This window comes from Schistocerca gregaria, chromosome 6 (genome assembly GCF_023897955.1).
Source record: "Schistocerca gregaria isolate iqSchGreg1 chromosome 6, iqSchGreg1.2, whole genome shotgun sequence".
NCBI classification, from domain to species: Eukaryota; Metazoa; Arthropoda; class Insecta; order Orthoptera; family Acrididae; genus Schistocerca; species Schistocerca gregaria.
The window spans coordinates 319,900,938-319,973,026 of NC_064925.1; the positions used below are offsets into that span (position 1 = coordinate 319,900,938).

Genomic DNA, 72,089 nt, shown 5'->3' on the forward strand with positions numbered 1-72,089 from the left:
GTGAACCGTTGACTGACGCTATTGTTTGGTCTGAAGAGGCGACATTTAAACTGAACGGAACTGTTAATCGCCATAACTGTACGCACTCGGCAAGAGAGAATACCTTTGTTACGGAAGGACGAGCTGATAATCTTCCTTGATTATCAGCATGGTGTGATACGTTTTTCAGAGGACTTTCGTTTTTTTTTTTTTTTTTTTTTTTTTTTTTTTTTTTTTTAAGGAACAGTGATAGGTTTAAAGTACCTTACCATGTTGCGGCAACGATTTGTACCAGCTGTTTAACAACCATACCGAGATTTAAGATTGTTTTTATCAACAAGACGGTGCACCGTCACATTACCATCGTAACATGCGGCATTTCCTGGAAGAGACCGTTGTTGGGAGGCGGTAGGCCGACAAGGAAGTGTTGAGTTTCCACGGAATTCTGTTGGACGCCGTCTCCGCCACAAAGCCACGTACACTGGATGACATGAGGGAGGCGATGGTGACTGGCTATGAATTCATTCCGACGACATACATAACAAACGTGTGTCTCTATCTGTCCCACAGCGTTGCACACCCTGTATTGGTGTCGATGGAGGACATTTTGAACACTTCCAAAAGTAAAACTTGATCAGTGATGTCGTAACCATATATGTGACTTAAAAATTCATAGTTTTTGTTATTTTTGTTTGAATTATTACAGCTGGCTGTGTTAATTATGTGTATGATGTCCTTTTTTGTGTTTAATAGAGTACTTTTAAATTGTTGGGATTACATTCAGATTGATTATAAATATTGAATAACTGGTTATGTTAATCATTTTATCATGTTCTTTATGTTTTTAAAGCTTTTACATTGTCAGGGTTGCCATAAAGAGCATCTTGTTAGGCATATTCAGTACCTGGTTATCTTAATTACCTGATTATCTGAATTATTGCAGCCGGTCATCATTTACAACACTCCACGATATTTCGACCGAGTACCTCAGTTTCCCGGCTGTCATCCTTAAGTGAGCCACTGAACAGCGAGGATGACTGGCAGGTGCCTGGTCGAATTATCGTGAAGTACAATGAACGACGACTAACTGCAAGCCCGAAAATCCTCTAAGTGTCGTATGCTTACCGTAGTGTGTATTACGTTTGATACTTTAAATTGTTAGGTTCACGCATTAGAACCATTTAGTTAGGGGTATTGAATAATAGGCTATCTTGATAAAGTTCACGATGTTCTTTATGGTATTTGATAATACTAAATTTGAAGTCACATTAGGTAGTCAAGAGGTGTCTGAAGAGAACTTATGTTTGGTAATTGCTCAATGGACCATGGATCGGAGGCTAAAATAAAAAAAAAGAGTAAATTTTTCCACAATTTAAACTTTCAAGTATGCTATTAACCGTAACGTGTGAATAACTAAACTTACTTAGGGAACATGCGTGCTACTATATCTACATCTACACTCCGCAAGCCACCTGACGGCGTGTGGCGGAGGGTACCTTTGGTACAACTGATGCCCATTTCCCTGTTCTATTCGCGAATGACACCTGGGAAGTCGGTAGACCTCTGTATCAGCTCTGATTTCTCGAATTTTCTCATTTCTCTCTGAATTTCCGTAGTAAACCTCTCCGTGCTGTACGACGCCTCTCTTGTAGTACCTGTCTCTGGAGTTCGTTGAGCATCCCTGTAAGGCTGGCGACTAAACGATGCCGAGACAAAAAACGTGCCTCTCTTATTCGTTCGATCTTGTCTAACTCTTCTGTACATCCAACCTGGTAACAGTCCTAGAATTATGAGCAATACTCAAGAAACGAATGATGATGGATGAAGTACATTTCCTTAACTTTCCTCCAAATCTGTCTGCCACTTGCTTTTCGCACTTTTTATTTTGTGTGGTCATTCCACTTACGCTCGGTCCGGATGGTTACTCCTAAATTCTGTACTGTAGGTACTCCTTATCATCAATAGCGTCCATCATAGCTGAGAGGTGAACGCAGCGGAATCTCATGCAAGGGGCCCGGGTTTGATTCCCAGCCGGGTCGGAGATTTTTCTCCGCTCGGTGACTGGGTATCGTGTTGAAGGCACTAGTAGCCGACCGCGACAATGCAGCAGCAGATAAGTAAACCGCTTTTGTGACATTTACGAGTTCCTAACCAGGAGCAAATTCTATATCATCTGTGTGCTTTAATAGTTTAGTTTCTTGAGTTTTTACTGATGCATTAACTCCATACTTAACAATCATATACAACCGTTTGCTCGACGAAAGATCCGTACCCGAAGACTGGAAAGTTGCACAGGTCACACCAATATTCAAGAAAGGTAGTAGGAGTAATCCACTAAATTACAGGCCCATATCGTTAACGTCGATATGCAGCAGGATTTTAGAACATACATTGTGCTCGAACATTTTGAATTACCGCTAAGGTTCAAAATGGCTCTCAGCACTGTGGGACAACATCTAAGGTCATCAGTCCCCTAGAACTTAGAACTACTTAAACCTAACTAACCTAAGGACATCACACACATCCATGCCCGAGGCAGGATTCGAACCTCCGACCGTAGCGGTCGCGCTGTTCGAAACTGAAGCGCCTAAAGCCGCTCGGCCACACCGGCCAGCACCGCTAACGAAACGGTCTATTGACACACAGTCAGCATGGGTTTAGAAAACATCGTTCCTGTGAAACACAACTAGCTCTTTATTCACAAGAACTGCTGAGTCTATTGACAAGAGATTTCAGATCGATTCCGTATTCCTGAATTTCCGGAAGCGTTTTGACACTGTACCTCACAAGCGGCTTGTAGTAACATTGCGTGCTTATGGAATATCGTCTCAGTTATGTGACTGGATTTGCGATTTCCTGTCAGAGAGGTCACAGTTCGTAGTAATAGATGGAAAAACATCGAGTAAAACAGAAGTGATTTCAGGCGTTCCCCAAGGTAGTGTTACAGGCGCTTTGCTGTTCCTTATCTACATAAACGGTTTGGGAGCCAATTTGAGGAGCCGTCTTCGGTTGTTTGCAGTTGACGCTGTCGTTTATCGACCAATAAAGTCATCAGAAGATCAAAACAAAATGCTAAACGATTTAGAAAAAATATCTGAATGATGCGAAAAGTGGCAGTTGACCCAAAATAAGGAAAAGTGTGAGGTCATCCACATGAGTGCTAAAAGGAACTCGTTAAATTTCGGTTACACGATAAATCAGTCTAATCTAAAAGGCGTAAATTCAACTAAATACCCAGGAATTACAATGACAAACAACTTAAATTGGAAAGAACTCATATATAAAATGTTGTGGGGAAGGCTAACCAAAGGCTGCGTTTTATTGGCAGGACACTTAGAAAATGTAACAGACCTACTAAGGAGACTGCCTTCACTACGCTTGTCCGTCCTCTTTTAGAATATTGCTGCGCGGTGTGGGATCCTTACCAGGTGGGACTGACGGAGTACATCGAAAAAGTTCAAAGAAAGGCCAACACGTTTTCGATTATCGCGAAATATGGGAGAGAGTGTCACAGAAATGATACAGGATTTGGGCTGGAAATCATTAAAAGAAAGGCGTTTTTCGTTGCGACGGAATCTTCTCACGAGATTCCAATAACAAACTTCCTCCTCCGAATTCGAAAATATTTTGTTGACGCTGACCTAGAAAGGGTGGAACGATCACCACGATAAAATAAGGAAAATCAGAGATCGTACGGAAAGATATAGGTGTTCATTCTTTTCGCGCGCTATACGAGATTAGAATAATAAGAGAATTGTGAAGGTTGCTCAATGAACACTCTGCGAGGCACTTAAATGTCATTTGCAGCCGGCCGGAGTGGCAGAGCGGTTCTAGGCGCTACAGTCTGGAACCGCGCGACCTCTACGGTCGCAGGTTCGAATCCTGCCTCGGGCAGGGATGTGTGTGTGCCCTTAGGTTAGTTAGGTTTAAGTAGTTCTAAGTTATAGGGGACTGATGTCCTTAGATGTTAAGTCCCATAGTGCTCAGAGCCATTTGAACCATTTGTGATTTGCAGAGTATCCATGTAGATGTAGATGCTTTCGCTATCATTTCATCCTCATCGACACGAGAGTCGCGTCCGTAGCAGTCACGCGGTTCCGGACTGAAGCGCCTAGAACCGCTCGGCTACCTAGGCCGGCATTTCATCATCAATAGTGTTGTTGTACCGTAGTGGATCTCTTCTCTTATACCTGAGCAGTAGCTTATATTCGTTTACGTTTAGTGTCAACTGTCAGTCCCTGCAACATTCATCAATCCTCTGTGGGTCCTTCTGCAAATCGTAACTGTCTCCTGGCGTAGCTACCTTCGTCTAGACAACCGCATCATCTGCGAACAGCCTTAAAGAGCTTCCAGTGCGTTATACTAGGTCATTTACATAGAATGCAAACAGTAACGACCGGATCACACACTTTTTGGGTATTCTGAAATTACTTTATTTTTTTCAGTAAGTGTGGGAGTCTTTCAAATGTCTTTCTGAAGAGCGAGCTGAGATTCGCAGGGTCTTTGTTTGCGGAGTCCATGTTCATCTTTATACAGGAGGTTTTCGTTCTCCAATAACGTCATAATACGCGTGCATAAAACAGGTTCAGTAATTCTACAACACACTGACATCGGCGCTATGGGCTATAGTTATGTACATCTGTCCTGAGACCCTTCTTGATAACGGAAATGACTTGCGCTTTTCCAGTTGCTAGGTAGTCTTCGTTGGTCCAGCGACCTACGGCACTCTGGTGCTTTTGGTCGCATCCCTTCTTTGAGTGGAACCACACGCAGCAAAGCGTGGGTTGTCTCCCTCCAGGTCACCGTTATTCTTTGTGTTACTTCAGAACAAGTCATTTTTCAGGGAAAACGTGTAGTAGCGTCACGGTTAGGCTGTGTACGGTGAGCGTGACCAGTTCCGTGGAACTGGTGCACAGTCTGCGGCGGCCAGCGCAGGACGCATTCAGCCGGCCGGCCAGCGCTCCCGCAGTTCTCGGAAGTTTCCAGCCGGCTTACTCAGCACAGCCGCAGACGGAAGCGCGGCATTCAGCACAGTGGCAGCCCCGCCCCGCCTTGTGTGCCGGGGGCGTCGCGTCACGCACGTCACCGTACGCGAATTCAGTCTGAGGAGAGCCCTTCGGCCAGAGGAGGTACTCTCGAAATCGTGAAACATTTTATTTATCACACTGAAATTTAGACATGGAGCTCGACGATGTGGATGATAGACACTGCCTGTCAAAAGGAGGGAAAATTTCACGGACTGAGAGGGTGTATGATGTTACTTCAGTGATTATAAAATCGATTAAAGTTTACAAAGAAGTTGGCCATATGACATTGCACCCTCTCTGGCCTGGATGCATGCACTTATTTGGGTAGGAAGAGTGTCATATAACCGTTGTATCCTCCACAGAGGCACGCTGGCCCACAACTGTTGCACCTGCTCCTTGATATCCTAGATACTGGCATTTGGACGGAGTTGACAACCGAGATAGTACCACACATGTTATGCTAGGACGGATCTGTGGATCCTGCTGACGACTGGAGTTCCTCAAATTAATGTGCCAGTTTGTAGGGACCCGTATTATGCGTGATGGAGCATTGTCAAAAAATGGTTGAAATGGCTCTGAGCACTATGGGACTTAACATCTGAGGTCATCAGTCCCCTGGACTTAGAGCTACTTAAGCCTAACTAACCTAAGGACATCACACACATCCATGCCCGAGGCAGGATTCGAATCTGCGACCGTGAATGCCCGAGGCACGATTCGAACCTGCGACCGTAGCAGCAGCGAGGTTCCGGACTGAAGGGCCTACAACCGCTCGGACACCGCAGCCAGCTTGAGCATTGTCCTGTTGAAAAATGGACCCCAATATTCTCGCGTGAAAGTAACTCGTGAGGGCGTAGAATGCTCGTGACGTACTGTTGTGCAGCCAGGCACCTTCACCTGAAGTGATACCCGGTGGCTCCCCTGACCATGACGCCAGGAGCACTGTTCCTTTGAAAGCATTGGAAAAATGGGATGTCTCCCCAGGTGGCCGCCATGCTCGCCGACGATGGTGATATGCGGTAGTGCATAATCGCGATTCTTCGTCGAAAACAATGCATCGCCATTCATCATCACCAGTCCATATTTCTCGGTCAGGCACCACTGCAAACGCAGACGTTTCTGTTGTGTTAACGGCTGCCTGTGCATGGGACGATAATACCATGCTAGCCGATGTGGCTGAGCGGTTGTAGGCGCTTCAGTCCGGAACCGCGCTGCTGCTACGGTCGCACGTTCGAAACCTGCCACGGGCATGGAAGTGTGTGATGTCCTTAGATTAGTTAGGTTTAAGTAGTTCTAAGTCTAGGGGACAGATGACCTCAAAAGTTAAGTCCTATAGTGCTTAGAGCCATTTGAATCATTTTGATAATACCATACTCTAGCTGCTGCTAGTGTGACCAAAAGTGATCACACAGAATGTCGCAGGGATATCAATACTCGTTCTCAGATGACAGGCGCAGATGTAAAGGGGGTGCTACCTGCTTGGTGCGTGATACCCCGATCCATTGAGGTTGACCAGACGTCGTCGACCGGAACCTTACGACGAATATGGGTATTTCACGTTTTCACGTTCGCATGCTGCCCCACATCTGGACACAGACACATCAGAATCCTCTAAATCTGGATACCGCACGACTCTACCAGCCGGCCAACTAGGAACCCACAGTCAGGTGCTGATAACGCAACTTCACACGAGTTCCCGAAGTCTTCTTCACATTGATCACTCAACGTTTGCGCCCGTTATGTACCCTACCAGGCCTGGTAACAACACTAAACACGAATAACACTAATGCTCCCTGGTGGCCGTTTTACCTGCCACAGACAAATGCAACTCTGATCGTTTACATCCCCAAGGATGGTGTGTACGTGTACGCATCCGACGATGTCTTCTCGGTCTTTCAGATTTTCGTCAGGCAGAATATTTACATAACATCTTCCGAGACAACAGTTATTTCTTATGATAATTTGCACAAGGGGAAAGGATGTGACGTTCAAACATTATATTTATATAGTGATTTAACACATAGCAGCAAGTGATGGAAAAGAGCGCAGGTCACAAAAAGAGCGAAAGGTCGAATGTACTGTTTTAAAGTATAGTATGTCAGATGTCCGTCTGTGGCAGGATCCTTGAGCTGAAATGTAATGACGTTCCTATAGGAAAACAACCTTCTCTCGAACAATCAATAGGGGTTCAGGAAAAACATGCGGAACACAGCTCGTTGTATTCATACAGCAGAAGTTGATGCAGGCCTCGGGGTGATCAAAATTTAAGAATAGTGTATACCAGAGGATAAAGTAGGTACAAAGACGAAGGCTGCTAGAAATCCTTGGGTAACAGAAGAAATATTGAACTTAATTGATGAAAGGAGAAAATATAAAAATGCAGTAAATGAAGCAGGCAAAAAGGAATACAAACGTCTCAAAAATGAGATCGACAGGAAGTGCAAAATGGCTAAACAGGGATGGCTAGAGGACAAATGTAAGGATGTAGAAGCTTATCTCACTAGGGGTAAGATAGATACTGCCTACAGGAAAATTAAAGAGACCTTTGGAGAGAAGAGAACCACGTGTATGAATATCAAGAGCTCAGATGGCAGCCCAGTTCTAAGCAAAGAAGAGAAGGCAGAAAGGTGGAAGGAGTATATAGAAGGTTTATACAAGGGCGATGTACTTGAGGACAATATTATGGAAATAGAAGAGGATGTAGATGAAGACGAAATGGGAGATACGATACTGCGTGAAGAGTTTGACAGAACACTGAAAGACCTGAGTCGAAATAAGGCCCCCGGAGTAGACAACATTCCATTAGAACTACTGACGGCCTTGGGAGAGCCAGTCATGACAAAACTCTACCAGCTGGTGAGCAAGATGTATGAGACAGGCGAAATACCCTCAGACTTCAAGAAGAATATAATAATTCCAATCCCAAAGAAAGCAGGTGCTGACAGATGTGAAAATTACCGAACTATCAGTTTAATAAGCCACGGCTGCAAAATACTAACGCGAATTCTTTACAGACGAATGGAAAAACTGGTAGATGCAGACCTCGGGGAGGATCAGTTTGGATTCCGTAGACATATTGGAACACGTGAGGCGATACTGATCCTACGACTTATCATAGAAGCTAGATTAAGGAAAGGCAAACCTACGTTCCTAGCATTTGTAGACTTAGAGAAAGCTTTTGACAATGTTGGCTGGAATACTCTCTTTCAAATGCTGAAGGTGGTAGTGAAAAATACAGGGAGCGAAAGGCTATTTACAATTTGTACAGAAACCAGATGGCTGTTATAAGGTTAGAGGGACATCAAAGAAAGCAGTGGTTGGGAAGGGAGTGAGACAGGGTTGTAGCCTCTCCCCGATGTTATTTAATCTGTATATTGAGCAAGCAGTAAAGGAAACAAAAGAAAAATTTGGAGTAGGTATTAAAATTCATGGAGACATAGTAAAAACCTTGAGGTTCGCCGATGACATTGTAATTCTGTCAGAGACGGCAAAGGACTTGGAAGAGCAGTTGAACGGAATGGACAGTGTCTTGAAAGGAGGATATAAGATGAACATTAACAAAAGCAAAACGAGGATAATGGAATGTAGTCAAATTAAATCGGGTGATGCTGAGGGAATTAGATTAGGAAATGAGACACTTAAAGTAGTAAAGGAGTTTTGCTATTTAGGAAGTAAAATAACTGATGATGGTCGAAGTAGAGAGGATATAAAATGTAGACTGGCAATGGCAAGGAAAGCGTTTCTGAAGAAGAGAAATTTGTTAACATCGAATATAGATTTATGTATCAGGAAGTCGTTTCTAAAAGTATTTGTTTGGAGTGTAGCCATGTATGGAAGTGAAACATGGACGATAACTAGTTTGGACAAGAAGAGAATAGAAGCTTTCGAAATGTGGTGCTACAGAAGAATACTGAAGATAAGGTGGATAGATCACGTAACTAATGAGGAGGTATTGAATAGGATTGGGGAGAAGAGAAGTTTGTGGCACTACTTGACTAGAAGAAGGGATCGGTTGGTAGGACATGTTTTGAGGCATCAAGGGATCACAAATTTAGCATTGGAGGGCAGCGTGGAGGGTAAAAATCGTAGAGGGAGACCGAGAGATGAGTACACTAAGCAGATTCAGAAGGATGTAGGTTGCAGTAGGTACTGGGAGATTAAGCAGCTTGCACAGGATAGAGTAGCATGGAGAGCTGCATCAAACCAGTCTCAGGACTGAAGACAACAACAACAACAGTGTATACCACCTCTAATAAAATCCAGTATCACTGCTTTTACAATTAAGTGTTCCCAGAAAGATAAATATGCTGCATCTGGTGTGTTTATGCCAGAGTGCTGTGAATGCCAAGCAGCTAATATTGGCCGGATGGGAAGCAATTTTAAAATTAGGTTTCAGGAGCATTTACTCACTAAGAAGGGGCAGGTTAAGCGTAATTCCGTCTTTGCTAAGCACCTTAAACCTAGTGGCCACCTACACTCGGAAACCATGCTCCCAAAGGAAGTGGCTTAATCTGCTTCGAGAGATCGAAATTGTTAAACATTCACACACTCAATGATAAGTAATCAGGCAAAAATCAGGTTTTATATGACGGCATATAACAATATAGTAGTTTTTAGCTTTTTATTACCAGGGCATTGCTCGTTTGTCATGTGTATAGCCACATAATTGGAGTCTTATCTTTATTTTATGGCTCTACGTATTTTGCTTCATTATTCTTTTATACTGCTTTTGAGCGTAACTCCGCCTCTGTGCATAGCTTCATATCTGGCACGTCCTGTATTGTGTATATTCCTATATGCTCTATTAAGTTTTTTTTATGTCTTAATTTATCCACTACTATTTGAATTTTACGTCCTCCGTTATCGCACTGTAAACCCGACTGCAGCGCCGCATAGCGACTGTCATTACTACGAGCCCAATATTTTGTATAAGCTACGTTCATTCATATGTATGCACTATGCAGGGTCGTTGTAATGTACTGCCGTGTTACGGTTTGCGCGTGGGATCCTGTTCTGCGCTGCTGTACCTGTCGTCGCTTCTATTAGCTAATACGCATTTTTCGCTTTCTCCTTCGCTATCTACTCATATCTGATCCAGGTGATTTTATTTATTTAATTTTTAAATTTTTTCCTTATAGGTTACCTTTTAGTACGTTGTATTCGATATTTTGCTTTCTGTTTGGCAGAAAATTTCTGATTTTTTAATGTGAGTTACGTTACATTACTCTACATAAATTTATTCGGTCTGTCTTTGAAGCTTAATGTGCTTTTATACTAGTCCAGGATAGGACCATGCCGAATTTATTGTAATGTCGTCGCCCTTTTATAGTTTTTGATAATCTGATGATACCCTATCCGAGCGAAAAGAGTTATTCTTAAGATAATAAAGAATATTCCGCAACCTATGACTGTTTTTAAATAGTTTACATGAAATGTAGTACGCGCAAGAACGTTGCAAATCATTATAACTTAAGAATTGTACAGTAGAATAAGTTGTCTGGTCTGGCTATTGGTTTCGGCAAAATAACAGAGACACCCTTGCATAACTACCTTATTTTGACGTGGTATTACACAACAGTAGAGGAAACGTTTATTGTTTCTGGACATAGCTTTCTGCCCTGGGTCCTCAATTTTGAATTAATCGAGAAAGAAACAGAAGTAACGGATGTTGTGATTTACCAATGAATGGAAGTATGTAATATCTGAAGCTTGTATAAGTACATCTTTCATTACAAAGGATATGAGCCACAGTGACTTTGTCAGTGTTCATGGAGGAATTAGGAAGTATGACCCGAAGTTGAAAATTGCTATTTACATGGTTAAATATCAATGCAGATTATTCAAATTCCGTGTATGTTCGTCCACATCATAGCGTCATTCACCCTTGGGTTCATCATTCTCTGCTAAAAACAAAAGAGAATATCAACCTGAAGTTAACACCCTTACATCTACATTTACATGACTACTGTACAGTTCGCAGTTGAGTGCCTAGCAGAAAATTAATCGAACCACTTTCACACTACTTCTTTACTGTTCTGCTCTCTTAACAGTGCGCGGGAAGAACGAACTCTTAACTCTTTCCGTGCGAACTCTGATTTCTCATCTTTTCTTGCAAAGATCATTTTCCCCAACGTAGACAGGTGACGACAAAATATTTCGCATTTTGAAGAAAACGTTCGAGACAGAAACTTTCTAAAAAGTTCTCACCGCGATGAAAAACTCCTTTGTTGTAATGATTGCCACCCCCAACTGACGTACTACGTACGCAACGCTCTCTTCCCGATGTCGCAACAAAACAAAACAAACTGCATATCTTTGAACTTTTTCGATGTCCTCCGTCCATCCTAAATTGCTTTGTGTGTAAAGACGTTCTTCCTCTAACGGCAGAGAAAATGAGGGTATTCGTTCAACATGTACTACACAGCGAATATTATGGAACTTGCCTTGTGAGTGAATATATATCCTATCTTATCTCTGGTATTGTTTCTTCTCCCGTTCAGAAACTGTTCTTTTGGTTTAGAGGATAATTAAATAAATATATTGTGTTGTTTTAATAAATTAGATAATATATTCTGTTAATAGTTTCAACTTTTTTGCCACTGTAAGAGAAAATTATATTTTTTTGACATACAAAGTTATTCCACCATGTACTTTTACAGGAAATGTAACATCCTTAGATTTAAAAATTGAGATAAGTTTATAAATATTACAAACTTTGGTAAATGCATATTGTATCACATGATATATACGATATCACTTGACCACACATAACAAAATGAATAAATAAGTAGCACTGAAGAAAAACAAAAATTATTTTTACTACCTGAAAAATTGTGAACTTGTGATGCACAAGTTTCTTTGAGACAATTCTTCAGCCGTGTGACTGGCTCGAGAAAAATATGACTGATATAACCCAATACGTTATAAAGTTCCATGGAACCGAAATTAGCATCGACTGTGCCTGAAGAAGGGTTCATAGGACATCTAATGCTTTCGCTATATATAAACGCTTTATCAGAGAGAAAAAAAGCATCACTGTAAGCTCATTCGGCGTCAGCGCTGTTGTGTACAGGAAAGGCTCGTCCTTATATGGTCATAAGGAATTGCAGAAAGACAAAATACCATACCTGGTATAGTAATGACGGGATGGCTGTTTAAGTCCATGGAAGTGTAACCTAATGACTATAAGAAGAGAAAGTATTTGCGTTACAAGATTAATGTTAAACATTTTGAGCACATCACTTCGTGTATGTAGCTAAGACTAATGCTGAGAAGCAGTATGATACGAGACGATTGTTTAAAACTGCTAATAGGGAATGCGAATGGAAGACTTATAAACGGTTCTAGAAAATGCAGTGCATATATATAAGAAATCACATACAATGTCCTCACCGATAGCTGAATGCAGTACTCGCTTCGGCGGTACATATACTAAAATTGGAACGATACAGAGAAGATTGGCATGGCCCCTGCGCAAGGATGACACGCAAAATCGTGAAGCGTTCCACATTTTTGTCCTTGACTTCTGGTACAAAGTTGTGACCGAGCATAGCACCCTCACCCGAAAACCATCTTACCGACGAACTTTGGCCGCTTATCTCCGCAGCGTCTTCCTTGACCCCCCTCGAAGTTGGGGTGTACCATGCCTACCTGTCACATGATGCAACACCCTTATCCACGTTCCCATGCATCGACCAAACAAACAAAAAATTAAAAAAAGGAAGAGGACAGAATATGTTATATCTTGTTGCATTTAATGTTTTTCTTATTAATTAATTAATTAATTAATTTTTTTGCTTAACTAACAGTCATTTGTATATGTTTAAATGTACCTTGAAGAACTCTTGCATAGTGACTATATATGTACTTTCAGTTTGTTCAATCCAAAAAAAAAAAGTGGTCAGCGTGACGGTCTGCCGCCGTAAGGGGCCCGGGTTCCATTCCTAGCTGGGTCAGGAATTTTGTCCGCTCAGGGTCTGGGTGTTGTGCTGTCTTGATCATCATTTCGTCCCCATCCGGCGTTCAGGTCGCCCAATGTGGCGTCGAATGTAGTAAGACCTGCTCCAAGGCGGCCGGACCTGCCCCGTAAGGGGCCTCCCGGCCAATGACGCCAAACGGTCACTTCCATTACATACAACAGTGCAGCCAACTTGAGAGTTTTCTGGGCACCACAAGTCTTGCTACTTGCAGGCATCGAAATTTTATGACAGCGCAGTTTCTGGGAGAGATACTGCTAAATGAAATGATTTTAGAGGGAACAGTTTTGGCAACCTTGGGTGGTGGAAAAGAAGAGCGCTGTTGAAATGACAACCACAGCGATTAACCAATAATTTCTATGTCCTGAATGAAAATCCATGCTGGCCAACCGATACTATGAACATATGCAGGGAAATTTTTGTACGCCACATGCAGAATAAGTGTCCTTCGCGCCTATTCGTACTTGTGAACATTTTGCATCTGTGTATGATGCGAAACAGTCTGATTTAAAGGGAAGGAGAGGCACACAGCAATCAGTTGCAATCCCATTAGATTTTGTTACTCTTGCATATCTAGCTTTCGGCTATAAATAGCCATATTCAGGGCTAAAATACAAGGAATTAATTTACTGTACTGTAAATAGAAAAGTAAGTAAAACAATGTTTTCCAGTAGCAGCTACGAATTCTGGTCAACATACCAATGGAGTTATAATCCAACAAACTAGCAGTAGTACATGGCACCATACGATTTTACTGGTGTATAGGGAGCAGAAACCTGAAGCGGTTGTTTACAGCAAGCACAGCAGCCGTAGTTTATGTCATGTAGTGTAGGTATTTTCCTCTATGTTACAAATTAACTAACAGAGTTTCATTTCAGTACAGTTCTTTAAAAAACCTTCTTTTAATATATAAAACCAACAAGCATATTTACATTTCACTTTGAAATATTCCAGGACTATCTAATACTATATCTATTTTACTACCAAACAAGTAAATCGCTATTCAGTTTTTAGCCTTAAAGACTAGATATAATGGCAGTTTGTTTTATTGTTTTTCTGCAGACAGCGTAACGCAACTGGAGCTACGTCATACGTTTATGTATGAAATCTTACGTCAGTAGAGAGCGTTTGTATATTGTGTTAAATGTACCTGATTAAATCAGCCTTGTCATCTTGATCTTCATTAAAAAATTTTGTGGGGACATTTACATTTCATTTATAGCAAATATTTAGTGGATCACTTAACCACTATGGGACGAGTGCCTGCGTTAGGTTTTAGCTTTCGGTCAATTACAAATTGATATGTATCTTTTTAATTTTTATTTCTAAAGTGATATAACAATTTTGCACACGACAGTCGTATGAGTCTATTAATGATTTTTTTCATAGGCTTTGGTGGATCGCTTCATCACTAAGATATGAGCAAGCACGTTGTAATTTGGGATTTCTTGAATATTTCAAAGTGATATGCAAATATACTTGTTGATTTTAGATATTTAAAAAAGGGTTTTAAACTACTGCATCGAAATGGAACTCTGTTAGTTAATTTGTAACATAGAGGGCGTTACTTGCACTACATGACGTAAACTAAGGCTGCTGTACTTGCTGTAAACTACCGCCACAAGTTCCTTCTGCCTATACACACGCAAGATCGTAAGACGACGTGTACTGCCGTGAGTGTGTTGGAATGGAACTCAGTTGGTATGTTGACCAGGATGGGTACTGCCATTGGATAACTTGGTGTTTTAACTTTGTTCTATGTAAAGTAAATTAATGGCTGATTCTGTAATTTCCTTGCATTTTAGCACCGAAAATATCTGTTTGAAGCCGAAATCGAGATATGCAAGAGCAATAAAAGCTAATGAGATTGCATTGCTGTGTGCATCTCCTTGCTTACAGTCTAAGCCGCTGTTCACAACAGTTCCTTATGAAATCAAAGTTGGTTAAGAGACTGACTTATGCTGGAATATCGCTCAAGAGACTGTTCGTGAGCTTTAGCGATAGTCAGCTTTATTGTTGTTACACACCAGATCAAGTTGTGACCAGCTGCAGCTTATATCCACATAATACCTGCACCATGCAGACCCCTCTCTCCCACGTGCAGCGTTAGATGCACGCAGCACCCAGGCGCATGGCAAGAAAATATACTGAAGCGTTCTAATCAAAGTCCACCTTCTCATGTTCCTTTGGTCTCAAAATAATTAATTTCTAACACCCAGAAGTGATTTTAACTAACGCAATGGATTGTTCTTTTAATCTTGATTTGTAGTTGAACGATGATTTTCTGGAAAAAACACTTCAGTGCGAGTTGTTAATTAATGTTATGATGTATAACTGCCATTAATTTAGGTGCGGCCCGAAATAGATAATTTTTAGGCAAGAAAAGCATAAATAATATGCTAGCTTAGCGCTCGCTACTTCGCTCGTGTGGACTGTACGGTCTGCACGGATACTTTTGTCTTTCTTTAATCGAATTTTTATGTTGTTCACAAATCGTAACACCTTCTAAACATTTCACGCTAATTAATTCCATAGACGCATGGTATTTCCCGAATGTACTTCTTGCCAGAATATGATTCTGGTAGCTGGAGTCCAAGGTCTTTGTGAATCATGTCTTTTGCGTTCTTGTGGTGAGATTTCCATGGAAGCTTTCATCCTCTAACGCATATTTCTTTATATCTTACCGAAAACTGAAATACAAACTTAGATTTAGCTTGAAAAGTTTTTAATATAACGAAATATTTTCTTTAAAATTTTAATTCCTTATTTCACCTCCTTAGCAGCTGAATTTTCAAAAACAGTAAAATACGTTTTTCTTATTTCCAACGGAAAGCTAAACAAAATTTCCATAGATTTAGCTCCGAAAACGCTTTCATAATGAAATAATTTCATTAAACTTTTCATCCTCTATTTCATTCCCTTACAGGATTGAACTTCCAAAAACACTGAAACAAGTACTTTTTTAATTCCTAACCGAGAAGTCAAATACCAATTTACATAGATGTAGTTTAAGAATGCCTTAGTAGTACTTTAATAATGATTTGTTTCTAATAAACTTGCACCCACAGTTTTATCGCAATAGTGGCTGAATTTCTAAAAATGTTGAAAGATGTATATTTTTTATTTCTAAAAAATCAAATACCAATTTTTGTAGTTCTAACTTCAAAATTACCTTAATGGAGACATATTTTCAAAAAGCCTTTCATCCCTGTTTCACCCCGTTAGGAGCGGAATTTCAAACGATCCCTTCTTAAACAATGCCTGCAGTGTAAGATCCACACCGCCTCCAAATTCCAAATTTGTATCCTTAGCTGTTTGGCCTGAGATATGATGAGAAAGTGAATCAAGTGTTTCACGCCATGAGGGGTCGAATCTCCAAAAACAGTGGAATACATATTTTTCAAATTCGTAACCGCGAAGCTAAATGCCAATTTTCACAGATTTAGGTGTAAAAATGGTTTCAAAATGAAATATTATCAGAAGACATTTCACCCCTTATTTCACCCCCTAAGGGATTGAATTTTAAAAAACAATGAAATGTATAGATTTTTAGTTGTAACAAAGAAGCCAAATACGAATATTCATAGACTTAACTTCAAAAAGTGCTTGCGTAATGAAATATTTCCATAAAAATTCGCATCCCCTACTTCACCCCCAAGAGGGCTGCATTTACAAAAAAAAAAAAAAAAACGTATTTATGTCAAACCTAGACGCAAAATTAAAATCTTCATAGATTTAGTGTTTAGAAAATGCTTTCATAATGAAATATTTCATAAAACATTTCATTCTCTATTTCACCTCCTTAAGGGGTGGATCTACACAAACACCGAAATATATATATTTTTTACTTGTAACCGAGAAGACAAATACCAGTTTTCATAGATGTAGCTTCAAAAATGCTTAACTAGCTGTCTAGTAACAATTTATTTTTAAAAACTTTCATCCACTGTTTCACTCCTATATAGGTCAAATTTTCAAAAGTACTGAAACATGAGAGATCAAAGTTTTAGCTTCTCAATTGCCTTCATAACGACGTATTTCGTCGTCTTAGCAGTGGAATTTCGAAAAATCCCTTCTTAAACGACGCATATAGCCAAAACATTCAAGATTCAGTAAACATAGGTCTAAAGCGTATACTTTAAGAGCTGTGAGCACTTGCTCATCTTCACAACTCTGAAACACACTTCCTCTACTGACCAACTGCCCACAGGTCTTACAGTGTTCATTTTAGAACTCTTGTAAAAAAAATGGCTCCGAGCACTATGGGACTTAACTGCTGAGGTCATCAGTCCCCTAGAAGTTAGAACTACTTAAACCTAACTAACCTAAGGACATCACACACATCCAGTCCGAGACAGGGTTCGAACCTGCGACCGTAGCGGTCGCGCGGTTCCAGACTGTAGCGCCTAGAACCGCTCGGCCACTCCGGCCGGCAGAGCTCGGGTGCACCGGATATATTTTTCATGTCTTCATCCGCAGTATCCCTGACCCGCGGCGGCTTCGTTTCGTCTCTTATTCCTCCTTTATTTGCTTGTTCCCGTGTGACCTGCACAGGAGTATTCATAATGTATGTACAGGGACAGGTCGCAGACGCATGGCTGACGACATATAGATGTTTGGGACTAGCTGTGAGTCATACACGGACAGCCAAGTGGTAAGGCGGCCGCTCGCGTTCAGCGGGAAAGCCGGGTTCGAGCCCCGATCCGGTACAAATGTTCACTGTCTTCCTTCCATTCTACAGCTGATGGTTGTCCTTATTCGCAATTGCCAATACATTTAATGTATTTCATAACGGCTGTAGCCGCCACAGTGTCTGTTCCTTTGCACATGAGTGCATGTCCAAAGGAACTTCGCATCGGAGTCAGAACTATACTGGCACTGCAATATCGTTGTAATTATTGTTAACCACAACTGGTCTCTGAGTTTCATCCATTTAATGGTTAGTGCTTGTTCTGCACTTGCTTGTCATTATAAGTGATACTTGGAGTTTTGCCTAGTTGTTGCTGCTGTACTGGTACTTTACATCTGGGGGCGTTCAAATCAGTATTTTTGTTTGCCCGTCGTGCCGTTTGTTGTTAGCCTAGTGTTTAATGAACGGGTGTCTTCAGTGTTGGTAAATTTAGTTTGTGAAGTGGTTGTTTCAACGCCTTGGGATATTTTCTTGTATTTATTATTCAGTCTTTCAGTCACTGTAAGGAAATTTCTCAAACTAATGTACGATGTCAAACTGCGTTTGGATCGTTCTGAGATCTAAGCGCCATGGAAGAGAGACTTACTTGCAAATGTTAGCAATTAAGTACCACCTCCTAGATGTAAGCTGCTTGTCGTAGAAATTTCAGATTGGTGCAAATAAGTCTCTGATTGTGTAGCCTAGGTGACCTATCGGCTGTTTTCCTGTTTCAAGTAACTTTCTGAGATTAACGATGTCGCCCTGTTCACATAAGTTGGTATCGGGGAGACGTTTATTACGCCATCATTTTAACGATTTATGTTGTTAAGCCGTGATTGATCTGTGTAGTTTTGGGTGACGTTACTGCCTGATTATTATAGCAGACTTGAAGGTTTTGTGCCATTAAGTTATTAAGGCGTGGACGAGTTACATTTTCTTAACATGTATCTTTTAGCTCATGTTTCACTTGAGTTAGTAGCTCTTAGTTGTGGGTCCAGTGTATGGGGCAGCGCTTGGCCGTGGGTGGGGTCTGTTGCTGTTACGTACTGGCATGGCGTTTTTTCTGGAGTGTTTGTGGCTACAAAACATTGCCTTAGTGGAGCTAAGTTTGTTTAGCCTACGCTCTTTCGTCAATATTTCCCGCCAAATATTTTATGCTCTCCTGAAATGGGTAATATCAGATTTATGAGTAACCTTCAGATTTTCTAAACCAGATTATTTCACCCCGTAGCTATCAACAAAACCAAACGAGGATAATGGAATGTAGTCGAATTAAGTCGGGTGATGCTGAGGGAATTAGATTAGGAAATGAGACACTTAAAGTAGTAAAGGAGTTTTGCTATTTGGGGACCAAAATAACTGATGATGCTCGAAGTAGAGAGAATATAAAATGTAGACTGGCAATGGCAAGGAAAGCGTTTCTGAAGAAGAGAAATTTGTTAACATCGAGTATTGATTTAAATGTGAGGAAGTCATTTCTGAAAGTATTTGTATGGAGTGTAGCCATGTATGGAAGTGAAACATGGACGATAAATAGTTTGGACAAGAAGAGAGTAGAAGCTTTCGAAATGTGGTGCTACAGAAGAATGCTGAAGATTAGATGGGTAGATCACATAACGAATGAGGAGGTATTGAATAGAATTGGGGACAAGAAGAGCTTATGGCACAACTTGACAAGAAGAAGGGATCGGTTGGTAGGACATGTTCTGAGGCATCAAGGGATCACGAATTTAGTACTGGAGGGCAGCTTGGAGGGTAAAAATCGTAGAGGGAGACCAAGAGATGAATACACTAAGCAGATTCAGAAGGATGTAGGTTGCAGTAGGTACTGTGAGATGAAGAAGCTTGCACAGGAGAGAGTAGCATGGAGAGCTGCATCAAACCAGTCTCAGGACAGAAGACCACAACAACAACAACACTTACTGAGCTAATATTTTGATCCTTTGAGTTTACTTTCTGTAGTGATCAATGTTTGAGACTTTTTTTCTAATTATTTTGCCATCACTTCCGAATGGTATTCATTCCATGCATGTAAAAGAAAATCTCGCTGGATCTTAACTGTTGGCACTTAACTTTCATGATTGGTCTGTTCTGAAAATTGAATGTTTGGACTTGTGATTTGGTAATTAGTAATCACAGCTGCTGACGTTTCTTCCAAAGGCTACTCTAATACAGAAATTGATTCAATTTTTTTAAAAAACTCTTTTGAAAACTGTAAGTCCCAAATTCGTTCATAATCTTTTAGGAGAGAAATGCTTTTAATTATTCCAAGGCCAAATTGCTTTGGCTAAGAAATGTTGTACCTTGTTGTTGTTGTGGTCTTCAGTCCTGAGACTGGTTTGATGCAGCTCTCCATGCTACTCTATCCTGTGCAAGCTTCTTCATCTCACAGTACCTACTGCAACCTACATCATCAGTTATTTTTCTCCCCAAATAGCAAAACTCCTTCACTACTTTAAGTGTCTCATTTCCTTATCTAATTCCCTCAGCATCACCCGACTTAATTCGACTACATTCCATTATCCTTGTTTTGCTTTTGTTGATCTTCATCTTAGATCCTCCTTTCAAGACACTACCCATTCCGTTGAACTGCTCTTCCAAGTCCTTTGCTGTCTCTGACAGAATTACAATGTCATCGGCGAGCCTTAAGATTTTTATTTTTTCTCCATGGATTTTAATACCTACTCCGTATTTTCCTTTTGTTTCCTTTACTGCTTGCTCAATATACAGATTGAATAACATCGGGGAGAGGCTACAACCCTGTCTCACTCCCTTCCCAACCACTGCTTCCTTTGATGTCCCTCGACCCTTATAACTGCCATCTGGTTTCTGTACAAATTGTAAATAGCCTTTCGCTCTCTGTATTTTTCCCCTACCACCCTCAGAATTTGAAAGAGAGTATTCTAGCCAACATTGCCAAAAGCTTTCTCTAAGTCTACAAATGATAGGAACGTAGGTTTGCCTTTCCTTAATCTAGCTTCTAAGATAAGTAGTAGGATCAGTATCGCCTCACGTGTTCCAGTATGTCTACGGAATCCAAACTGATCTTCCCCGAAGTCGGCTTCTACTAGTATTTCCATTCGACTGTAACGAATTCTCGTTAGTATTTTGCAGCTGTGACTTATTAAACTGATAGTTCGGTAATTTTCACATCTTTCAACACCTGCTTTCTTTGGGATTGGAATTATTATATTATTCTTGATGTCCTAGGGTATTTCGCTTGTATCATACATCTTGCTCACCAGATGGTAGAGTTTTGTCAGGACTGGCTCTCCCAAGGCTGTCAGTCGTTCTAATGGAATCTTGTCTACTCCCGCGGCCTTGTTTCGACTCAGGTCTTTCAGTGCTCTGTCAAACTCATCACGCAGAATCATATCTCCCATTTCATTTTCATCTACATCCTCTTCCATTCCCATAATATTGTCCTCAAGAACATCGCCCTTGTATAGACCCTCTACATCCTGCTTCCACCGTTCTGCTTTCCCTTCTTTGCTTAGAACTGGGTTTCTATCTGAGCTCTTGATATTCATCCAAGTGGCTCTCTTTTCTCCTAAGGTCTCTTTAATTTGCCTGTATGCAGTATCTATTTTACCCCTAGTGAGATAAGCCTCTACATCCTTACATTTGTCCTCTAGCCGTTACTGCTTAGCCATTTTGCTCTTCCTGTCGATCTCATTTTTGAGACGTTTGTATTCCTTTTTGCCTGCTTCATTTACTGCATTTTTATATTTTCTCCATTCATCAATTAAATTCAATATTTGCTTCTGTTACCCAAGGATTTTTACTAGTCCTCGTCTTTTTACCTACTTGATCCTCTACTGCCTTTACCACTTTATCCCTCAAAGCTACCCATTCTTTTTCTACTGTATTTCTTTCCCCCATTCTTGTCAATTGTTCCCTTATGCTCTCCCTGAAACTCTGTACAACCTCTGGTTCTTTTAGTTTATCCAGGTCCCATCTCCTAAAATTCCCACCTTTTTGCAGTTTCTTCAGTTTTAATCTACAGTTCATAACCAATAGACTGTGGTCAGAATCCACATCTGCCCCTGGAAATGTCTTACAATCTAAAACCTGGTTCCTAAATCTCTGGCTTACCATTATATAATCTATCTGAAAAGTAGTATCTCCAGGGTTCTTCCATGTATACAACCTTCTTTCATAGTTCTTGAACCAAGTGTTATCTATGATTAGGTTGTGCTCTGTGCAAAATTCTACCAGGCGGCTTCCTCTTTCGTTTCTTACCCCCAATTCATATTCGCCTACTACGTTTCCTTCTCTTCCTTTCCTACACTCGAATTAAATTTTCGTCTACCTTCACTATGTAAATAATTTCTTTTATTTCATCATACATTTCTTCAATTTCTTCGTCATCTGCAGAGCTAGTTGGCATATAAACTTGTACTACTGTGGTAGGCGTCTCTATCAACAAAACTTTCAAGTCCTGGAACATTAGGTATTCCTGTACCTCCTCGAACAATGGCTACAGTAAACCATCCATTGCCATGACCAAATGAATAATTTATATTTAAACTAAAGTTCAGTCTGCAACTACAGAAAACAGCAGGACCATCCAGCAGGGCTTGAGCAGCGACAGACTTAACTGGAATACGATTCTTCTTGTCTCCGGCTGTTGTAGCAAACTCGATGTTCTCGATGGTCTTGTAGACTGTTTGTTTAGAACGGCGTCGGTATCTTCTGTACGGCATCTTGGCAGCGTTCAATGCAGTTGCCTGTGCAGCAGCAGCAGCAGCGCGACATAGCCGCTGCGCGGAGCTCGCTCGCTTTTATACAAGTCCGAACTTGTTCACTATGCCGTTTGTAGTAGCTTACCTGCATTCCTATTGTTTTATTCATTATTAAACCTACTCCTGCATTACCCCTATTTGATTTTTTAGTTATAACCCTGTATTCACCTGACCAAAAGTGTTGTTCCTCCTGCCACCGAACTTTACTAATTCCCACTATATCTAACTTTAACCTATCCATTTCCCCTTTTAAATTTTCTAACCTACCTGCCCGATTAAGGGATCTGACATTCCACGCTCCGATCCGTAGAACGCCAGTTTTCTTTCTCCTGATAACGACGTCCTCTTGAGTAGTCCCCGCCCGGAGATCCGGAATGTTTTACCCAAGAGAACGCCATCATCATTTAACCATACAGTAAAGCTGCATGCACTCGGGAAAAAATACGGCCATAGTTTCCCCTTGCTTTCAGCCGTTCGCAGTACCAGCACAGCAAGGCCGTTTTGGTTATTGTTACAAAGCCAGATCAGTCGATCATCCAGACCGTTGCCCCTGCAACTACTGAAAAGGCTGCTGCCCCTCTTGTACCTTAGTATCTTGCAATTTTGTATTTATTTCTTATGTCGTGCTTGTGGCATTTGGTGAGGGGCTTAAACTGATTATTTATAAAAAACAAAATTAGTAATGGTAGTGCTGTTGCTCATTCTCTGGCATGGTCAATTTTGTATTCGGTTTGTTCATGTAGTGTTTTCCACAAATTAATGTGAATTGTCAGAGGAAAAATGAGGCAGTTATCGTGGGTCCGCCCTTAAGTGTGTCCTTCTCCTTTCCCATTTTATGTAACGGGATTTTACCCCTTCTCAAAATACGGAAATAGAGTGCTTGCCGTAAGATGAGATTTCCTTCACAGTATTTAAAAGTGAAGAAGTGCTTATAGATCGTAAGGTATGCACGTTAGAGCCTATGTTAACCAGCCTTTTTTGCTTCCAATGGTCATTCCTCTTAAGCCATCAACGCTGAGCATTCCTCTTGGGAGACCCTGTACGCAGTGTTACCAGACGGCGTTCAGTCTCGTAATAGGCAATGGTTACAATGTATTGGTTCATCGGTGTGTACACCGTGCTTTTCTTGCAATTAACTAGTCTATTTTCGAACATAGCTTCTCTTAAATTGTTATGAAACTTCTCGTCAGGTTTATTTGGCATCACTATTGCTTTGCCCCATGTTCTTACGACACAACTTCTTGGAAGCTCGATGCAGCCAGAGTATTGCTTTAGTCTGGTTTTGTAGTATTTGTCTACTAGCTTCCATCCAAACTTTCATTGCTGCTTCCTGGTGTGAAGCAGCTAAACCACATTTCATCTGTAATAGCAAATTTGGCAGTTACGTTGGAATTACACAAATATGTAGTACCTCACTAATGTATATCCAAGGATCACTTAGGAATGATGTTCCACCGTTATCATAATTTGGTTTAATGTTCGTGTAAAGTCATTTGCGTTGCTTGTTTGGAACCTGATCTATTGGTCGATATCTTTACGATCATATTCGCGACACAAATTGTGAAAACCTCATCTATTTGTTGTGTAGATCTGCGTTTGTAATATTTACCTCTGTTAAATCCATGTTGGGAAGCTGCTTTCCTTTCTTTATAATACGTTCCGTTACTTACAACTGCGAGACCTGCGCTGTAGGCTAACAGTCCTGGTAAACGGCCCTCGAATTAGGCATATTCACCCATGATAAACATTTATTTCGGACGATTGACTGTGAACCGCGCGAAGCTTAAGCTAATGTGGTATCTAGTGAATCAGTAAGACTCGTGGTGTTATAGAGAAGTTTGTTCAACTAACTGGCCACGAAAGATCTATTTATTTTTCGTTAAGTCTCGTAGACGGTGAACTTCGACGGCAAGGTGTAAAGTTCTCGGACTGACGTTGGAAAATGGTCTCCTTTAGGCGAAAAAAGCACTTATTTCTCAATGAAGTCCCCTTTTAAGAAAATGCAGTTGGTCTAATGTTTTCCAATTGAAAAGATTTTTTGGGAAATCCAAAGGTATCTCGTGTGTTCTGCCGTCAACAGAGATTTATCACAAATACGTGGACTGGTATTGTTCGCGATTATATTACTGGGCCTGGAGGGAAGTACTATCCTGTGTGAAGTACTAGCAGAAATATTGGAGAATGTCCCGTTTGCAGTCACGCAAGATATAGTCCCAGCATGAATGGGTCCCACCACACTTAGTCACTGCAGTCAGAGGACACTTAGACAATGGTTTCCGCAACTGCTGAACTGGAAGGGGAGGGTCAGTAAGGTGGCCACAACGTTCTTCCTACTTCCCTTCTTCTCTTCTGTGGATTTCCTTTTGTTTTGGGGGAGATGAAGTGTTTGTGTACGGGACACCGGTACTAACTCCATAAGGGCTGGCTGCCCATTTGGCTGAAGCTGCAGCCTTTATTGGTGGAACACATGGTCGTTTAGAGGGTGTTAGACAATAAATTAGCACGCAGATGCCAGCTGTGCACTAATGTAAACAGGCGACGTTTTCAACAGCAACATCTCTGAAACAATTCATCACACGGCACTTTGAACATCTCTAAACATCACCAGCATCAAAATTTTCGTGGATCACTATCGGGGGTACGGTGCACCTCTGACATTTTTGTCACATAAAGTGTTTTTTTTATGTCCTCTAAACACTCCAAATTTTTGTATATGTAGTTTTTTACGCCCAGTATATCTTGAACACTAGCGCCCATCTTGGAGACCCCCTAAGTAAGTTTTAAGTGTGTCCATTTCATATTGTGTTCTGTTTCCTAGGAAGTCCTGAATCGAGTCACAAATGTGGTCGTACACTCCTTGACCTGGTATTCACAAAGCGCCGGTGCGAAGCTGTGTGGAGCGTCTTTCGGAGGACAAGGAACACTGCATCAACCAGGCCGTCGTCGTTCACGGCTCTATCGTTCTCATGCATGGACAGGAAAAAGCTTAGTTTCACAGGACCTCTGCCGCATCCTTTCGGCGGCGGTCATCAGCGGTAGAACACTACGTTAAATGGGGAAGGAAAACGTAAATCAGGCTGTACATACGGGAATGTGAATCGTGCTTACACTGAGTGAGACTCCAGTATGTTACCGTCTTCGCCACCAAGTGGAGTTTATGGGTGACGATGTAATGACGTTGCGAGTACTGTGCACTACAAGCGGGATTGAATTTCCTGCATGTGATACGTTGACTATGCTAACCATAGGGCTCCCGGTCCCATAGCTGCGGACGGACGTGTGGCCTCGCAACAGCAGAGTTTCCATATTCGTTTCTTCACTGGACTGGAACGTGAATGAGTGAAAAAAAAACATGTTTTAAAATTTTGTCTTCAAAAATCTATGCAGTTTTCCGAACAAGAAAACATTTTACTTCGAGCAAGTTAGTCCGAAGGAAGTTTCAGATTAGAGTAATATAAGTGTCTTTATACATGGCTATTCTCCCATCTCAAGCACACAGCTATTTTAAAAACAGATTTGGTTCTCACATGTTTGAATTTCATGAATTCAAAGTCTGCACTCGTGGCCTAGGGGTAGCGTCTTTGATTGGTAATCAAAACATCGTCGCTCCCGGGTTCGAACCCCGCCACCGCTTAAATTCTGAATTGGGGGCAGAAACTTCCGACATAAGAAGTCACCCCTCATTCTGTCAACGGCCTTAACGGCCTTGTCAAAGAGGGCGGAGGAGCGGACACAGGTTCAGGGCCCTTTCTTGTCCTTGGGGTGGGAAACAGTCCGCAAAGGCGGAAGGATCAGCAATGATCAACATCTTGAGGATGCAGAAGGCAACAAAACCACTGCATTAAAGACACAACGTGTATCCACAGGATATTTAGCCTGTAATTAAAAAAAAAAGTGTTGTGATGATCTCTCCATTGGCAAAAGATTCAAGAATAGTCCAACATTAGGATTCCGGGAGGGGACTGCCAAGCGGCAGGTGACCAGGAGAAAGACTGAATAATAAATGAAAGGATATCGTTCTGCGAGTCGGGCGTGGAATATCAGAAGCTTGAGCGTCGTAAGGAAGCTAGAAAATCTGAAAAGGGAAATGCAAAGGTTCAGTCTAGACGTAGGGGGCTACAGTGAAGTGAAATGGTGGGAAGATAAAGAGGTTAGTTTAGGTTAGTGTTGCTTAACGTCCCGTCGACAACGAGGTCATTAGAGACGGAGCGCAAGCTCGGGTTAGGGAAGGATGAGGAAGGAAATCGGCCGTCCCCTTTCAAAGGAACCATCCCGACATTTGCCTGAAACGATTTAGGGAAATCACGGAAAACCTAAATCAGGATGGCTGGAGACCGGATTGAACCGTCGTCCTCCCGAATGCGCGTCCAGTGTGCTAACCACTGCGCCACCTCGCTCGGTGAGAAGATAAAGATTTCTGGTCAGATGAGTATAGGGTAATATCAACAGCAGCAGAAAACGGTATAACGGGAGCAGAGAGTGTTACTGTGAACTCTTCTGTGACAGTGTTGTTCTAATCAGAATCGACAGCAAGCTAACACCGGCAACAACAGTTTAGGTAAACATGCCGACGTCGCAAGCTGAAGATGAAGAGACAGAAAAAATACACGAGGATATTGAACTGGTAATGCAGTACGTATAGGGAAATGAAAATCTAATAGTCATGGGGTACGGGAGTCCGCCTGTAGAGGAAAAAGAAAGGGCCACGAAACAATATGGGTTTGGTATTAGGAATCAAAGAGTAGAAAGAGTAATTCAATTACGTAATAAATTTCAGTTAGTAATAGCGAATACTCTGTTCAAAAATCACAACAGGAGGGCAATACGGGAGGATTTCAGTTAGATTACATAATGGTAGACAGAGGTTACGAAATCAGATATCGGATTGTAAGGCGTACCGAGGAGCAGATATAGACTCAGATCACAATTTAGTAATGACACATATCAGAAAGAGTCAATGTGCAAAGAAGTGGGTGGGGTACGGAAGCACTTAGGACTGAGAGAAACTTTTGAAATTCTATGAGGCTATATATATGGCAATATCGAATAGCTCAGCAGGCAGTTCAGTTCACGGGGAATGGAAATTTCTAAAATTGACAGTAACAGAAGTTGGAAAAAGAAACATAGGTACAAGGAATAAACCACAGGTAACTGAGGAGATAGTTCATCTGATCCATGAAAGAAGGAAGTACAAAAATTATTTCTAAAATTCGCGAGTACACAAACACAAGGTGCTGAATAATGAAATAAATAGAAAGTGCAGTGAAGCTAACATATTAGGGCTGCATGAAAAATGTAACCTTTGCTAAAATTAAAAGCAAGAGTGGCAATTCTGATAATGTGATGGGAAGTCCACTGTTAAATGCAGAGGACTGAGCGGATAAGCGAAAAAAAGTACAGTGAAGGCCTCAATAAGAAGGAAGATTTGTCTGATGAAGTGATAGATGAAGAAACAAGAATCGATTTAGAAGAGATAGGAAATCCAATACTAGAATCAGAATTTAAAAGAGCTTTGGAAGACTTAATATCAAATAAGGCAGAAGGGACGGATAAAATTCCATCAGAATTTCTTAAATCAATAGGAGAAATGGCAACAAAACGACCATCCACGTTGGTGTTGTGAGAGTTTAGTCTTGACAGAAGATTGTAACTTGGGTAATATTTTGTACGTCACACGGAAAAGTAAAGCTTCATTAACGTCCGAGTAACAATGAGAAACAACTCTGCCAAAGAGGTTGCGCTGCGAGAAGGAGTCGAGTTGTATCTTGTGTTGCAGTAAGGTGAGTTTAGGCCATTCTGAGTGCATAAAAATTTCCTTACATTATTTTCTATTTATAGAGAGATGTTTTGTAAATTCATTCAGAAGATTTAAAAAGGTACTGTAATAGCGCACTTGCTGAGACATCCATGTGTGGTAATTAATATAGTCAGGGGTTTAGAATTGGAGATTTTTATGATAACGTAACAATCTATGATCCACCGATTTTTCTTCAAAGACGGATAGCACACGTCTTTTTGAGAAAGTCAAGAGAATTTTCCACTATTAACGTAAAGCAAATATTTATTATTTCAAGTGTTCAGATGGTTCAAATGGCTCTGAGCACTATGGGATCTAACAACTGAGATCGTGAGTCCCCTAGAACTTAGAATTACTTAAACCTAACTAACTTAAGGACATCACATACATCCATGCCCGAGGCAGGATTCGAACCTGCGACCGTAATGGTCGCGCGGTTCCAGACTGAAGCGCCTAGAACCGCTCGGCCACACCGGCCGGCATTTCAAGTGTTAAAATAATTTGTCTTAGTGTTGTAAAGTTCTGTAAATACAATCAGTTTATTGTTTTTCCATCAGTCGACATTCGTCTTTTTATTTCAAGTTTCAAATTTACACTGAAGAGCCGAAGAAACTGGTACACCTGCCTAATATCGTGTAGGGCCCCCACGAGCACGCAGAAGTGCCGCAGCACGACGTGGCACGGGCTCGAATAATGTCTGAAGTAGTGCTCGAGGGAACTGACACCATGAATCCTGCAGGGCTGTCCATAAATTCGTATGAGTACGAGGGAGTGGAGTTCTCTTCTGTGCAGCGCGTTGCAAAGCACCCCAGATATGCTCTGTTATGTTCATGTCTGGGGGGTTTGGTGGCCAGCGGAAGTGTTTAAACTCACTAGTGTGTTCCTGGAGTCACTCTGTAGCAATTCTGGACATGTGGAGTGAAGCATTGTCCTGCTGGAATTGCCCAAGTCCGTCAGAATGCACAATGTACATGAATGGATACAGGTGATCAGACGGGATGCTTACGTACGTGTTTAGACGTATGAGGGCGCCCATGTCACACCAAACGCACATGCCCATACCATTACGGAGCTTCCAACAGCGTGAACAGTCCCCTGCTGACATGCATTGTCCATGGATTCATGAGTTTGTCTCCATACCCGTTCACGTCCATACGTTCGATACAATTTGAAACGAGATTCGTCGGACCATGCAACATGTTTCCAGTCGTCAACAGTCCAATGTCGGTGTTGGCAGCTCCAGGCGAGTCGTAAAGCTTTGTGTTGTGCAGTCATCAAGAGTACACTAGTGGACCTTCGACATCCCATATCGACGATGTTTCGTTGAATGGTTCGCACACTGACTCTTCTTGAGGTCCCAGCATTGAAATCTGCAGCAATTTGCGGAAGTGTTGCACTTCCGTCACTTTGAACGATTCTCTTCGGTCGTCGTCGGTCGCTTTCTTGCAGGATCTTTTTCCGGCAGCAGCGATGTCGATTTGATGTTTTACCGTATTCCTTAGAGTCACGGTACACTCGTGAAATGGTCGTACAGGTGAAACGTCCCCTTGGAAAAATTATACATAACTGTGCTTAAACTGACACACAATATTTTTTAGCGCAACGCAATCTGACTTTCAGTAATCCCTACAAGAGAATGGCCCTGACTAAATTAACCTTACCTCACAAAAATCTTGGTTACTCGAACTACTTCAATACAACGAGTGCCACTACTGCCAGCTAAATAAAAGATTCAAACTACGGAAGGCACTAACTACTGATAGGTATAGTTAGCCAATGAAAGATTTTAATAGAGAACAAACAAGGTATTTACATTAATAGTCTTAATATATATAGCAGTTCATGACATCCAGTCTTACAAATTTCAAAACTCCGCCATCTCTCTCCCCACATCCACCACTGCTGGCGGCTAGCCTCAAACTGCACAACGCTACGCGCTGCTGACATCCAGCTGCCCAATACTACAATGGCAGACAATGCAAACCAGCCACAGACTGTACACAGTACAGCCAGTGATTCTTCAGACAGAGCGCTACGTGGCGTTACCAATAAGAAAACCTAAACAGCCTATTACACGGGAAAATCCCCACTTCATCGCTACTTCAGAGATACTGTGTGCCATCGTTCGTGCCCCGACTATATCACCACATTCAAATTCACTTAAATCTTGATAATCTGCCATTGTAGCAGCAGTAACCGATCTAACGACTGCGCCAGACACTTGTGTTATGGGCGTTGCCGAACGCAGCGCCGTATTCTGCCTGTTTAGGTACCTCTGTATTTGAATACGCATACCTATACCAGTTTCTTTGGCGCTTCAATGTATAATTTCGCTTTCCCGAGTTTCTCAGTAACAGAACTTTAACTGACAACGACCACTGCCGTAATAAGATTTACTAGCACAGACGTTTTGTGGAAGTCTCTACAGTTTAAAGCTTGCATTGCACATTGCGTTGCAAGTACTTTGAATTTTTTGTTTTTACCTAGCACAGCAGCGACAGCCGCAGTAGCTTGCAGACAGCAGCAGCACAATATTTATTCTTTGTGCCAACATGTAGGCCATTTATAATTTACGTGTGACACAATTAACATTTCAACAGTGACATACTTCTCAGACGGGGCGTTTTCTGTAGTTATTTGTATTTCATATTTTTCTCACAGTCAGATTGCTTGTATTATGGCTAACAGGACAGTTTTATTAAATTTAACAGAACAGACTGTACTCTCGCTTTTTTATTGTTGATCACTGCCAAGAATTACGGGATTACCTACGAACTTGAAATACTAGCTTAACTCTTTCTCTAATAACGAGTTCAATTTCTTATAACCACACAGTAAGTATAATTATGCTTTGCCGTACGACCAAAACTAATTAGCCACTTTCCGTTGGCGGCAGTTCTTTACAGTACGAACTCTGATCAATTTTCTAATATTTTCTCGGTAGACAAATTACGTGCTCTGCTTTCCTCAAATATTGTAATTTATTTTTGTTTATTGCTATTTCCACTGCGCATTTCATTTATCAACCATTTGTCTATTTTTCTTTCAGCATTTCATTTATGATTGTGTATGATCTATTTTCTCTTCGAATTTTTTTCCTTTGTTACTATAATGGTCAAACCGCATACTGCCAACAATAGTATATCGCGATGTTCTAGTGCAACAAGAACTGTTTCCGAACAAAATTCAGTTACCGAGAGTAATCTCATTTGTGAAATTTCTATCTGAACTTGTGCCACGAACACTGACGCAACAATGCAGCAAGCGCCTGCATCAGTTCCTAACGGTCAGGTAATTTCCAGTAGAGTCATGCAACCGATTACTGATTCCAACATTTTTGCCAATGTCGATATTACTTTGTTTCGGGACACCCAAAACACCACAATTGATTTCCAGAATTCTGCTCAGTCTAACGATTTGCAAAATTCGCCTGTCTATTACTAACGTCAAGTACACTACGTAAATTTTGCCAGATAACATAGCATGTAATGCAGACACGATTAATCAATCAGTTTCGCAACCAGAAATCCCTTGTACTAATACAGATATTAAACTCATGTTTCACAAATTATGCAGCAAAATATCCAACAAACACTATAACTTAGACAGGATAACAAACAAAACATGCAAAGACTCGAACAGAATTTAGACAAAACAGTGAGCAGAACGACAAACGGTAGTTGACGAAATATTACAAAACGTTACAGACGTTCACGAACCTGACAAATCTTTGTTGATTACCAAGATGAATAAGAAAGTTCAAAACGTTTTGGTCACTAAGGTCCACAAAAAGACGCTACTGCAGTCCGCCATATCAAATACATTCAAGCCGAGGTGCATAATGTTATAGAACAATTGCTCACGGCACAATCTGAAGTTGAGGAGCCTGCCAATAAGTCGCACAAATTCAGCAACATACTGACGACAGTTCCGACTCAAAAGAAGCTGCAAATTTCGCGGAATCGGAAGAATTTCAGTCTGTCCAACGAGCTAGCGAAAATCAATCAATTGTTAACGACAGACTTAAGCAGGAGAAATGCAACATAGATTCTGATATTGCAAACCTTACCAGCAAGCTTGCTTGCTTCGCTTAATTTTACCTACAACCAGTCTCCAAATTTTTCCGAACATGAGGACGCCTCACCAGAACATAAACAATTAGGCCCACTAAGATGTGACAGGGGCTTTTCTTTTGACAACGGCTTCTCCCATCCGTATTTTAATAGACCAAAATTTGGTAATGCGCTCAATCATGAGCGCTTTGACTCCGAACACCTCCTCTCAATTAGTAAGTTCAAAGTTTCGAAATAATGTAAATGATTTACATCCATACATTGGCTCCTTCAATTTACTTATTCTTTACCGCCTTAATGGCCGGTAACTCAAAAACTGGAATTAATATGTAACCATTAAGACGGCGAACCAGCATGCGGCCAATTGTGCGTGAATGCTACTCGCTGGAAGAATTTCAAAACGCTTTTCTAGACGTATATTGGCCTGAAACAACACAACTAAACTTATTAGTTTACCACTTTTCTATGAGTCAATTTACAACCATCACACAATGTTTTGGATACATGGTACAGCAAAACCAGCACTTAACAGATCCGTACAGTCCATCCGAGCTTATAAAATGTTGTATTTCAAAACTGCCGAAATCTTTACGCACTCCTTTACTAATTTGTCATCAAAAAGATAACAAAAATGCATTTCGCGATGCCTTAAAGCTTCTCGAACCTGATGATTCGCAAAATTCAAAGCGAAACAATTTTTCCTCACGTAATAACCAAAACGGACATGATAGCCGTAACGGAGACAACAAAATTCTTTGTACAGTCCTAATCATCGCTGTGGTAACAACCGTTTTAACCAGTTTGAGCTAATAGGGACCAAGACTATAATCATCACAACTACCAGCAGCAACAGCCTGCCCCGCAATCTTTTTCGCAGCAGAACAACTCCTTTCCATCAACACAACAATCTTCCAACAACTCAGAACCGCAAAGATAAGTGCAAATAATTGAACTGCCAGCAAACAACTCGCAAGAACGACGACATAGTGGAAATCAACAATGAGTAGCCGACCAATATCCTACTCACGACCAACCTGTGATTACATAAGACTCCACACTTTCTGAGGATATTACTGAAAATTTTATTTAGTTTCAAGCCATTAGGACTCTCTGTTGCAAGAAAACGAACAACCTCAAAGACATATTTTTCTTCCAATTATTAGCATGCAGGTAGGTAACAATATGTTAAATGTAGGTCTTGATTCCTGCTCCCCCGTGTCAGTGATCAGCGATTCCGCTTTCAATAAATGCAATTCTGATGGCAATAGTTCAAATGGCTCTGAGCACTATGGGACTTAATATCTGAGGACGTCAGTACCCTAGAACTTAGAACTACTTAAACCTAACTAACCTAAGGACATCACTCACATCCATGCCCGAGGCAGGACTCGAACCTGCGACCGTAGCGGTCTCGCGGTTCCAGACTGAAGCGTCTAGAACCGCTCTGCCACATCGGCCGCCTGATGAGAATTGTTCAATTCTACCATTACATAAAACAAAGAGGTGCAGGTTCTGGCAAAGGTGTGGATGTTAAACCACAAACACACTTCGAATTTTCTGTACAGGGACATTCATTTTTCGCCAACTTCTTAATTGTTCCCCTTCTTACTAACGAAATAACCGTAGGTATCGATTTCTTATATTGCCATAAAGCAATCCTAGACTTCAACAACTTCTGCATTTCCCTTCAGAAAATTGACATTCCGATTACTTTGCATTTTGAACATAGTGTGTCTATGGAAGAACAGGATATCAATCAATTACATTTCTTAACGTCAAGCAAATATACAAACTGGTTCACATCCTACTTTACTTCAGCTGATCGTTCGTTATTCTTCAGGCGATCAGACGCACTCTGACATCTTACAAATAGTGCAACCCAAAGCTGACATCAGTAGGAAACCATCCGATGAAGACAAATCCCAATTACAACAAATTTTAACTGAGTACTTTCACGTTGTTGACAATATTCCTGGCACCATTCGTGGATACCTGTACGAATATCAAGTTAAATCCTGTGAAATGTTTGTTCCTTTCTGTCATAGAAACCAAGAACAACAACAAATTCAATCTGTTACAACAAGGCATTATTGAATCAGCCACCTGTATTTATTCCGGCCACCTCATGTTCTACGCAAAAGAGACGGATCTATTCGTCTTGTGCTTGACTTACGACGAATTAACGACATCATTGTTCTAGAAACATATTGACCTCAGACGTTAGACGAATTACTGCAGAGATTTCGTTGCGTTACTGTCTTTTCTACACTAGACTTGAACTCCTGCTTTTTGCATGTTGAATTGCATCCCAATTGCCACAAATACATCGCCTTCCTATGTTTCGTTAACTGTTACTAATTTTGCAAATTACCATTCGGCTTATAGATTTTTTCAGCAGCCTTCATTAGAGGATTAAATTCGATTCTACCAGATGACCTAAAGTGCGCCTGCATTCTTATTGCAGAGAACACTTGGCAACAACATAACAGCATTTTGGACTCCCGTTTGCAGACCTTTGCGAACAATGGCATTACCATCAAGCTACAGAAGTCTGAGTCCAGCAGAACAGCTGTCAAATTTTTAGGCCACGTCATTATCGCTTTTGGTGCTAAGCCGAATACAGACGAGCTCCAAGCCATTTGCGACATTACAGCACCAACAAACGTCAAGGTAGGAGTTTTCTCGGACTAATTAATTTATGTCGCCGTTTTATTCACTACAAACCCTTGGACACTTGCAGATTAAGTGGATTAACCGGTAAAAATACAAACTGGACTTGGGATGAGCGCACACAAAAAGAATTCGACACACTTAAACAAATCTTGTTAGACACTCCTTTGCTTTCCCAGTCTGACCGCAGCCGTGACTTTTGCATCGCGACAGACAGTTCAGAGACAGCTATTGGTGTACATCTTTTCCAGGAAGTTGAAGAAAACGATATTAAAGTCATTAAAAACATAGCATTTGCCAGCCCAGCAAAGTGTAACTAGTCCATCACAGAAAACACATTTTTTCTCTTTCTTCTGACCTTCACCGTTAACGCTTTTACCACTTGTTCAGGTTACACATTTTTTTCAACAGTATGTCTTCCGTCATTTTACTTTTTTCCTCTCATATGCCAATCCTGATATATTAGCAATAAGTTTATAGCACAATATGTTATTTTTAAGTGTGATTTCAATAATAAGACGAACTATGTTTCTTTTATGCTATTTCTTGCGCTTTACTGTTGCAGGTTAACATATATTTCTTGTAAGCCACTGAACCTTGGTTTTTCGTACACATCACTATAATACACAATTAACAGATAAGAACCATGTAGAATGATATAAGAAAATGAATAATTTGCACCACCTTTGTGCACCTTAAAGAAGAAAGGATTAATCGCAGATACGTTTTTAGCTATGATTATGATTAGTTACAGTGGATTTTAGCCTATTTAGTGCTGAAGTGTGATGAAAACGATGTAAAAGTGTCATTATTTTCAGGTAATTAATTGATCTTAGATGATGACATTATACAATTATTTGCAAATGGTCACAAATTTTTTTCTTTCAGATATTTAGTAAATAAGAGGTAAGTGAATGATTGTAGAGGTTTTTGTGATGATGATGATCCTTATAATGATGATACTAGAAATATTTTGAGATGGATATTGGGTTTATGATGATTATAATATGAGGTTGAAGTCATGATGTTTATGAGGATTTTATGGATTATTTTAGGGGAGTTTAGAGTAAGTGAGTGAAGTGTTAGGGATTTTGTAGACTTGTGACTCTTTTGCTTATAAGATGTAGGTGGAGTTATTTTGATTTACTGGATTAATCTGAGGTAAAGAAAGGAGTAAATTTTTGTGGAATGGTAGGCTATTTCAACATAGTTTGTAGAATGAGATTTTTCTATACCTGTGACTGATATACGAGTTTTCTTTGTCTTTAGTCTCCCGCGAAACCCACATACTTCTTCTTTTGTGCAAATGCACAAACAGTGCCCGAACTCGCGAGAATCGGCAACGCGCCGCGAGTAATGAGTATAATGGGCGGGGGCACTACGAATGTAGTGCGGGGACAATACGTTGAGAATGTGGGTTTCGCGGGAGGCGTGCCAGAGATAAATCCCTGCAGACGCGCTAACCTCTGCGTCCTCGGTGGCTGAGATAGAGCGTCTGCCATGTAAGCAGGAGGTCCCGAGCTCGACTCCCGGTCGGGGCACACATTTTCGTCTGTCCCCGTTGACGTATGTCAACGCCTGTAAGCAGCTACGGGTGTTCATATCATTGTAATTTCATTCTAACGAGCTGCATGGTGATGATAGTTATGTTGTATACACTTACTTTTTCTTAGTGAATAACTGTTATTATACTATGTTGCATTGATACACGATGATCATTAGTTAAGATGCACTTTGCAGCACTTTGCTTATTATGTTTTTCGTTACATACACTGCAATTGACACTGCTACTTCCTTTACATCGCATTCTACCTTAATGATCTGAGATATATTTTCTTCTTGCTTATAGCGACATTCCTTCTGCTGAGATACTTCAACTTTTTTTCACTGCTGTGTGCACATTTTATGACCTGCATTTTGCTTTTTCCTTTCCTTTGGTGTAATTTAATTAGGACTAAGTTTATATAGATGAGCTGAACTAGGTTATTGTAGTTTTAAGAGACATTAAAAAAATACTATGAGCAATGCTAAAAATCTGTGAGTAAAGAATACAGTGGTTGATGAACTACAGTTAGGAGTGGAAAGAATGTTCATATGACAGCATACGCTAGTAGGATTACAGAATTTGGTAGACAGAAGTGAAGTAACATAAATCTGTGAATGACATTTTAAAAAGGGTGAACGACAAGAGAGACAGGATTTTTGTATGCAGTGTGATCAGCAAGTCTTTATTCTTACACATGAGGCGTTTTTACTCTTACACATGAGACAACACATTTACTCAAAGATTTACACTACAACACTGCAATCCTTTTTTTCCGTTCCATAATACAGAACAAGTTGTTTTCTTCGTTTGACCATTATTTATTTTTCATTACTTTTTTTACCTTGTTATTTCATTAATTGTACTACTGTCAACATTTATGGATTTTTATGTCAAGTCATATTTCGTGTATTAGCATGTATTTTCTATGTCTTGTGTCGTTGTATGATGAATTGCACAGTTATACTACAACATCATTTTTCATAAATTACTGTAAAAAACTTATAGTGATAGATGAAAATGTAAAGCAACTTTTTTTATCACATCTGATTTGCATGGGTAGAAGTGTACAGCATCCTTTTGATATAAATTAGGCAAAATTTCCCAAAAGAGTTCTATTTATTCCTTAATATATGTCATACAAATCAAAGTGAACCTAAAGGGAATTTGTATTTCTTTTTAATCCTTCAAAATTAACATAGGAACTGCAGTATCCTCCCATGCCTTGTGTCCCAACTGTTTCTGCAGAGGGCAGCAGACAAACAATGTCAGAGCTCTCCACTACTGACTCATTTGGGACAATAGGGAGCACAATTACAGAGCCTTTTTTTCTACAGATAGTAAACGTGGATTTCCCTTTTCCCAGTTGTATTCCTGACTTGGCCAATGGACTTTTTTTCACAGTATGTGACATCTTCGGATTTCAGCACACTTGAAGGAACGGTTTCTAATTCACTGTCTGTACCATCAATGGCTTCATGTTTTGCGGAAATCTTCAATTCCTTCTTGCTCTGTAACAAGGTCTACTTTAAATCTGGTCTGCTTTTAACCACCACTGCTGTTGGCATTTCGTTTCCGACTAGAATAGTAATGTGAACGACAGATTTATTTTGCTTTGATTTATTTCTCACCTCACAGCTTTTGGGAAAGCTCTACAGTCTTCTCCGCAGCTCGTGGTCGTGCGGTAGCATTCTCGCTTCCCACGCCCTGGTTCCCGGGTTCGATTCCCGGCGGAGTCAGGGATTTTCTCTGCCTCGAGATGACTGGGTGTTGTGGGCTGTCCTTAGGTTAGTTACGTTTAAGTAGTTCTAAGTTCTAGGGGACTGATGACCATAGATGTTAAGTCCCATAGTGCTCAGAGCCATTTGAACCATTTTCTCTACAGTCTTCAGGAGTTGGAATTTCAGGTAGATATGCACCTGAGGTGGAAAGTGAAGCAACACACAGAAGGTGCACCACAACTCAATGTAAAAGCTCCTCAGTTACTTCCGACGGCTTAAAATCTTCTTTGGTGCCACAATCGTGGCACCTTTAAGCAAATGTCATATTTTTTTAGGTTAAAGAGAAGTCGAAATTCTATCCCACTAAACTTACGTGGACGGATGTCAATGCTTTTAACTGTATGTATCTTATCTGTGGTGTCATGTCTCTGCACCATAGACTTCAGTCCAAATTTCTCTGTAGTTCATCGAATAATCCCCTTTTAGGGCTAAACTTCTTTTGCTACTCTCTGAACTTCTTCTTCCTCAATATTAACACTGCCATGTAGACAATTTATTGAAAATCGTCTGTAAAAGTAAAATTCGAAACTTGACCTCTGTTTTAAATCTGGACTGTGGTAACAGTGGATATGTCAACACTTACGCCTCTACGACTGGCCACACTTGTCGCCATGGGCAATTTTGAATATGAAACCTCACTGTAGTCAATGTATTTTATTTAGATGAATCATAGACCGATATAGGATAGCGTTTACAGATTCTTGAACTCAACTTATAATATTTTCAGTAGAAGCCTTCTGGACTAATGTTATAATTTGTTTACCACTTAAGTCGAAGGCGAAGGAACTGAAATCCCATTTTAATGTCTTTACTTTGCAACAATTTTTTTCTACCAACATGAACATACAAGTACACTGACGAAAAAAAGTGTAACACTAAGAAGGAGTTGTGTGACAAACGAAAGTTGGTAGGCGTGTTTCTACATTTAGATGATGATATCTGTCCAGATTTCGCGCCAGTCACGTAAGAGTGGCGCTAGAGCACCACTATGAGGATGCAATTCGGGGTTGCTTTAAATACACACTGTGACGGTCGTGAGCGCTAGTTACCTCTGAGATTGGATGTGATGAGTTGATGTTAGTTAAGAATGCCTTTTAGGTGATAAAGAAGCCATTATCAACACCTTACTGAGTTTGAATGAGGGCAGGTTGTAGCATACAAGAAGCTGGATATTCCTTCCGAGATACTGCAGAAAGACTTGGTAGGAATGTGACCTGTACGTGATTGCTAGTAGCGGGGGTGGCAAGATGACTGGGCTTCGGAAGCCGGCAACACCGTGTTCGGTATATGGCTCTGACTGATCGTTGCGCATCTGCAACAGCAGTTTGAGCAGCAGTTGGCGGCACTGTGACCCAACGAACTGCTACACAGAGGTTGCTTCAAGTACAGCTCCGAGCCAAACGACATGTAGCGTGCACTGAACTGACCCCAAACCACCGCCATTTACGACTTCAGCCGTATCGAGCGAGAGCTCATTGGAGAGTAATGTGGAGGCCTGTCGTGTGTTCTGATGAAAGATGATTTCACCTCCGTGCCAGTGATGGCCGTGTGTTGGTTAGCAGGTGTGCATTTGAGGGCCTGCGTCTTGGACACACCGCACCATCAGCTGGAGTTAAAAATTCGTATGACAGCAGAAACACTCTCGTGGTTGTGCCACGCAACCTGACAGCAAATTTTTACGTCAGTCTGGTGATTCGACCTGTTGTGCTGACGTTCACGGACAGCATTCCAGGGGATGATTTAGAGCAGAATAACGCTCTCCCACATATCGCTGTTGTAGCCCAACATGCTCTACAATGTCCGCCCCTGGTAGGTGAGTGGTCAGCGCGACGGCATCTCTTACCTAACGAACCGGGTTCGATTCTCGGCTGGGTCGGCGATTTTCTCCGCTCAGGGACTGGTTTTCGTGTTGTCCTTATCATCATAATTTCATCCCCATCGACACTCAAGACGCCGAAATGGCGTTGCGAGGTGCCCGGGCTAGCAGTGTATTTAACACTAAATTCTTCTAGAATCTTCATTTGGAAATGATGCTTTAAGACCCCATTTTCTAACTCCGATTTTTGTTGTTGCACATGGATTAAGGAGACATACGAACTGACTGTAATCGACCCTGCAAGTGGCGTAGAAAAGAGTTTGGCACCTGCAATAATTTAATTTGATAGAAATTAATTTGATAAAGAAAAGTTTCATTAACGTAGAGAGAAATGAAAGGGATTCTCTACCGATCAACAGAATGAAAGTTCTGTCCAAAATAACAATTTGATTTATTATGACTAAACTGAAAATAATAAACAAAACACATGAAACATTTACAATATGACAAATTGCATACTCAAATAAATACTGTGAAGGTGAAGTTGTTCATAAATTAGATTGTGACATTTATGACCAAGTGGTATATGGAGCCAATTCGTTGCAACTCAAATCTTAAGAGAAACACCCAGCCAACCCAAGATTAATTGCTGCTACTGTAATGAGAACTGAGACAATGAACACCCATGACAGAACCACGTTAGAAAAGACGGGAACAGGCGCGCTCTGCTGATCTCTGATTGTCATATAATTAAATTCCCCAATGTGCCGGTGCTGCGGACATACACCAAGCTGTCTTCTTAACTGCAAGGACACGATCTGGCATACCGGAGGCGATGGCTGGTTGCTTCGACGTCCCGTCGTGGTGATGATAATGTCGCAGGTTCGAATCCTGCCTCGGGCATGGATGTGTGTGATGTCCTTAGGTTAGTTAGGTTTAAGTAGTTCTAAGTCCTAGGGAACTGATGGCCTCCGATGTTGTCCCATAGTGCTCAGAGCCATTTGAGCCATGTGACCGAACTGAGTTGGTTGACAAGTCCCAGTATGTGTCGGTATTTCTGATTAATACCCGAAAAGAGTAACGTTTGGTGCCGTACCATTTGGTTTGTGTGTGTGTGTGTGTGTGTGTGTGTGTGTGTGTGTGTGTGTTTGTGTGTGTGTGTGTTGTTTTTTGTATAAATTGGGGGATATTCGCAGAGCAGCAGTCAATGCTTATTTTAAAAATGTTATTTTCCATTTCCTCTGGGCGATGTATTGGTTCTATATTTGACTGAATTTCTCCTGTAGAACAAATTCTGATGGTTTTCATATGTCGCAAACAGCAGTAAATCCACATGTGAAGTATATGGAAGTCTATGGAAGTCCCTTCTTTGCGTTCAGTTCGAATAGCTGCGTAATCTAAATGTAAAATACATCAAATATACGCTAATTAAAAGATATCTAATTGTTACTCTTAAGCAAAATTCATGTTTCCTTATTTCTAATTACATACCTCAAACAACACTCCAGTTTTTATTGCAAACATAAATTTTTGATTACTGATGTTTCATGAAAGATTGCATAAACTGCAGATATGACAAATTAATATTTTTTTTTCATTTTTATGTATTTTACGCTTTAGGGTAATGATATTGGACTATATACTTTTGTTTGAGAATGTACCACAGCTGAGGATCGAACCCAGGCGTCCTACATATCAGGTGAGGATAGTGCCGCAGTGGCAAGCAGCCTTTCAAAAATAGTCTGGCTTTAGTGTCTTAACGACGCTTGGGAATTTTTGAGAGTTGCATCTTCATGCTTTGTTGATTAATATTAGAGATCTGAACTTCTCGCACCATAAATATAAAAAAACAACAACAAAAAGTTGATTGCCATATCGTCTTGTAAGTGCCAAATAAGACCCAACATAATTTTTCTCGTTAAAGGACTTGCCTTTTCACTATTGAAACAATTTCCATTAAGAACTTTTACCTGTTTCCGCTTTTATTTGCGCACAGTGCAAATTTTTTTCTTTATTGAAGTGTGATAAAAGATTAGGAAGCCACACAAGCACTAAACCATTACTCTAATAGGGATGAGATCGGTGAGAATAAGTAAACCTCCGACGCTAGGGTTCCCTATTTCTGCGCAGGCGCAGTCTGCGGCGTACACACGAGGATGTAACTGCAGACTCGGCACATTCGATTGATCACTGACTCTCGTGGCGTGGTTGGCGGCTGGTCTGTACGCAAACAAGTGACGCGCAGCCACAACGAGTAGTCAATTTCGACCAGAAGGTCGCTCATGAAAAATAGGCTTCAGCGGTACGCCTGAGGCGAGTCATTTCGCCTGGTGACGAATCGCCGCTGACTGCGCAGATCGTAAACAGAGCAGTCACAGTGCACGAGCGTAGTGCTTGGGGCGGCGCGCTGGCGCTTCGACTGCCGGCCTCGGCTGGGCAGAGCAGAGCAGAGCAGGGGGCGGTGCGGCGGCGATCTGTCTGTGCCACACAAGAATGCAGGCGGCCACTGGCCCCGGCCCTGCCCCCAGTCCGGGAAACCAAAACTAGTTCACCTTCCGGCTCCACTGCACGTGCTAGTCGCATAACGACGCGCACGTGCTCCGGTACACCTCAGCCTCCGGTAAGGCAACGGCGGCTCTTAGGCTGTACACAGATGCCCGCGCGATAGCGGATGTCAGCAGCATTCTGCGACAGTAATTACTTTGCGGTTAAACGTCCAATGCAAGTCCCGATATTACGCATTTCCTTATTAAAGGTGTATAAAATCTGTCTGTGCAACAATAATGTACGTTTATTTTACCATGCGCGTTTTGTTTTCCCACTTATTCACCGTTTTGGAAGGTGATCAAAAAGTCGGTATAAATTTGCAAACTTAATAAACCACCGAATAAAGCAGATAGAGAGGTAAAAATTGACACACATGCTTGAAATGGCATGGGGTTTTATTATAACCACCCCATATTGCTAGGCGCGTGAAAGATCTCTTGCGCACGTCGTTTGGTGATGATCGTGTGCTCAGCCGCCACTTTCGTCATGCTTGGACTCCCAGGTCCCCAGACCCCAGTCCGTGCGATTATTAGCTTTGGGGTTACCTGAAGCCGCAAGTGTATCGTGATCGACCGACATCTCTAGGGATGCCGAAAGACAACATCCGACGCCAATGCCTCACCGTAACTCCGGACATGCTTTACAGTGCTGTTCACAACATTATTCCTCGACTACAGCTATTGTTGAGGAATTATGGTGGTCATATTGAGCATTTCCTTATAAAGAACATCATCTTTGCTTTGTCTTACTTTGTTATGCTAATTATTGCTGTTCTGATCAGATGATGCGCCATCTGTCGGATATTTTTTGAACTTTTGTATTTTTTTGGTTCTAATAAAACCCCATGATATTCCAAGCATGTGTGTCAATTTTTACCTCTCTATCTACATTATTCCGTAATTTATTCAGTTTTCAAATTTATACTGACTTTTTGATCACCCGGTATTTAAATTTCTATTTTGGTTCCGCAATCTAAATGTAGTTTGTTAAAAAAAATATTGGATTGATTTTGCAACGGTTTTTCTACCTATAAATTGACGTAAAATTGTGATTTGTTTCACTCCAGACGGCTGGAAATGTTTCAAATGAAAAAAGAGCAAAACTGATATAGTGAAATAAATATGCAGTTTTAATGCACCGTGACAATTATTGAACTATATGAAAAAAACGTAAATTACTTTTCAAACTACAGCATGCACACAATTTATTCAACATGTAAACGTCACTACAGATATTTGGATTTAGGTTATGACATGTTCAATATGCGTGCCATCATTGGCGATTATGTGGCGCAGACGGACATCGAAATTCTGGATGATCCACCGAAGTGTCGGAGCAGCGTTGCTGTCTATGACCACTTGCCGGCCGGTGTGGCCGAGCGGTTCTAGGCGCTTCAGTCCGGAACCGAGCGACCACTATGGTCGCGGGTTCGAATCCTGTCTCGGGCATAGGTTTGTGCGATGTCCTCAGGTTAGTTAGGTTTAAGTAGTTCTAAGTTCTAGGGGACTGATGACCTCAGATGTTAAGTTCCATAGTGCTCAGAGCCATTTTTTTGTCTATGACATCCTGAATGCCTGTTTTCAGCTCAGTAATTGTTTTGGGCTTATTGCTGTACACCTTAATATAGCCCCACAAAAAGGAGTCACATGTGTTCAGATCCGGAGAATACGGCGGCCAATCGAGGCCTATGCCAGTGGCCTCTGGGCACCCCAAAGCCACAATGCGGTCCCCGAAGTGCTCCACCACGACATCAAACACTCTCCTGCTTCGATGACGTAGAGCTCCGCCTTGCATAAAGCACATCTTGTCGAATTCAGGGTCGCTTTGAATGATAGGGATGAAATCATCTTCCAGAATCTTCACGTACCGTTCAGTAGTCACCGTGCCATCAAGGGACATCGCACCTCATTCCGTCACCGGACATTGCACACCACACAGTCACCCGTTGGGGGTGAAAAGACTTCTCGATCGCGAAATGCGGACTCTCAGTCCCCAAATCCGCCAATTCTGCTTGCTGACGAACCCATCCGAACGTAAGTGGGCTTCATAGTTAAACCAAACCGTATGCTGTTGTTTTGGTCTTCAGTCCTGAGACTGGTCTGATGCAGCTCTCCATACTACCCTATCCCGTGCAAGCTCCTTCATCTCCCAGTACCTTCAGCAATCTACATCCTTCTGAATCTGTTTACTGTATACATCTGTTGTTCCCCCTCTACGATTTTTACCCTCCACGCTGCTCTCCAATACTAAATTCGTGCTCCCTTCATGCCGCAGAATATGCCCCACCAACCGACCCCCTCTCCTCGTCAAGTTGTACCACAAATTCCACTTCTTCCCGATCATATTCAATACTTCATCATTAGTTATGCAATCTACCCATCTAATCTTCAGCATTCTTCTGTAGCACCACATTTCGAAAGCTTCTATTCTCTTTTGGTCTAAACTATTTATCGTCCACGTTTCACTTCCATACATGGCTACACTCCATACAAATACTTTCAGAAACGACTTCCTGACACTTAAATCTATAGTCGATGTTAACAAATTTCTCGTCTTCAGAAACGCTTTCCTTGCCATTGACAGTCTAGATTTGATATCCCCTCTACTTCTACCATCTCCAGTTATTTTGCTCCCCAAATAGCAAAACTCATTTACTACTTTGCCTCTCATTTCCCATTGTAATTCTCCCAGCATCACCCGATTTAATTCGACTACATTCCATTATCCTCGTTTTGCTTCTGTTCATGTTCATCTTATATCCTGCTTTCAAGAGACTGTCCATTCCGTTCAGCTACTCTTCCATGTCCTTTACTGTCTCTGACAGAATTACAATATCATCGGCGAATCTCAAAATTTTTTATCCTCTCCATGGATTTTAATACCTACTCCGAATTTTTTTTGTTTCCTTTACTGCTTGCTCAATATACAGATTGAATAACATCGGGGAGACGCTACAACCCTGTCTCACTCCCTTCCCAACCACTGCTTCCCTTTCATGCCCCTCGGCTCTTATAACTGCCATCTGGTTTCTGTACAAATTGTATATATCTTTTCGCTCCCTGCATTTTACTCCTGCCACCTTCAGAATTTGAAAGAGAGTATTCCAATCAACATTGTCAAAAGTTTTCTCTAAGTCTACAAATGCTAGAAACGTAGGTTTGCCTTTCCTTAACCCTTCTTCTAAGATAAGTCGTAGCGTCAGTGTTCCAACATTTCTACGAAATCCAAACTGATCTTCCCCGAGGTCAGTTTCTACCAGTTTTTCCATTCGTCTGTAAAGAATTCGTGTTAGTGTTTTGCAGCCGTGGCTTATTAAACTGACAGGTCGATAATTTTCACATCTGTCAACACCTGGTTTCTTTGGGATTGGAGTTATTATATTCTTCTTGAAGTCTGAGGGTATTTCGTCTGTCTCATACATCTTGCTCACTGATGGTAGAGTTCTGTTAGGCCTGGCTCTCCCAAGGCCGTCAGTAGTTCTAATGGAATGTTGTCTACTGCCGGGGACTTGTTTCGACTTAGGTGTTTCACTGCTCTGTCAAACTCTCCACGCAGTATCACATCTCCTATTTCATCTTCATCTCCTATTTCATCTTCATTTTCATTCTCTTCTATTTCTATAATATTGTCCTCAAGAACATCGCCCTTCTATAGACCCTCTGTATACTCTTTCCACCTTTCTGCTTTCCCTTCTTTGCTTAGAACTGGGTTTCCATCTGAGCTCTTGATATTCATGCAAGTGGTTCTCTTTTCTCCAAAGGTCTCTTTAATTTTCCTATAGGCAGTGTCTAATTTAGCGCATAATAATTTACATCATGCCCCGCAGCGAACCGTGCAGTTTGAGCGTCTTCACGTAAGCCGTTCAGAAGTTATGGTGATTTGATTTCAGAAATTTCAATAATTGTCTCGCTTTGAGAACTTTACAGCAACCGTAGGCGCTATGGCTGTATATATGAACGAACGGCGTTTTTATCTGTTCGAATTACGTAGTATCGACACTTAAACAATAACAATTACTGTTTTAAGTCACTACTATTACCCACTCGGGATGTTGGCTGGAGCGCACAGTATTCTAGACCGGGTAGATTCATTGTTGATGCACGAAAAGGCTGAAGTTGCCAACATGATGGGCTCCCTTCTTTCCTGCACAATTACACGTACATCATATGTCCGTCGTATCAGCAGCCACCCGTCTGAATCATACGTGTTTCGTTTTCAATAACGGAGGCCACTTATGCAGTTAACGATAGCTGTCACAAAGCTACCTGTGGGTTCATCTAGGATACACGATCCATCGAAATCTCCGCATCATGATCTGACTTCAAGTACCACAAATAACGTACAAAATAATCTACTTGTACTTCTTCTTCATCTTCTCCTTAGCGCTTCCCCATTGGAGCGGCATCCGCTTTTTCGGTTAATTCCTGTGCATTTAGGCTCCTCAATCTTAGATCTGCGTTTGTAGTGTCTAGCCACTTTAATTTAGGCCTTCCATGTCGTTTCTGGCCCTGGACGGTGACATGGTAGGCTGAGCTGAAACTGAAATAGGTGGTGCTCAAATGGTTCAAATGACTAAGCACTATGGGACAACATCTGAGGTCATCAGTCGCCTAGACTTAGAACTACTTAAACTTAACTAACCTAAGGACATCACACACGTACATGCCCGAGGCAGGATTCCAACCTGTGACCGTAGCAGCAGCGCGGTTCCGGACTGAAGCGCCCTGAACCGCTCGGTCACAACGGTATAGGTGGTGCCCCATGCCGTATCCTTACCATCGAAGTCTCCATTCTTGTTATTTTCTCACTAAATGAAGACATAGCAGATAGTTATCGGATCGTTGTATTTTTTATGTGGTCGCGCAGGATAATGCTTAATAATCTCCTCAGTATCCGCGTTTCCATGACATGTAATGAGTGCGCAGCACTTTTAGGAGCGGTCAATGCAAGTTGCCTCACTATTGTGCGGCATATCCTTGATTTTCGCTAGATAGGTATATTCTTATCACAATGAAATGATCGTGTGGCATTGGTGGTCGAGATGTTGCAGTCGGGTTCGGCCGCCAAGTGCAAGTCTTATTTCTGTCGGCGCCTTACTGGGTGACTTGCCGCCGATGATGAGAATGAAATGATGATGACAACACAACACCCAGTCCCCGAGCGGAGAAAATCTCCAATCCGGTCGGGAATCGAACCCGAGCCCAGTTCATGGGAGGAAGCACGTTACCAACCAGCTAAGCAGGCGGACTCTTATCACAATGAATGCCACTGATGTCTCTGAATCGCAGCGAGGTCGCACTGATGCTTACCCGCACGTCCTCGTTTACATAGCCATCAGAATATATTCCAGAATATATATTGCGCCTTGGTAAGAGGAGCTCCATTAATTTGTATACTCCCTGGGGATGGAATCGTTTCGAGGTACTCAGTGTTGTGGATGTTTTAACAGAGCCCAAATCTTCGCACACGATAATACCATATGTAGACATGATTTTCGAGATCCTCCCGGGTATCCGCCGCAAGCATGATATCGTCAGTGTATGGCGTTTCCAACGATACATATTTCCAATTGTTCTGCAAAAAATTATGTAACCTCCATTTCACTAATTATAACGGAAGTAACGCATCAAGAGTGCGACAAACTATATTGTACTAAATGTAGTTCGTTGATGCCGCCAGGGTAGAATGTCTGATTTTGTTGACGGAGTCACGACCTAGGCTCAGATTGCATCGCTTCATCACTCTCAAAGCGAAGCTATCAAAGGGGTTCATTAACTTTTGGAAACATGAAAATCGGGTGCGGCCAAGTCGGGACCATATGGTGGTCAACGATCGATAGTGAACCAAAGCCGGCGTATTGTTGCAGACGTCTTAGTGGTTTTTGTGGTCTGGCAGCGTCATACTGAAGGAGAGCGTACTCCATACGCGGACGAAGTTTTCAGCGCAGTGTGTCTCCCGCACCATGGACCGACAGAGTTACCTCACTCACCGCCTTATTGTATGCTAGAATTCGGAATCCTCTAGCGGCAGAGGGTGTTAACTTGCGTCACTGAATCGGGAAAGTCGGCCGAATAATATCAACGACACGTAATACCTCAACCGATATTGCGAACAGAACAAAAAATTCGAAGGCATTACTCTTCAGCACGCCCTCGTACTTTGATACCCAAACGTAAACATGTTTCAACAGCATATGAGAAGTATATCTTTTTATATTATTACCAAGAATATAGACACTACCTTTACCGATTCAGCGATTTAAAGTTCTGTCGGTACGCATGCTGCAGCATGCGCGACCAGTATCTTCCAAGACGTCCAGCTTAAAACGGTGGGTCGTACAGCGAGTTCTGTTGGTGATCGGAAGGTAGAGTGAAGTGTTTTGATTAGGCCTTGGGCTAGCGTCAGTTTGTATACCTAACAGAAGAATCGTCTAACTGTAACCATCCCCCAGTACAGTATCAAATTTTGAATATTACACATTTCTTCCAACTTTGGCAGTCCGAGAAAATCGGTTGGTTCTTTTTTCATCAGAAGTCGTCTAAGATGTGCCTTAAGGGGTTTATGGAGGTTCCTTTAGTTCATGAGCGGTTCATGAGGAACCCCGAAAAATGCGTTTTTCACAATTTTTTCCGCTATCAGCAGAAGATATCTAAATAACAAAGCGAAGCATGTTTCTGAATTCTTTAGGCAGTTATCTAGAAGTACCATCTTCACGTTTTCAATAATTTTTATCCGTTATCGACAAAGGCCCCCCAAGGAACATGGTTTTTAGGTACCAAAACCGGGCCGCGGATTCCATGGTGGCTATGCACAGCAAATGGCTGTAATTTTTACGTTATATTCCTACATCCCGATGCCGAACAAACTTCAAAATTTTCTTGATGTCATTATCCGTTGCCGAGACACAGTGGTTCAAAGTTACCCTACTTGTATACGTAAAATACGCAGGTAATATTTGGTGTGGGGCGAAAATGTAGTTTATAAAGTGACGTAGCACGGAGAAATAAATTGTAAAGGGTCTTCGCTATCATCAGAAGGTTTCTGGGAACCCTATCTTGCTGCCGTAAAATCCGATCTGAGTTATAGAATTAGTTATGTGTTATTTAAATTTCAAATAAGCAAATTATCAAAATTTCATTGACTCAAGTTGCTTTTCATATCAGTGACATTCCCTGCTGTGGCAGGGAAAAGAAGGGAACCAGCAAAAAAAGCTCCTATCGAAGCACAAAAAATGCAAATATGCTCCTCCTTAAAAGACTCTGACTAAAAAGTGGGGTACCAGCTACTCCATTCTACCTTCCTCAGCACCTTTAAAAAACTTCTCAAAAATGTTGTCATGTGATCATATTCGTGTTTTTTGTGCTGAGAGAGCGGGAGACAATGGCAGTGGGAGAGACGCAGAATGATGAATACTGGAAGATAGTAGACAGTGGTTGTGGTATAAAAAGAGCGAAGGAGTCAGTTGCAGTGTGAGAGAAAGAGAGGGATGCAGTGGCAGTGGAACATAGTTGACTGTTACGGAGCATTGCTAGGAAAAGAGTGAAGGAGACAGTGCCAATTGAAGAGGAATAGAGGAGAAAGTGAAAGTGAGTGCAGCCAGTGACAATGAGAAAGAGGGTCTATGACAATGACAACGAGGAAGAGAGAGATAGTGGGCTCAGCAGTAGGAATGAATGATTGAATGAATTAGTAGGAGTAAGAGAGAACAAGAGGAAGACAGCGACAGAAACAGTAGTAGTAGGGCTGAACGAAGGAGACTCTGGCCGTGAGTCAGGAGACAGTGACAGAGAGACACAAGAATATAATGAGTTCGGCTGAATAGCTGAATGAGAATGGGCAGGTGGGGGTGGATGGGTATGAGTGACTTGCAGCGATGGACTAGTGGGTGTCAGCGTCTTACAATTAGGGGAGCCTGTAGGAGTGAAAGGTGAGTTGCATGTTACAAATAGCGCGAATACAGTCGCATGCCAAAATATTTGGGAAAATTTTCATAGCTGCTGAGGCAGGTAGAATGAGACAGCTGGTACACTACTTTTCAGTCTTTTAAACAGGTTCTTTTTGTGCTCCGATACGAGCATTTTTCCCTCGGTTCTCATAATTAAATCCAGGATACGAAACGACTCATAAAATATAACTAGAAAATATTCACAAAAAATGGTTCTCATTGCAATAATACTAGTTCGGCCCCAGAAATTAAGAATATGAAAATTAAAAAAGAACTGCTAAGAAAATTCAGTATAACTTCGACAAAACGCCAACAAAAACTACCACATTCATCCTTCTCGAAGCGGACAGAACAATAACAGTAAACAAACGCTATTCGACTCCGATGACACACTGTCTACATACAGAGCTTCAGAATTGATCATGTTAATGGATTTATTGCATTACTAACATTGTTTATGTTTTTCAGCGTAGACTGGCATAACTGAAGTTGAAGAAAAGCTCGTTTTATAAGGCTGATCGTGTAAAGTGTGACTCATTGCCAGTATGCGACTAGGTGAATGTTTCTTCAGTTTGTCACATTATTGTTCAGGCATACTGCCTGTCGCTGAATTCGAAGCTCCACGACTGCATGTGGTGCAGCGTAGCACCCCACAGCGTTTGAGAAGCGTTCAGTTCCTGGAGTAGGCATCAGTTTGACCTTGAAACTTCAATCCTTATTTTACTTTTCTCCTAGCGAATAAGATGGTGCTTTCATTTTTCTGCTGATTTATTTGGCTCCACAGGCTAAGTTTAAACGAACACACTTACAGTGTAGCATGACCATCTCTTTCAGAGCGCACTACAAGGGCTGTATCGTGTAAAATAGAATGTAGAATCAGCAGTCAAGTACGGATCTTAAACTGTGAAGACTCTTACGATTCCGTTATGCTCAAAGGAGGGCCGACATTATGGAAACTGTGTGCAGATGACTGCCATTTTCATGTTGTGCTGAGAAATGGCGTACGAATACATGCACTAGTGTGTTATGCCACTCGTTATCTGTAGCTGTAGGAGGAAACGGCAGACGAAAGATTCAGAAACCTACAACAACACTGTTCTGCAAAGATTCGCTCCCATTTCGACTGCAAAACTGCTTCCGCATCAAATCACAGACCTGATCTACTGTGAACAATGGGACAACCACAAAAGTCCAAGTTATACGGGGTGAACGTCAATAAAACCGACAAACTATCGGGACGGCTTCCTGACTGGTAATGGAGGGAAAACACGTGTCCGGAACCGCACTGTTGCCACGGTAGATGACACCGATGAATTACAGTTGGTTGGTTGATTTGGGGAAGGGGACCAGACAGCGACATCATCGGTCCCATCGGATTAGGAAGGATGGGGAAGGACGTCGGCTGTGCCCTTTCAATGGAATCATTCAGGCATTTGCCTGAAGCGATGCACGAAAATCACGGTAAACCTGAGTCAGAACGGCCGGACACGAGTTTGAGCCGTCGTCCTCCCGAATAAGGGTCCAGTGTACTAACCACTGCGTCACCTCGCCCGGTAAATAACATTTCCTCTGACCACTTCTTGTGTGTTCCTTGTGTGTTGCAGACTGTGTGATTGACGCAGCGTGCGGTAAGCAGCAGAATGGTCCGGTACTCATGTCGTGAATAAGCCGAGATGGTATTTATGTATGGCCGGGAAGATGGAAACGGTCGAGAGACAGCAAAGCTACATCTAAACAAGTACCCTCACAGACACCAACCACATCATGCAACATTTCAAGCCCTTTTTGGGCTTTTCCTGTGATCACGGTGTAACCTCCCCCTCACTTATCGACCTTAATGACAGTAAAAATTACACTGCGTGTACCTAATGGAAATTTGGGAAAAGCAATCGTCACTGAAGTTAATCTGTCGGTTAAGAGGGAGGAAAGGGTTACATCTAAATGAAAGGAAAAATGCAAATAAAACTGATGGTAATTAATTTTGAAAAGGGGTAAAGTTAATAAAGAAAGTAAATGTGCGGTCGTTGCGTTAACAATTAACTGGCGTTAATTAGGTATTTGAGATTTGGGGAAAATTACAGTTGCCAGTCCTATGGACAACTAATATAATAACTGAAAAAGAAAGGTTATTGCACATATAATTAGCACTAAAAGCGTGGCAACTGAAGGTTGACACGTGTTGTGTGAAAACTGAATGTTTGTCAGCAGTAAAAAATTTCGCTACTCTCTGACTTAATTTAGCAAAAGAATTAATAAAACCGGAAAACCGAAAGTTAATTTAGTGACTGAAATTAATAGTGGACTTTGCTTCTGAAGCACTACGAAATTTAATAAGGTTAGTCTTGGGCTACCTCAACAATCATTTCAAAAGCTACTTGAATCCACGCAATTTAGAAATAAGAGATTTAACTTTGAACTTGAATTAAATGATTCTGAACAATTAACAATAGTAAAATTTAGTACGTACCAAGATGAGCTGCAGTCACAGGTAAGCTAAAATATGGTAACAAAACTCGCACTCTTAATTTGTGCTTGTGTAATCTAAATACTGTAGCCAGCTATGAATACATTGACTGAACTTTGAAATTAAAGCAGTGACATCGAATGAAATTACTTTAATGCTGGCGTTTGAATTTCAACGACACTCTAGTTCATTTCGGAAAAGGAAGGGACCCTGCTTGGTAATGCAATTGGGATAATGAGCAACAAAGGTTCATGCTAAGTTGCTGTATTTTAGTTATGCTAATGGAATGGTTTGAAAATCTGATGTCTACCATACAGTTCTAAAACTTTCCGTGCTTACAGTCTTCCTTGTTGGTTGATTGAAGGTTTGAAGTCGTCGATCGAGGAGGTCGCCACAAACACTTTGTCGGCCGTAGCTGTTGCAGAAGTTGGATGTTGGTGCGCCTTCTTCTCGACACGGTCTCCAGGCGAAACGGTCTCTTGATGTTTGCCAGCTAATGCTTCCCGTCCGCGACACCATGTCAGACACTAACATAGCAAGTCGAGCGCAATTACATGCTGCCAAACGCCGAAAGCGTGGCAACTCGCGGAAGCGTCACACAACACACCTGCTCCACCGCCCTACTCCAGCCAGATTCCGCTCTGCCCGCGCTCCAAGCGGCAGTGAACACTACCAAAGATACTAAACACTTTGGTTCTCCACACGACGTATCGATGTAATCGTTCGATAGCATAGTTTTCCCTAGGCAAGACCCAACGTAAAATACAAATAATATTTACAAAACAAACCAATTATACATCGACATAAATGCATAAATATATATATATATATATATATATATATATATATATATATATATATATATATATATATATATATACAAAGAGTAAAACAATTACAATATATAAAGACACAGAAATGTCATATCTTCAGGTAACAAAACAAGAAAAAAATGGTAGGATATGCATTTCCGGCGTTACAACGGGTCCTTTCAGACAGACGAATGTGCTTGAAGGCGGCGGACTGTTCGTACGCTACACTTGGAGCTTGTACTAGACATCCTGTACAACCCGGTCCTCCAGATCTGGAGTACGTACAGCCCGCCGTCTCCCTGCACTTTCGTCTGTTTGAAAGGACTCATGATCACACCAACGCCCAAAAAGGGCTTGAAATCTTGAGCGATTTGTTTGGTGTCTATGGGAGTACTCATTTCGCTATAACAGTGCTTCCTCTCGACCGCTTCCATCTGCTTGGCCGCCCACTAATACCATCTCGGCTTGTTTGCGAGATGAATAACGGACCATTCTGCTGCTTACGGTACGAAGTGTCTCACACACAGCTTGCGACATACAAGGAACACACAGCAAGAGCAACTGTCATTCGTCAGCGCCATCTACCTTGGCAACGACGCATTTCCGAACACATGTTCGTAGAAACTTTTTCCCTCCATTTCCTGTCAGGAATACGTACCTGTGGTTTGTCAGTTTTATTAATGTTCACTCTGTATAATAGCTAAAATAACAATATGTCCCGTCGCGCTTGGCAATGATAAAATCTGCAGTGTAACAGAGTCGCAGACAATCATTCCTATAAATTCCTAAAAATTATGTTCTGTACAAAAAACATCTGTACCCGTATTCCAGTAGAGGAGCGGCGCCCCCTCTTGGCCAGTGCCTTTGCCGAGCAACCACGCCGAGTGCCGAGTGTCTTTACTAGCAACCATGACATCACCTGCAGCGCTTCTCCTGGGATTGCGACCATATCGGTTGGATCCTAGGCAGCTGGAAGCCGTGATTGGTCAGATGAGTCCAGATTTCAGTTAGTAAGAGCGTGGCTCAGACCCCACGAAGCCATGGACTCGAGCTGTCAAGAAAGCACTGTGCCAACTGGCGGTGGATCCACAGTGGTGTGGGCTGTGTTTACATGCGATGCAATGAGTACTCTGGTAAAACTGAACGGGTCATTGACTGCTAATGGTTATGTTCGATACTTGGAGACCATCCTCAGCCATTCATGAACTTCATGTTCCCAAACAGCGATGGAATTTTTATGAACGTCACCAGCAACAATTGTTCACGATTGGTTTGAAGAACTGTGGTGTCACCGCCAGACACCACACTTGCAAGGTGGTAGCCTTTAAATCGGTCGCGGTCCGGTAGTATACGTCGGACCCGCGTGTCGCCACTATCAATGATTGCAGACCGAGCGCCGCCACACGGCAGGTCTAGAGAGACTTCCAAGTACTCGCCCCAGTGGTACAGCCGATTTTGCTAGCGATGGTTCACTGACTTCTACGCTCTCATTTGCCGAGACGATAGTTAGCATAGCCTTCAGCTACGTTATTTGCTACGATCTAGCAAGGCGCCATTATCAGTACTATTGATATTGCAAACCATGTATCGTCAAGAGCGACGTTCATCATCAATGGATTAAAGTTAAGTATTCCACCAGCTAGGTCCGTTTTTCTCAATTCTAATTTCCTTGTCATGTTCCAGACCTCACGCCAGCCTGCGTGAGCTAAAACGCGTGCATTTCGCCCTCCTTTAGTAATACAGTGTTGGCTCTCCTGTCAACCACAACAAGGACATTCTGGACAATTCGAGCAAACAGGTTGGCCACCCATATCGCCCGACATGAATCCCAATGAAAATTTATGGGACATAATCGAGAGGTCAGCTCGTGCACAAAATCCTGCACCGACAACAGCTTTGCAACTATGAACGGCTGTAGATGCATCATGGCTCAGTATTTCTGCAGGGGACTTCCAACGACTTGTCGAGTCCATGCCACGTCGAGTTGCTGCTCTACGCCAGGCAACATGAGGTTCGACGTGACTTTTCTCGCCTTAGTCTGCTTACCATTTTGTACCAAAACAATCTGCTTTGAAAAAAAACTAAGTATATAGCTATCAATGTTTTGAGATACAGTAAGTTTTGTGTACTTATTGTCAAACTGGGACACGACAAGTTTTCAGACTATTAGAATCAGTTATTATCAAGATTGGTATGTTTTGAATCTTTCCCCCCTCCTGGAAAAGATTTTTGCGGACCTTGTTAAAGATGTCACTGGTGGAAATGTGAGGAGAATGCGGGCTGGGGGACAACGTTTGATAGCCGCAAAAAAGTAGCATATTTACCTGATTGCTGTGCAGAAAGAGCTGGAGCATTGACTTGGATGAAAAGAATAAAAAAAAGAGCCTTGACCAACTTATAGCGACGCTTCCTCACAGCGTCCTGTAATCTCGTCCAGGAGAGTTCGGTAGTATGCTCCTGTGACGGTTTGCTCCTTACGAGTGTAATCTGTTTGTGCCACACCATGGCAGTCTCAAAATATACGCTTACGGACGAGTCTTCGACTTATTCAGTGGCGGTGAATCCACATGTTTCCAGTTCGTGCGTTGCTTGTTTTCAGAAGCGACCTGACGCTACTGCATTATTTCCGTTGTTGCGTCGGTCCGACTCGCTATTTGATTGAGTGGAGCTTTGTCATGTTCAAAATGTCATGTAAGATGTTGAAAATTGATTTGGGAGTAATATTCGCTTTTTCCCTCGATAGCGATTCAGTGGTTTTAGAGTGCCAAGGCTTCTACTACTCTTGTGATTCTCGTTTCTTCCCAAAGAGATCGTCTGCCATTTCATTGAGACTTCTTTGACCACACTGGAAGCGTCTGTATCTTATGACGGTGCATTGCAGTACACTTGTACGAACGCAGAATCCATCGTTGGAGCGTTGTTCCCCACCAAATACAGAAAACGAATTACTGCACCACACACTATTTAAAGGTAGCAGGGGTAAAATACAGATAGCTTAAAGCTATTTACAAATTGTGCAGAAACCAGTCGGTAGTTATTGTAGTCGATGGACATGAAAAGGAAGCAGGGGCTGAGGACGGTGTGTCTCAGGATTGTGGTTTATGCCCGATGGTATTCAATCTGTACATTGACAAAGCAATAAAGGAACTTAGAGTGGAATTTGGAGTAGGAATTAAAGTCTTGGGAGAAGAAATGAAGGCTTTGGTGTTTGCCGATGACATTCTAATTCTGTTAGAGACGGAGGAGGACTTGAAGGAGCAGTAGAACGTTCTGGACCGTGTCTTGAAGGGAGGATAACAGAACGTAGTCGAATTAAATCAGGGGGTGCTGAGGGAACTGCACTAGGAAACGACACACGTAAAGTTAGTAGCTGAATTTTTCCGCTTATGCAGCAAAATAACTGATGATGGTCGAAGTAGAGATGATATAAAATGTAGACTGGCAATGGCAAGAAAAGCGTGTTTGAAAACGAGAAGTATGTTAACGTCGAATATAGATTTAAATGTCAAGAAGACTTTTCTGGAAGTATTTGTGTGTAGCTATGAATGAAAGAGGAAGATTCTGGAACAGTTTAGACAAGAAGAGAACAGAAGCTTTTGAAATGTGGAGCTACAGAAGAATACTAAAAATTAGGTGCGTAGATTAAGTAACTAACGAAGAGGTACTGAATAGAATTGGGGAGAAAAGAAATTTGTGTCACCGACTGACTAGAAGAAAGGATCGTTTGATAGGACACGTTCTGACACTTTAGGGGATCACCAACTTAGCACTGAAGGGACATTTGTGTGTGTGTGGAGGGGGGGGGGGGGAGGATGGAAACCATAGCGAGAGACCAAGAGATGAATACAGTAAGCAGATTCAGAAGATTCAGAAGAATGTAGGCTGCAGTAGTTACTCGCAGATGAAGAGGCTTGCGGGTTTGCACAGATTAGAGTAGCACGGAGAGCTGCATCAGCCCAGTCTTGGGACTGAAGACCACAACAAAAACACTCTGAATTGGCTGCGCCATTTTGCTTTGGCCCTAGTAGCTGTAGGCTAGGCTACTGTACCGCGAGCATAACGTTGTGAACCAGGAAAGCAAATATGTACTGCAAATAAAGAAAAAATTAATTATGTAACTTTATTATTAAGAGTTGATAAATAAACCGTAAGAAAGACCATAACTCTTACATGGAAAAACCTTAATATGTGAACTGTAATTCGAGAACTGGTACCGTGAGCCAGCAACGGTTATGACTTGTCCTCCAATATCGATCCTTCTTAGCTTGTACTCTAAGGCCGTCTCTGTGGGAAGGAACTTCCGTTGAGGAACAGTTACTTAAGGAATAGCACAGGCGGGCGATAAAACAGCCACCACTATAACTATCAACGTAGTTGTGTCACTTCTTACCGACAACACTGAACTCCAACCGCTACACTTTCAACGTGCAATACAATCGTATCATTATGAGATAGGCAGAGACTACCTTTACGTCAAGCTATACCGCTCTAAAACGATGACGCTCTACCGCAACCTACCACCAAAAAAAGGTACAGGCGAGAGTCGCCTGGAAGAGGAAGCGCGAGTACGTTTTCAGGACCTCGGCAGCCCACGGCTTGTTGGTATCAACAGCGGGCCTGTGGTCGTGGCGGTATAGGTGGTGTGTGTTGCCAGCCGCCCGACCTGCCCTGTGCTGGCTGCTGAGGTGCTGGGCAGACCTTCACAAGAAAGCCGATCCTGGAACTACTTCACTGCAGAATAACGGACTATCATGGCGAGCAATGGTTTGGTTCAGTTTCGCCGTCCGTGAGGGTATATTTGTTCTATCGTTGCAACACCAAAAATGCGACACCTTTTTCACCGGTCACGTTTCGCTTTATTGAGGTAAAGCGTCATCTGTGGTCTGTAATTAAATTATTTACATTTTGATTTGCTACCAGATCGAAAAACAGTTCGTTCAGAATGATCTAAAAGCAAATCAAAACGTAAATAATTTAATTACAGATCACTGATGATGCTTTACCTCAATAAAGCGAAACGCGTCTGGTGAAAAAAATCACGCATTTTTGTAGTTGCAACGACAGAACAAAAATACCGCCAAGAATTGTATAGGAACTACGGACACTGTGGCCACACAAATGAGGAATTTATTCGCCATCCTGCTTGTGTGGGCTTGAAGATACCTAGACGTTGTCCGTTAGGTGGTGACTGCCGCACGCCCGTTCTGTCTCATTTCACCCACATTCTGTAGTAGCAATAAGCGCTGATATTATATGGTTTACTATTATTATTGTTATTTTATGATTGATAGAATACTTGCGAGGATAGTCAGTCTTGCCGGTATTCAGCTGTATTTTGGCTCGCCTGTCTGTTTTATTTGTTGAAGGAAATTTAAAAAAAAAAAAAATCATTATTTGTCATGTACTGTGAAAGTTACTTTAAGATTCTATGTTTCAGATCCAACTGGTTTTGTAATTGTGTTGTATAGTGTTTAATGGAACCTACTTAGTCGTTGCTTGCAAATTGGCCTACTGCACTGACCTCAAAAAATACGGCTCGTATTAGCACGTGACTGGTCCATGCACAGAAGATACAATAAAACTGTAACAAGACTGGTCGTACGTCTTGGTCTTGGATCTACTGTGATCTGCCAAACTAAAGCGTATTTAATAAGTTTACCTTAATTTAAAAGAAAATAATAAGAGCAATTAAAATAATATTTGTGTCACACAAAATAAACTATCGACTCACTTCAACTATTTGCTGCGTTAAAATTTCTGGCCAGGTCATGAATTTCAAGTTCAGTTTATCACACATTTTCAGAACTGATCACACACATTGCCTTATAATATGGCTGCTTCCTTAATAGTTTTGAGTATACTTAATGTTAAGTGTGTGTGTGCAATAAGTTGGCGGCTGGGCTGTGATTAGAAATCATTCTGTCCAAAAGACGGTTAACGAAATGACAGTGAAATTTTAAACAGTTGTTAGAATAATAATTTGGGCCATTGCTGTTTATGGTCACACCAAAATTGTTGCTTTCTTTCAATGAAAATTTTTAATTGTGTATTAATTTCAATTACTAGGATAATGTTTTAAGATTTATTTTCTCTTATTACCCATTCTATTTTCTAGTCTTAAAGTTGTTCTGGCTACTCGTTTCTACGTTTTCTATCTTTGTGAAACTCTTCAGTACTCTTTTTTGCTATATCCAAAATGACTTAATCCAAAATGGACTTGCTTATTAAGAAATGAGTGTGGATATCTGCCGTTAGTAAACATTTGCAGCATTTCGATCGCAGATTGTTTTTGAGATTACAAGAAAAATAAATTTTAAGTTATTATAGCTCCAGGCCCATGCATACAGATGTTAGTCATTTACAATAATTTTGAAGTAAATATTTTTAATTGTAAATATTTATTTGTCGAGTTTATTGCAGATACAACGATTTTACTTTTTTAATTGAGTGAGCATTGCATTTATTAAGGGTCATGCATGGTTTTTTAATTGTATATTTTTTATTTTGTGTCCCTGTTGCACAAAGGATCTGAAAAATTGTTAAATAAATATTATGTGATAGGATGTTTTTGCACTTCTCACCGGATTCATCCCAATACCACTTCCTAGCCACCTCCCTGCCGTTTTAGAGCTAGATTCCTATTCAGGAGAAGTTGCGATCTGTTTCCAGTACGGTCCTCCAACTTTCCATATACTCTTGAGAACCGAATATTGATTACATCCTTTAAGTAGAACTTGACTGATTGTCTCCATCAGCGAACGAGTTTTGTTTCTAATGACGCGAATGTCGACAACACTTTATTTTTGCTTCTGTGTTTCAAGTGTTGATTCATTCTTCTGGTGCAGTAAGGAGACTGAAGCTTTATTTCATGTATGTTAATTCCTTCATTTTGCAAGCGGGAAAAGGAGGCATCAACAAATAAAGGCACAGCAGGAAGTTCTATCCATTTTTTTTTCAGTCATCAATCTTCTAACTAGTTTGATGCAGCCCACCACGAATTCTTCTTCCGTGCCAAGTCCTTCATCTCAGAGTAGCACTTGCAAACTACGTCCCCAATTATTTGCAGGAAGTATTCCAGACTCTGTCTTCCTCTACGGTTTTTGCATTCTACAGCTCCCTCTAGTATCATGGAAGTCATTCCTTGATGTCTTAACAGATCTCCTATCATCTTGTCCTTTCTCCTTGTCAGTGTTTTCCACACATTCCTTTCCTCTCCTCATTCCTTACTTTATCATCCAATTAACTTCCAACATTCGTCTGTAGCACCATGTCTCAAACGCTTCGATTCTCTTCTGTTTCGGTTTTCTCGCAGTCTATGTTTCACTACCATACAATGCTGTGCTCCAACCTTACATTCTCAGAAATTTCTTCCTCAAGTGTTTATTAGTAGAATTCTCTTGGCCATGAATGCCGTTTTTGATGTCCTCCTAGCTCCTCCATTGGTTATTTTGATACCTAGGAAGCAGAATTCCTTAACTTCATCTACTTCGTGACCATTAATCCTGATGTTAAGTTTCTCGCTGTTCTCATTTCTGCTACTTCTCATTTCTTTCGTCTTTCTTCGATTTATTATCAATCCATATTCTATACTCGTTATACTGTTCATTCCTTCCAGCAGACCATGTAATTCTTCTTCACTTTCACTGAAAATAGCAATGTAATTAGCGAATCTTATCATTGATATCCTTTCACCATGATTTTATTCCACTCTTGAATCGTTCTTCTATATCCGTCATTGTTTCTCTGATTTATACATTGAACAGCAGCGGCGAAGGGCTATATACCTGTCTTACACTCTTTTTAATACGAGCGTTCTTGGTCGTCCACTCTTATTATTCCATCCTGGCTCTTGTACATACTATATACTACCCGTCTCTCCCTATAGCTTACCCCTATTTTTCTAAGAATTTAGAAAATGTTGCACCATTTTACATGGTCGAATGCTTTTTCCAGGTCAACAGATCCTATGAAAGTATCTTGATCTTTCTTTAGTCTTGCTTCCATTATCAACCACAACATCAGAATTGCCTCTCTGGTGCCTTTACCTTTCTTAATGCCAAACTGATCGCCATCTAACACATCACCAATTTTCTTTTCCATTTTTCTGTATATTATTCTTGTCAGCAACTTGGATGCATGAGATGTTAAGGTGATTGCGCGATAAATCGCGCAATTGTGAGCTCTTGCAGTCTTCGGAATTGTGTGGATGATATTTTCCCGAGAGTCAAATGGTATGTCGTCAGTCTCATCATTGTACACACCAACGTGAATAGTCGTTTCTTTTGTCACTTCACCAATGATTTTAGAAATTCTGATGGAATGTTATCTATCCCTTCTGCCTTATTAGATCTAAGTCCTTTATCCATAGAGACTGAAATGCCGTCGTTAGTGGAAGTGCTGTCACAGATAACAAAGGTCCATTGATAATACCCCACATGTGCTGAAATGTGATATTTCCTGAAAAACCAAACCTTAGTGCGAGCAGAGACACGAAATTAGACTTTTGGCGAACACATCTTATAAATGAGTGAGTTCTTCAAACAGTACAACTACCTTAGAATGTTTTGCAGACATTGAGCGAGGATTACAAGTAGTCAGAAAAATGGACTCACAGTGTAGGGCACTATTTTTTTACTCTCATTTAGTTTTACAGTAAATATGGCTGTAATGTATAACGAACGATCAGCCAAAACATTATGACCACATCGCGGCGTTCGATGTCGCCTGGTGACGCTGCTGTCACGTGATGCCGTAACAGAAGTGTATAAGGGGAGCACACACGGACCGCTGGTCTCCCTAGCGAAGATACGGCCCGAAAATGGGGAAATCCCTTTAGATAAGCGACTTTGACAAAGGGTAGATTATTACTGTGCAAAGCGTGTGAACGAGTATCTCCAAAACGGCGAAGCTGGTCAAATTTTCACGTGCTACTGTAACTAACCTGTTACTACGGGGTATTACGTTATTATTGGAAATCGAAATACTTATTGCTTATGTAATTAACGTGAGAAGATTAGGGTCGCCACCTACTCTAACCATACAACTAGTCAAAGATTTGGTCGAGTCGGAAAATAAATTAATTTGATCACAGACCAAAAACTCACAAAAATGCATACGTTGTGATGTCGCTCATAGGGGATACGATGTAATTAATAGTGTTCCCCGTGCACTGTTCACAACAATCAAACATTTAAAATAAAATAGCACATGCAAGAGCACTGTGCAGAAGATCAGCTCACAGCAACACACCTGAAAATAAGACTTACTCTAAAGCATTTGTTATAAAATGCAAGGGGAGGCTAATCACTGGACCTGTGCATAAGGAAACGCATTGGATGTGCTAACGGGAAAGCTATGAGGTGAGTGGCTTAGGTGCAGAAACGTAATCTCGGAACACAAGAGAAAATTGTAGATAAAATCATTTATTCCTAAGATAAGGATGTGAGGCATGTACACGATTCCTGATAACACGTGGTTTGTGGAGACACAATTTCTAGGTATAGTGTCCAAATTGCAACAATATCACATCACACAATCATGTTAACATTATATAAAAAACCTACATGCGATCAGACAGTTAGTAATGCCGGTAGCCCAACGACTATAATGTTCTACCACGTGGTTGGCTCCCCACGGACGAAAGACACATAAGGCAAGGAAAATTTACGAGAAGAAAAAGCTCTAAATATTTAGAAAGGTGAAAGCTTATGCAGGCACAGCTGAAGGCAAACAGACATTCATACAGAAGCGAGTGCTCACTTCTTATCGACACCTTTGTGTGGCGCTTTTCCGGCGGATCCAGGTCTGCTACAAAAATTTGCTAAAAGAAAAATCTGCCAAAGTTTTGCATTCCTTGCTGCGACAAGGCAAAGCAATCTTTCAGATTTGAAAAGCGAGGCCAAAAGCTAACAGCTCTCCCCTCGCCAAGTAACAGCGCGCCATGCGGTCAGTCTAACTCACCCTTCTTCGACTGGAGCACAGCTGTGGACGCTTCCCGTACCGACAGCAGACTGCCTCCCGCTTCTCCAGCCTCTTCCACGCTCCGCGTGGCCCGGAAAACCCAAAGATACCATTTCCGCCACCAACCTAACGCAGGTGGATTTCTCACAAGTAGCGAAAACCTCTTTGCCGACTTGACCACTACGCGAGTTGGCTATTCTGTACAACTGCTGCTGCATCTGTACGACTATCGCAGACTTTCTGCAGCAGACTACGCCACCGTCTAGCAACGTGACACACAACCACATTCATTCATTCAATCACGCCACTATGAGAGTAAAGAGAAAAGAGAAACAAGGAAAAGAAAGAGAAATGGTAATGAAAATGGGCTACCGGACTAATGAAAGGTGGCTACAGGACCCTTTCACTACTGTCGTGAGCATCTACGGAAAGAGGTAAAGGGACAGTGAAGCTACCACTAGATGCTAAGTGGTTGGACTTCTACGACTCTTCACAGAACGTGGGGTTCGCAGGCTTGACTGCTCTGTAAAGTAGGATAGATGGTGATCTGTGGCATCTACACAGAAAGAACACAATGCAGGTGAGCCGTGTGTCGGGTCACAACATATATCGCGCTGTAAAGATCGTTCTGAGTCCTTCCATTCCATCGTTAATTGATTCTTTCATATTTATCGTTATGCTGGGTACGATTCTGTTGAGATTCCCCTCTGGCGGCGTGTCTGGTCTTGTCGATCTTCGAGTCGTTGCTTCCTGTTGGCCTTGTGTAAGGGAATAAGATCTTTGGGGGGATGGCCGGTTGGTTGCCTAGCGGTGACGAGTAGGTCGGTCGGTTTTTAAAATCGGGAATGAGAGAATGTCGTACGATGAGACGGCGGCGTGGCGTGGCGGTGGAGAGTTGGCTGTTGTTCCCAGAAGCCGTGTGGTCGATCAGGGCGGTGCGAGAGGAGTGAGACGAGCTGACGGGACAAGGCTGTAAGCTCTCGCTGTGAGCACCCGGGGGCCACGGCTGTGGTTCCGAGTCGCTACTTTGTGGGAGTGGCAACGGATGTCTTTAAATTTTCCGTCTGGAGGCGGGAATGATGGACTAGTAACTCGCCTAACCTGAGGAGTGGTATTTCGCCGCCGTGTGTGCAGAGAAGACGAGGGCTCCGGTGACAGAGCGCGTGGCTGCGTGACTGTGCCCAGTTGGCTACGCTGGCGACGTGGACACGGTCGGGTGTGAGGAACCTTTGCATCGGAGTTCACCTGCTGTTTCTCTGATAAACTGCAAGTTAAGTTGGTTAAAGGTTTAGATGTTAATTGAAGATTTTGGTTTGTGCAAACAGCGTCTTTTCTGCCTTGTGGCCTCCTGCGTTGGGGTTTCCTGTCCCTGTCGCCGGTGTATTTATAGACAGTAATCTTTTCCTCTACTTATAAGTACTGCCCGGTAGGAAGTGTATTTTTGGGCGGTCATTATTGTTTTAGGTTACATTTTTTCTACCTTGTGGCCTCCTACGTTCGGATTTCCTGTCCCTGTCACCGGTGTAATTATAGACAGTGATCTTTTGGCTTCTTATTAGTACTGCCTGGGAGGAAGTGTAATTTTTGGGCAGCGATTATGGTTCTTGATATGATTCCTCCTCCTCCCCTGGCCTCGCGTGAGGTCGTTGTGATAACTGAATGTGAGGCGTTGTGGGTCTGTTAGTCTGTTTCTAGACTGAGCTTCCTTCGGGAGACAATTGTGACCGCCCTTATAGCCGGTCGGTTAATTATTTATATCCCAGAACATTTTGGTGGCAGGACATGGTATTCAAGTTGTTAGTTATTGTAAAATGTTAAATGGTTGTATTTTACTCTGATTGTTTTTGGCCACTGTTTAAAAAGGTTAAGTTTGCCTTTCATTGGTGGGTTTTTAAAATTACTTGGCATCTTTGACAATGCTAGTTCTGCCTCCCTGTTAGCGAGCCCTTATAATTTAACATCTTGTTGTGCCAAAGTTTAAAGGAAGTTGGGTCCCTACATGTTCGGTAGCGAAATTGTATGCAAATTGGTAGTTTTTGTTTCATTATTTGGAAAGTTTCAATTTTGTTATTAAATGCTTTATCAAAGTCTGTTTTAAGTAAAATGGCTTGTCTATTAACGGTAAAGTAAAGTTTTTAACTTCATTAATTGAAAAACTTTGAATTGTTATCAAATGTTTTATCAAAGTCGGTTTAAAGTAAAATGGATTGGCCGTTAACTGTAAAGTAAATTGGTTTGAAAAGGCACTCATGTATACTAGCTTTTTTGGATCTGTTCATGGTCAAGTGATAAAGAAATTACATTTAGTGGTTGAAGTAATCAATAAAGAAATTGTAAATTGCAACTCGACTGTAACCAACTAATTTTGGCCCCGTTTCCCAATTGGAGGTTTTCCTTGATTAATCGTAACACCCGTCTCAGCAGGTGCACGCGTTGTTTCGGAGTACAGTGTTCATAGTTCATTGTTGAACATGAAGCTACACAGCAGACCACCCCACGTGTTCACATGTTGAGCCAAGGACATTGCCAGTGGGCACGGTATCATCCGGGTTCGACCGTCGATAAATGGAAACGTGCCAGCTCTTCTGGTGAATCACATTTTTGCTACACTAGGTCGATGGTCGTCTCCACAAACACCATCGGTGTGAACAGCGGCTCGAAACGTGCAGCTCGGCACGGACGAATGCTGGTGCTAGCAGTATTATGCCACAGGAGACATTCTCCTGCTCTTGCACGGGATCTGTGGTACTAATCGACGACACGCTGACAACTGCGAAATGTCTGCATCCCTTCATGCTTCATGTCTTCCCCGACGGTGATGTCATCTTTGAGCAGTATAATTGTCCGTATCTCGGAGCCAGAAATGTGCTACAGTCGTTTGAGGGGCATTATAGCGACCCCACGTTGATGTCTCTACGACCAAATTCGCCTGACGTAAATCCTGTGGAACCCACCTGGGTCGGATCGGGTGCCATCACCGCGTACACAGATCAGCGGCCCGTTATTTACGCAAATTACATGATCTGTGCGATGACATCTAATGCCACATACCTCCAAATGACTATCAACAAACTGTCGGATCGCTGATACGCAGATTCAGTCATGTATTTCGTTCCGAAGGCGGACAAACATGCTATTAGTACCTGTTATGCAATACATTTTGTACACTGAAGGATTACTTAGATAAAACAGATTAGTGGCTTGGCAAAAAAAGTTACACAAATAAATAATAGCAGTGATTATAAAACATCCAACACTCCACATAATATCTTCACACTATGTTTTTTTCCTTCTCTAGAAAAACTTACCTCCAAGCTATGCATAGCACAATACTAACACCTCTTCCTCTTTCTGAGTTCAACACCTCACTCGCTATAGAAGGATGCTTACTCAATTTTTCAGGATAGCAAATAGGAAGTTGCTGTTCAGAAAATGACCCAGAGATCACCACTGCGTGAGTGTGTGTGTGTGTGTGTGTGTGTGTGTAATGAGTGAAGTGTTATGAAACAATGTGTGTATAGCGTGTGCAGTGACTCACAGTGAGATATGGATTAACAGTGTGGAATTGCATTATTTAATACGTTATTTGTAAAAAAAAAAGTTGTATACCAGGAGTAAATCTAATTATTGTCTCTAACTAGAAGTCTATAAATGAATGTGTATACGAATCAGCTTATTTTAAATTGGTCTAAACTTGTAAATACTTTGACATGTCCTATATCACTCTAAAAAGAGATCTACGGGTGGATAAAGCCACTACTACTATAAAGCAAGTGGTCGTTACGTTTTGGCTAATCAATGTAGTACGAGAGCTGCCCAGAAAGTAATGCACCGTATTTTTTTTCTTAGCCGAAAAAAATGCTACTAATGTGAAACGTTGCGTATGTATTATATGAAGTCTCCTAAGTGAGCGCGCCAAGTTTCCATCGCTTCCGACAGATAGGGTAGTTACAGGACAGTTTCACAATGGCGTCTGTAGGTGATGTATGGCGCAAGCAACGTGCCGTCATTGAATTTCTCACTGCAGAGAAAGAAACTGTGGGGAACATTCACAAACGCTTGTGCAAAGTCTACGGAACACCCGCTGTTCGACAGAAGTATAGTCAGTCGCTGGGCACAGAGGGTGAGGTCATCAGAAAGCGATTCGGTCGAGCTCCACGATTTGCAGCGGCCGAGGAGATCATCCACGGCTGTCACACCTGACATGTTGCACCGAGCTTATGTTGTCATTCACGAGGACAGACGCATTACGACTCGGCAGCTGGTGCTGCATCTGTCATTCGGCAAAGGAAGTTACACATTGAAGCACTGGTTCCGCAACCAGGACAAGAATTAGTACCGACAGGGCAACACGCCCTTGTTTCGCGCTGAAACGCCGTAGAACGGGATAGATATTGAGTGGAAAAATAGGGTATGTACAGGGTGTTTCAAAAATGACCGGTATATTTGAAACGGTAATACAAACTAAACGAGCAGCGATAGAAATACATCGTTTGTTGCAATATGCTTGGGACAACAGTACATTTTCAGGCAGACAAACTTTCGAAATTACAGTAGTTACAATTGTCAACAACAGATGGCGCTGCGGTCTGGGAAACTCTATAGTACGATATTTTCCACATATCCACCATGCGTAGCAATAATATGGCGTAGTTTCTGAATGTAATTACCCGAAACCTTTGACAACGTGTCTGGCGGAATGGCTTCACATGCAGATGAGATGTACTGCTTCAGATGTTCAATTGTTTCTGGATTCTGGCGGTACACCTGGTCTTTCAAGTGTCCACACAGAAAGAAGTCACAGGGGTTCATGTCTGGAGAATAGGGAGGCCAATCCACGCCGCCTCCTGTATGTTTCGGATAGCCCAAAGCAATCACACGATCATCGAAATATTCATTCAGGAAATTAAAGACGTCGGCCGTGCGATGTGGCCGGGCACCATCTTGCATAAACCACGAGGTGTTCGCAGTGTCGTCTAAGGCAGTTTGTACGCCACAGATTCACGAAGAATGTCCAGATAGCGTGATGCAGTAATCGTTTCGGATCTGAAAAATGGGCCAATGATTCCTTTGGAAGAAATGGCGACCCAGACAAGTACTTTTTGAGGATGCAGGGACGATGGGACTGCAACATGGGGCTTTTCGGTTCTGTTTATTGACGAAGCCGTCCATGTAAAAATAAGCTTCGTCAGTAAACCAAATGCTGCCCACATGCATATCGCCGTCATCAATCCTGTGCACTATATCGTTAGTGAATGTCTCTCGTGCAGCAATGGTAGCGGCGCTGAGGGATTGCCGCGTTTGAATTTTGTATGGATAGAGGTGTAAACTCTGGCGCATGAGACGATACGTGGACGTTGCCGTCATTTGGACCGCAGCTGCAACACGGCGAACGGAAACCCGAGGCCGCTGTTGGATCACCTGCTGCACTACCTGCGCGTTGCCCTCTGTGGTTGCCGTACGCGGTCGCCCTGCCTTTCCAGCACGTTCATCCGTCACGTTCCCAGTCCATTGAAATTTTTCAAACAGATCCTTTATTGTATCGCTTTTCGGTCCTTCGGTTACATTAAACCTCCGTTGAAAACTTCGTCTTGTTGCAACAACACTGTGTTCTAGGCGGTGGAATTCCAACACCAGAAAAATCCTCTGTTCTAAGGAATAAACCATGTTGTCCACAGCACACTTGCATGTTGTGAACAGCGCACGCTTACAGCAGACAGACGACGTACAGAATGGCGCACCCACAGACTGCGTTGTCTTCTATATCTTTCACATCACTTGCAGCGCCATCTGTTGTTGAAAATTGTAACTACTGTAATTTCGAAAGTTTGTCCGCCTGAAAATGTACTGTTGTCCCAAGCATATTGCAACAAACGGTGTATTTCTATCGCTGCTCGTTTAGTTTTTATTGCCGTTTCAAATATACCGGTCATTTTTTAAACACACTGTAGATAAAATACCATTCTTTCGCGTGTGTAGTTCTCATTATGTTCAATAAAGAATTGTTGGAGAAAAAAAAGCGGTGTATTACTTTCGGGGCAACCCTCAAGAGGTTCTTGTATGACAGTCACAAAGAATTAATGTGCTGAATAAGTTGACTAAGCGGTATGTACAGTATTTTAATAACTGAATGTGTAGAGCAAAGCGTATGGTATTTGATCAAAAGCATCTGGACGCCTATTAACAAAAATTAATATCCGGTGTGTCCAACCTTCGCCATTATGATGGAGACGCGTCAGTGAGGTGTCTGAAAGTCTGTGGAAGAGTGGCACCCCATTCTTCCTCAAGCACCGAAACTAGAGGAGGCAGTGATGTTAGCTGCTGCGGTCTGGAGCAAAGCCGATGGTCTGACTCCATTGCATTTCAGGAATGTTATGGTTCTCAAGACATTGCTCCACAGATGCTGCTTTATGACGGCGTACTTTGCCTTACTGCTGCGATCGTCGTCTCCCAACTGTGTTCTTATTCTTCCGAAGTTGTTTCTTTCGTTTCCTCCTCACAGTCACATTACTAACTATCGATCTGGGCAACTTTAGAAGTGTTGAGATGTTCGTGTCGGATTTGTTACTCAGGTAACGTACAGTGATGACATCTAGTGACTAGCCCACGTTCGAAGTCGTTAGCGCTCCTGACCAACCCATTCTGCTCTTAGTGCTTCTCTACCAACAACTCAGTACTCTCCTTCTCCATTTGTACTGGTTGGTCCACCTCTCGTGACATCTAGTAGTGTCCGGATACTTTCGACCGATAATATATATTATTCTGTGGTATTCAAAGACGGCAAAATGTTACAGCCTCCAGTAGGCTGCTTTGTATATTCGTTTAAGTAATGAGGGGGTCGTAGGAGAGACAAACTGTGAAACTTCTCTTACCTTGCCGCAAGTGTATCAGGACAACAGTGTGTTGTATATATCGACGGCAAGGATGGGGGGTACCCGGAGGGGGGTGGGAAGTATAACGCCTGTATGAAAGGGTGTATCTACGTGCAAGTAATCTTTCGCAAGTCATTCATACAAGTTACTTCTGGTAAGTTCTATGACTTGGAAATACCCCAAAAAGTAGACTGCGTAAGTTGCTTGTACCTTGCTCCAATTATTTGCCGAACCTAAATGTTATTGGAAGGTTTTTCTTTACACTTGCAGAAAAGTCGCTATCGAAAAGTGAGGAATATGACTGAGCCAGTAAAAAACGCTGTTGTTAATTCGGGAAGTGCAGTGTTGTCCTGTATTGGATTTTAACAATAGTATTATGAAGCAGGACGCAATGAACGATATTGTGGTAGATTCTGAGACTACAGATGTCGACGAAAAAAGAAAATGTAAGCCTTCGTATCCATTTCTTCAATCGAACACTGATACTTTAATAATAATAATAACAGTAATAACAGTAATGCAATAAGGCTGGTAGGTGATTTTAATACACGTCATTGTAAATTAACACTTGCAATACTCAAAACGCCACACTTGAAACACTTCTGTAAGTACTTAAAGCATGTACTTGAAACTGACTTATTCATGTGGCTTGCAGAAGTAAACTTGAGCAAGTTTTTGTTCTAATGTCAATACCTCGGCAAGCACTTGTAGAAGCTACTTTCGAAAATTATTTGCTAGTGGGCAAACGCCTTAAGGACAGCCAGTATGCCGTCTCGACACTTCGCCGGAAGAAAACAGGAGTAACATTCATAGAAACATCACGCCATTTCAGCTGACTCACTCGGCTGGAAAAGCGAGAGCTTTATATTAATCCAACTCGCCAGAAAAAAAAGGGATCATACGTAGCAGCTTTTGTTACTGCTTCAACTACAACTTCCCGATATCCCGATAGTCCTCAAGAGCAAATTATTTTAAATAGTATGTATGCGTAAATTTTTCGTGAGAAGATGTTTACTGCAGGTGTAAATATCACAGAACTATCAGTTTAATAAGCCATGGTTGCAAAACACTAACACCAATTCTGTACAGAAAAATGGAAAAACTGGTAGAAGCCAACCTCGGGGAGGATCAGTTTCGATTCTTGAGAAATGTAGGAACACGTGACGCAGTACGGACAGTACGACTTCTCTTAGAAAATAGGATAACAAAAGGCAAACCTATGTTTATAGCATTTGCAGACTTAGAGAAAGCATTTGAAGTGCTCACAGAAATACTCTCCTTGAAATTCTGAAGGTAGCAGCGATAAAATGTGGGGAGCGAAAGGCAGGTTACAACTTGTACAGAAACCAGGCAGCAGTTACAAGAGTCGAGGGGCATGAAAGGGAAGCTGTGGTTGAGAAGGGAGTGAGACAG

General features: G+C 41.8%; 1 non-coding gene across 1 annotated transcript; it reads left to right on the forward strand.

Moving 5' to 3' along the window:
- Positions 1–12,413: 12,413 nt before the first annotated feature.
- Positions 12,414–12,520, forward strand: LOC126279694 (U6 spliceosomal RNA). Its single transcript, XR_007551158.1, has one exon. It is a non-coding gene; the product is annotated as a U6 spliceosomal RNA (small nuclear RNA).
- Positions 12,521–72,089: the final 59,569 nt, after the last annotated feature.